The following is a 67,942-nucleotide window of genomic DNA, read 5'->3' as shown; positions in this document are numbered from 1 at the left end:
TAATGAGATTCACATATAAAATCTGGGTTTGAAAATTAATATTTTTATTTCAAGGTCCTTCGGGGAACTACGATTGGGATGTTTTTAGTCTGCACACAACGTAACTGAACAGATCATAAGTGACTAGAGGCAAAGGCAGCCAAAATACACAGTATCTGTAATAACTGGAAAGTGTACTGATGAGGGCAGTGCTGGAGGCAGCACTGCGTTCCACCTGAAGGGAATAATCATGTTTGCAAGTAGAAATCTTCCATTCTTTTTCCATATGGACTGTACAATATAGTCAACCAAAAGTCACAGTACTTGCTGGACATTCTAGAGGACACAAGTGAATGTGTCTGAATGAAAACCTTCCTTTGGGCAGAGTTGTTGAGAATTTAGCAGTCATATGTCAGGCTTTTTTGAGATTTTTTTTTACACTCAGTGATGTCTGATCTGTTTACAGTTCATAAGCTGGTTGAAGCTTTCCTTTTTATGAGGAGAAAATCATCCAACAAAAGTTCCCCTAAATAAGTTGAAGTCCACGTCAGTAATTTAGGTTATCATGGAGTAATGATGTGGTACTGGTCCTCAAGTCAAGCATAACAGAACTTGTTGTGTCAGCAAGAAGATATCCCAGCACCTTAAATGATGCAGCTGCAGTACAGGGTTCCAAGGACCACAGTATTACCCTGCGGTGTCACCAGGAGGAAAACAACAAAATGCCTCTGTAAAACAAACAGCAAGTCATCAACAGGTTTTTAGAAGGAATATCGAAGTAACAACTTCCAAAACTCAGCTCAGCAGCAGAAGCTGCTTAAATTACCTCTTAATTCATCTCACAGCTTACATTTTCTACCAGCCACTGTAGCTTCTCCTTGGTCTCTTTGTCAAATTCATAAGTTCTCTTACAACTGGCTTAACCTGAACGTTGTGTAAACAGGATGTTCCACAAACCAGATTCTGAACATTGCAGGGTCAAGGTATTTACACCAAGCAGGAACCCAGCTGTAAAAAGGGCCTGTATGCACTCACTTTACCATAGTATGAAGGCCAAAGAGCAACATATCCCATAATCATATTGTGAATGCCCTTGCAGAACCCTGCTTCATCTGTAATGGTTGCAATATTGCTGAATCTAGCAAGTCAAGAAAAAAATCTAACAGTCAGTCAATAAATAAATGAAAAGTGAAGGGCTCCAGAACTCATGAGCTGGTGTCCAAGGCAGTGCAGCAGGTCTGAGACAGGAGTAAAGATTTCAGTCTCTGCTTCTGGATTTTGCCTCAATACACCCAGCATGACCACTCCTGGATACAACCTGGGGCACAAGCTGAACCTGCCCCTCCACTCAGCTCAAACTCAGCATGTCCCAACACACTAATTCTCTGCAAAGCTTCTGATGTTACAGCCCTCAGAACAAGGCTTCATTCAGTACATCATTTCACTAAACTCCTCTCTCTTTTTTCTTTTTAACTGGTATATTTTGCACAGGGAAATATTTTTACTTTTATTTATCTTAGACTTTTTTCTGCAGCATCCTGTTCTGTAATGAGAGCCTGCTCCAGCACTGCCTATTCATCACACAGCTGCAATGGGAGAGGGAAGCATTAACATCAGATCTAGAAGTTATTTATGATATTTATAAAATTCATTCAAACGGTCGCAACAGGATCATTCTCACCCTCATTTTCACACTGGTGACATGCTAGTAGCGCTCCTTGGTCTCCAACTTTCTCATGAAGGGAAAAGAAGGGGCAGACACTGATCTCTTCTCTGTGGTAACCAGTGTCAGGACCTGAGGGAATGACCTGAAGTTGTGTCGGGGTGGTTTAGGTTGGATATTAGACAAAAGTTCTTCACCCACAGGGTGGGTGGGCACTGGAACAGGCTCCCCAGGGAAGTGGTCACAGCACCAAGCCTGGCAGAATTCAAGAAGTGTTCAGACAATGCTCTCAGGCTCATGGTGTTTACTCTTGGGACTGGTTCTGTGCAGGACAAGGAGCTGGACTTTGATCCTTGTGGATCTCTCCCAACTCAGGATAATCTGTGAATCCATGATCTCCACCTTGTGAAAAACGAGGTTCACTCTCCTGTGAGAATTTAAAGGGTTTAATATAAAGACAATAAGAGACACATAAAATAAAGCAAAGGGGTAACGGCCGGGTGCCTTGGTGCTCTGCCAAGAGCACACCTGATGCTCGAGGTGAGTCCTTTTTATACCATTTTTACTGTCTGTTCCTTATTCATATTAAAACTTTTCCTGGAGCTGTTCTGCATGGCCACTCCTTGGTTCCACCTTTTTAGAGCATGCGTATTCTTCTGCCCTGCGGTTTTATTTCTCTTGATTCTTGGGGTTGGGCCCGCTAGGCAAGAGTCAATGGTAGGGTGGATCTCTTAATTCTCCAGACAGTCAGGGCTGATTGCAGCTTTGGGCCTCTTCGTCTCTCCGGGCAGAGCGGTGATAACGGCTCTTGGACTCTCCTGGCCGCAGTTCTCCGGGCAGAGCAGCCCTTGGGCCCTTTTGTTCCCTGGACAAAGTGTTGATTAGCAGCTCCTTGGGCCTCATCCCCTGTTCCCTTGGAGGTTATCTTACTTGCTCACACTTGCTAACATTCTTGCTAAAAAGAGAGAAAACTACATCCACACAGCAAAAAGCATTTCTAACATTATATAATATCTACCTTTATACTTTGCGAGAAGCCAACATAATATATGTTTATAACAACCTCCTCTCAGGCAGTCTACTTGCTACCTGGTTACGACAGGGTAGCAAGCATTTTTTTTTGGCAATCCCTCCTGTAGGTCTCAATGTACAGTTTTTGGATACTGGCTGTGTTTCTCTAACTGTGCTTTCTTTAACCAGCTTGCTTCCTGATCTAATACTGAGCAGATGTATTTGTGAAACAGCAGTGAATTGCTAAATATCAGCATAATGCTGAAGTGAACATCAAGGGAAAGTGTTTCCTGCCTTGTTGCATTTGTTTCCTGTTCTTTATGCATGTGCTTTTTAAGAATTACAAGTAATTTGTAAGCACTGGACTTAAGCTATGCACAGGTGCTACAGGCAGCACATACCCCACTTTATTACTTCCAATGTAGGAAAAAAAATTTTGGATCCTGTTCTCACATTGCCTATAATCACTTTTTATGTCATTTTTAACAGCAGATATCTGCTGGCTGTCAGAGATTAGAAGTTTTTGTAACAGAAAAAGGAACTGTGCCCATAGCAGGGTTAACCTTCTAGCTCTGCCTGGCAAGGAAATGCGAGCTCATTATTCAGCAAGCAGTAGGCATGGTAATTGTACAGGGACAGAGAGAGAAGGGGACCTTGGGACCCATAAACCCCAGTGTGCATTAACCAGGACACAACACTGGAAGGAGGGCAAACTCATAGTTAGTAATGCAGTCTAGCAGAACAATTCCTTTCCCACATGATGGAAATGGCACAGACAAAAAAGATAGTTTAACCACCCTTCTATAAAATGGGACTATAAAGAGATGTTTTGTGTAGTGCTACTTAGAATGATAAGCAGAAGTTTCACAATACCACTGTTCCTCTGGAAGGAAAGGGAGAACATGAAGAGTCATAAAGGGTAAGATGGGCACAATCCAGAGCTGCTGATGGTCAGGCAGGGCTCTCTGGGCTGCAGAAGGGAGCTGAATGCAAAGCAGCAGCAGGGCCCAACAAGATATGGAGGAGCTGAAGGTAAAACATGCAGATGCAAAATATATGCAAAGCTTATGTTTTCAGGATTGTAGGATAATTCAGATAGGAAAAGACCACAGAAACCATCCAGTCCATTCAGGATTCCCTCTCAAAGGAGAGTCAACTACAAAGTCAGATTGCATTACTCAAGCTTCTAAACTCCTGCATACAGGCAAATATCCTAGGAAAGTGAGTCTCATCCTCAAACCTGATCCTCTTGAAGAGTCCAAAGCTCCCGCGGGCAGTCAGGGGGAGAGGTCAGGCAGGTATTAAATACAGAATGTGCTGGGTGGCAGCAGGAAGTAAAAAGCACTGCAGCTGTATGCAGAAAACCCGCTGTGAAGGTGTTCCCTTGATGAGGTGCTCCTGTCGAAACATTTTGGAGTTCAGCCATCCAGGCACATTACAAAAGTGTAAAATCTAAAGGGATTGTCCTCTCTTCTACTGACTGATAACTAGCATGGGACATGCACATTCCTCATACCAGCATTTTTCTTACCTTATGCTCATCTTAGAGACAATACTCCTACATACACAATTATATATTGAAAAGCCAAAGGACTAGGTGGTCCAGCTGAGCATGTGTAATTAACCTTTGTTTAACTGCAAAAGCCATAGGAAATCTGCTAAAGTTTTTGGTTCATTTATATGCTACAATAGCTTTCTCAGTCTCTCCTGGGCCCAGACATCTAGCCCACAAATATGTGTGGCTAATAGGACACAGCAAATCTTTTCCAACCATACTTTCATATTTTTTTTTCATCCTATTAAACAATTGTAATAGTTTCCTCATTTTGCCCTGATGTCAGGAATAAAATTCCTAGATGCTGCATGTAAGAGAAACTTGTGCTCCCTTCACTTCTTCGAGGCTCACAAGGACACAGAGTTCAGGGTGGCAGCTCACCACCTGTACCTATGGATCTTTTAGAAAGCTTTTGCTTTTATAATAGATGTAAAACCTACAACTCTGACTCACGAAACAAAACAAACAAAAAGTAATTCAGCAACACTGAAACTCTTTGCTGCAGGACCGACCAGTGTGGCAAAGACCAGATCAAACCAGAGAGCCACCACACATCTGAAAGGCTCTGGTTCCCAGTTGGTATTGCTGACACTCCTTCAACCAGAAGTGCTGGCCAACACATGGAGTGGCACAACTGGGAATTTTCTGCAATTACAATAGGTTTATATGAAATAATCAAGGCTCTGTGAATCTAACTTATTCTCCTGGAGAAAGTACTAGAAGTTGGACAATTACTAATGAGACTCAAATGCTACTTTTGTATAGTTTTAAAGCAAGAAGATAGAACTGATGCATGACACTTCTCCCACTGGGAACAGTATGAATTTGTGAATATTCAGATCTACATTTGATAAGACAACTTCTGGTTTTGATAAGACAATTTCGGCATTTAGACATCATGACACTTACTCAAAAAGAAGACACGTCCAGTGCCTTTTGGGAAATATTTCCTTGAATGAGTCTGAACAAGACATATGAAATGCAGCTTTGGAAGCTGGCGAAGATAAAGCGCACAGAGCCCAAGCTGGCTGACAGGGAAATAGTTTAAAAGCAGGATGCCGTTGATTAGACAGACAAATGATGTTTTAATCTGGGTAAACAGACACAACCCATTCTCTGAAAAAAAGCCTGAGTAACATTGAACAGGAATAGGAACAAAGGCTTCATTGTCCCCAGGGAAGCACTGCCAGCTTCTGAACAGCAGAGTTTGTTTTTCTAAATGGTGTTTGAAAATTTGGTTTAGACATGATTACCCTACCTGTCCTTGAAACACTAACCATATTTCAGCTATGATTTCAACAGAGCCTAGAGTGGAATATGTGAACCTGCTGTTTTTAATGGTAAATCATCAAATGCTGGTGAAACACTCTCCTGTGCTGGGAAAAATTTCAGGTCCTCGGGTGTGATTTTAATTTAATTTAGGATTAATCCCTGCAGAGTGGTCATCTGGATTACAAATCTGGGAAGGATATAGGCTCCAGTTTACAGCCACATCCTCCACTTGAGAAATAGCCGGAGAACAGACATTTAATAGTACTCCCACATTTAGTGTAACTAGATTGAATAAAACACTCATTTAAAAAATTAATTAGAATATCTATTTGTTTTGATTTCTGCCAAGTACTCACTTGGCCTTAAGTTAGCATTTGTGTTAAATCTTATGCTCTCCATCTCCAGGGGCAGGAAGTAGGAAGACAGCACTTAAGAGCACAACATTTGGGTGATTCCCAGTTAAGAACTCATGTGGGACAGTGAAAGAAAAAACACAGCAAAAATCATAGTCCAAGGTTTTAAAGCTGCAGGGTACTAATGCACATTAATTCCTAACTTTTTTATCAGTTCTTGGACAGAGGAGGAAGAGTCAAAACCTTGACTCTTTGAGACCATGTAGGATCCAGATCTGTTGGGGAACACTAAAAGCACAGGGTGGAACTGGGAAGTAGCAGCACCAGGAGGCTGCTCTGGTTCTTTAGGTGATTGAAGCTACTGACAAAGCTCCTTTCCTTGCAGTCAGTTAGAATTTTATCCTAGGAGGGGAAAGGAATGAGAAGGTGGCAAGGAGTTGCTGGAAGCCAGGTTAGAAATTCAAAGAAGCAAACCAGCCTTTTTGACTTCAAGATGCCAAAGTGGTGGGTTCACAGACATCACAGTGTGGTTTTGTACAACTGAAGAACAGTTAACTGCAAACTTACATACCTGCTCAAGTAAAACAGAGCTTAAATGAAAGAAAATAAGCAAGCTGCTCACATTAACTTTTTTTTTAATAAACGTTCCTGTGAAACTCCCATCTCTATTCAGATACGAATTTGAAACTCTGTTGCCACGTAGTCATCTTTGCAAAAGACTGTTCACCTCTGTGCAAAAGTGAAAAGTAAGATAGTGACTTCAGCAACACTCAGAAGACAGTTGGAAAGCTCATGTTCCTTTTCAGACAAGATTGCTACAAATAATTCCCTCTTCTCCAAGGAGAAGATTTTTCATGCTGCTTTAGCACAACTGGCTGCTGGAGTCTCGAGCCAGTCCACCTATTCATCCTACCAAACTGAGAAGTATTTTAGCATTAAATGATAAAACCTGGTTCCAACTCTTGCTCTGGAAGTGATTGGCTTTAGGCTGACTTTAAAACCTGTTGTAAGCCAGTAGGTTTCCTTGCAGGCAGGTCTGTCTGTGGGATCACAGTCTTCAGCTCCAGCTGGTACCAGGTACTCCTCAAACAGCACTTTGCAGATCAGGTGGTGGAACTATTGAAAGAAAAAGGAAACTAAAAAGAAGAGAAAAAGATGGGAAGGTTTAAAAGACAAATCACACCCCTAAAGAAGGGAACACCTGAGCTATGGCAAAAGGATTGACACTTTCTTATCCCCACAGGTATGTAACACAGAACTGGATGACGCTTTCGTCAGTACAGTGTAGGCTCCAGCACTTGAGGCTTCAGTCTCCCTAAATAAAACAGAGCTTACAGAAGAGCATTTCTGGGAGAGGAAGGAAAAAAGGGGCTGTACTTGTCTTGTAGTTTTGCAACAAAGGAGGAATGTTATACACAATAGAACAGGGGGCTGAAGAAGTCTGAAGAGTTAAAAGGAGAGTGTGTGGGTCACAGCTCAAAACCACATCGGGTACGAATTCCAGTGTTAACAAAAACGTACACAGAATTAGCCTCCCTGCAATGTTCTTTTTACTAATCAGTGACAAGAGCACCTTTACAATTTATTTTTATTGCCATTTTAAGAAGTCTTGCAGGACTATATATTAGAAAGCCAAAAAAATTAAGATCTCAGGCTACATTTCTGAATTAAATAACCACTTTTCCTTTAAGAATGCCAAATATCATCCTAACCTAGAAGTGAGATCCCACGATCCATCTGTTTTCCCAAATCTGTGTTAAATTTCTTCATATGTGGAACAATGAAAATGTTCACTGCAGAGCTCTGATTTTCTCACTTACTCCTCATATTGTCAGAAAAAGCTCCTCACCACCAAATTTCAGGAACTCATGGGGCTTAAGGTGAAACACTGTCAGAAAGGAAGAAAGGCTGCTAAACATTCAGGAGCAAGAGCTGGAAAGAGCAATACACAAGCTTATCGTCCCTGCAGCTTAGAACAAACCTAGCAGTTCCTGGGTGTAAAATGTTTACATACTTTTTAGTTGGCACTAGTGCACAGGGAAGAGCTCTAGGAAAATTCCCTTGAGCCACTGAAGCTTTCTGTTAGCTGGCTACAAGAGCTTACCGTCGTTTATGGACATTTCACTGTGCCTACAACTTCTGGTAATAAAATGGGTGAGTCTGTTATATATTAATATAAAAAAGACCTGAAAAAGCAAGCAAAGCAAACACACACTTAGGAAACAGTTTTCCTCCAGAGTAGCAGCTGTAGCTTTTGCTTTGCTCCAGCACTCGCACTGGCCTGCAATGTGCTGGATGTAGTCTGATCCTGGCAGTTTGAAAGTTACAGCAGCACCACATAAAAACATAATCTGTGCCTGAAACCTGAGAGGAGCTTTTATGGTCTGTTCAATTGGCTCTTGTTCCCTTTAATATGCCAGCTTTGGAGCTCAGTTAAACTGGTTGTCACCCGCTTCCTGCACTTTGAAATGAAACAGTTAATTAATCCAGGTTAATGGTATTAGCAGGGTCTATTACAGTACTTAAGGTAAAGACACACAGCTGTACTGAGCTTGTGCCAACACCTTGTCCAACAACCAGCGTTCCAGATGTAAAGACACCTCCCAGCTGCCTAAGTGCCAGCATTTTTACTGCTGAATGCTGTTCTGCACAAACATCTAGGTTAGAAAGCACAACTTTTAAATCTTAACAGGACCTTTTTTCAGAAATAAGAGGCTCACTGAAAGAATAACACCTCTTTTTTTTAAAAAAAGTGGTTAATTTTGGACAGTCTTTCTTTAGTTTTGAGGTATTGGTTGTAGTCAGTTCACTCAGGCATCTGTAATAATGTGGAGACACTGAAGAATCAGGACAATGCAGAAACAACTGCCTACTTATGTGAGTCTGAATCTGGTACTAGCACTCACTCATTTTACACTTCAAAAATCTTGCTATTTGTTAATAGCATAAATATAGAATCACAGAATCATAGGAAGTGAGAGAAGCTTTTTGAATTTCCTGTACCCACCCAAGAAAGAAACCAAGAACATTTTTATTGGACTAAGCTGTGCTGCTATGCAACACCATTAGCATGCAGAGGGGTAAATGAAGACAGACATGAACTGTGTATGACATAACTTATTTTATTTATTCAATTCTCAACCTAATTTTGATGCTAAAAATTCATCAAAGGCACTTCAAATAAGGTATTTAAGATACAAATCCTTATGGTGACCATTCCAGACAAATCACCAACTTTTATCTGCCATTAGGAACACAACTACCTATAATTGCAAAGTGAAACATTCACAGGTTTTAAGTGGAGCACACTGTCCAGCAGCAATATTCAATTCTTTCAGACTATTAATAACATTTGTGGAATCTTTTAAATACAATATGGTAAAACAAAGCAAATTACACTTTTGGAGTTCCACAGAAGATTTCTTCACAGAAAAAGGACAAAACTGCCTTTCCCAGTGGTCCTGTATTGGAGGGGTATATTTTCATCTATGCATGCACTATCAGCATCAGTACCAGGTACAGCAGAGAAATAACCCACACTTTTTTGTCATACAAAGACAAAACACCCTGCTCAAAAAACAAAGTGTTTATAAGGTCTATCAGCTACTCACTGAAATTTATACTTCTGGAAGCATAACAGAACAAATGGCAACAGATGAAGAAAAAGTGATTTTTAATATACGCCCCCACCAAAGCAAAACAAAGAAAGTGTCCTTCAAGGCAAAAACACTGTGAAAAGAGCTTCCACAAAATGAGAGATGGTGCAAATATCACCAGCGTGCAACCTCTTAAATAACACAAATACAGACTGCAAAAATGAATTGGGAGTGAAAGAAGATTAAAATTGGTCTTTTCTGCAAACAAAGATCAATTCTCTCTTCTGGCAAACAAAGAATAATACTCTCCTCTGATTAAGATCTGTGATCAGAAAGTAACTTCTTGCCATTCTCAATCTTTCTGAAGTGAAACCACTTAATACAAGGTTGAAATGTTACTCTGTCACAGTAGGGGACATTCCCACATCCACTGCCTAGTAATTTCAAAAAAATAGTCCAAAATTTTTAGATGGGTCATTTAAATCACTACAGTGCCAATGAAAGCTTTTAGGTTTCACAAAATTAAGAAACCTGTCTTAGAAACCAGACCAAACCACAGAGCAATAATCTGCACAGCCTAAGTAAGCCCATGTTGCTGTGCTTCAGAAAGTCTCTGCATCTGAAATACAGTCTCCTTGGGCTGCAAAAATTCTTAAACTCAATAAATACTTTCTCGAAGCACAAAGACCTGAGAGTGAAATAGCAGACTACTAATAGTGGTGTAATATTGTACATGAAAATTGTACTAACTGTTCACATTCCAACCTTGTCCACTGAGGCTTCTGAAGGCAGTGAGATAGAACCCAATTATTCCAGAGGTACCAGCTCATGGATATGGGAATGCAATTCAACAGAGAACAATAGGTCTCTGTTATACAGAATGTAAAACCTGATACTTTTCTAGCTTGTCTGGAAAGAAAAAAAATTCTTTGTAGTGTTGTTATAAAGGCAAAAGAAGCAGATTCAGAGGAATTAAAGAGAATTTAAATTCAGAGGATTTAAAGGACACTTTAAAACAAAGAATAGACATTGAAGAAAAGGCTACTCATTCCTCCAGACAGGCCACCCATTTATCTCAAGGTAGTATGTCCTTAACCTTATTCCCTTCAGAAAGGGAACTTGCTCCTTTACTTTTCCAGTCTCTCTGAGGTCCTGCACATTTTGTGGAAAGGGATATTCCTGCCTGCTCTGCTAAACCCACAAGTCCCAGCTGGGCAGCAAATAAGAACTAGAACTGCTGCTGAGAAAAGGCTTCATCCTGAGCTCAGCAGTGGCTGGTTTACCTTGTTACCCCAGCAAACAACCTGTGTGAAGCTCAAACATCCTGCTTCCTTCTGTCCACCTGAGACTTATGCTGGATGAGACTGGAAAGTCGAGATAATAGTAAGGAACATGAAGAGGAAATGATTTTGCTTCACAGGACAGCACAGGGCAAACATACGACACAAATCTGCAGAAAATATGCAGGATTAGTTCTGCCTGTTGTGGTAGAAAATCTTTAAATCCCTATGGATGAACTGAAGAAGAAAGCAGAAATAAAGGAACTGTACAGCAGTTCAGCAGATCTTCTACATGGGCTGAATTTACAAAGAGATTAGGTTGGGATCTCGATTTCATTTTATAACTTCTTAAAAGTATTCCTGAATATTTTAACTTCTTGTTTGAGCAATGCCACTGGAGCTATCAATTCCATATGGATTTCACAATATGATTGGTTTGTGCTGCATGTGGGATAAACATTTAGCTCACAGAAGGAAGCACCTTTCAGCATGTTAACATCCACTGTTCTCTGGATAAGCATCCCTCTGACTACAGCAAACTGGAGACTTTTTCCTTTCCACAACCAATGCAATTATAATTAAGTCTACTTAAGTTAATTAATGTAAAATAAAGCTCGTGTCCCTATCAGTACTTCAGAAGCAGTGCTGCTCATAAAGACCAACAGATTTAACCCTGCAGGAACTATTGAACCAATACTTGATAGATGAACTCAGCCTACATTCAGGCAGAGAAGGTGTGTGCAGCATTTCAACACCATGAGCTGCTTCAGTAATTACCATCGTGCTGCAGAGCAATGGTCAAAAAGAAAAGTAATGACTTTACTGCTGGACACCAGAAAGAACTCCAATCCGTACTAGAACTATCTTTGGAAAAAAAAATTCCAGTACTTTATGGTTACATCATCTTCCAGGAACATCCTGAAGGACCAGCAGTAGTAAATAAGGCTGTCTGCTACCACTATGTGCCCTTTTCAAAGTAATGACTGGAGGTAATTAGGTTATGTCCAAATTCATCAATATGATGAAGGTGAAAAGTAACAAAAAGATGAAGAAGCTTTTGTTCAAGTGTGGAATAAAAAACACACTACATGTCATGCTTAATCCCATTCCCCATACTGCTATCCACTCAATTTGAAAAGGAGAAAACCAGAAAGTTTTATATTAGTTCTATAAAACATATATTTGGCCTCTGAAAAAAACCCAGTAATTAAAACACCTATTTTTTCCCACACCAAGAAAGTGTTTCCAGTTAAAAGGCAGAGATACTTATGAAGTAGTGGAGAAGGTTAATGCACTTTGAAAGATCCCTGCATTCAGGCTTGTTTACCTGAATAACTATGTACTTCAGCTTCAAAAACAGTGAAAAAAGGATCATTTAACACTTTGTAGTGAAAAAGGTAACGAGAAGCAGATAAAGAAAAAAAATTTTTCAAGTGGAAGAAAAAACTGTTCAGAAAAGTGAAATTGAATACTTCAACCAAATAAACTGGCTTTGATGCAGTTTTAAAATAGGACATTTCTGTATCTGAAAATTTTAACCTCTAGTGAAAATTAAAATGGAAACAAACTATAATAGTGGCCAAAATCAAGTTGTTATAACTTCACTAAGACGCTGTTCTTCCTGGTTTATGTGGCAGGTGGGATGGAACACAGACTTCTATTTTCAAAAGCATCTACCTTATGCTGAGAAATGCTAGGATGAATTTTTATATCCATTCAACCAAAAGGATAAGTTAATGAAAGGAAAATAAAAAAAGCCACAGGCAAATATGTAAGCAGCTTGCATCACCTCAGCAATTTAAACAACAGTAACCGTTTCTGGGATTCTCTCCAAAAGAGTATTTGTCCCCAAAAACTTCGTATTGTTTTGCACAACACAATTCAAAACTTTATAAGTAATTCATAGCAGTGAATTCTGTTTCTGAAACAATTCAGATTAATCTTGTGGGTAAAAATCTGCCACTCTGCTGTTAAGGCAAAGCAGACTGGAGACTCTAATTCTGTGTCTCTGCCTTACTTTTAGGGCAAGGTACACAAAGTAACTTCAAGATGTTGAGAATACTTAAGAAAGCCATCATGAAGTGTTTGACTGGGCAGCATCCAATTTCTAATATTAGAACTGACTTAATAGAAAGGAAATAGAGAAGAACAGAAAAAGGAACAGAAATACGGTACGATCATCTGAGAACCTCTCCACTGTGGTTTTTATACAAATTCTTCCACATGTTATTATACCAGAGCAACCTCCAATTGCACAGCTTTAGGGCCCCAAATCTTAGTGAGCAGGGCTGCGAGGTCACACTATCCAAAACAGTCAGAGCCAGCACCAGACTCTGTTGTACACAGGGTGACAAGTACTGCCAACTTGATTTTTGAAAGAAGAATCGCCAGGAGTAATTTCAGCCCACAAGCTTCATGCACAAGTTCGAGGAGCCTCATACTCATTATACTGGCTTTTTTTTGGTTTTTTCAAAGTCCAATTAGCCCTCAGAAATTTTTTGCTTTAGCTTTTGATTATCCTCCAGTACTTCATTTTTGCTCTGCTCTTCTGGATCCTTTGATGAATCAGGATTGTACCTATACAAATACCCATACGGACGAAGATGATAAATCAAATATTCCAAATGATACATAGTCACAGAGTCCACATAGTGGAATGAAACTGCTAGATCGGAGCAGCATCCAGGACCCTGAAACACAAAACAAAGCAAAACAATCAGCATGAATTACAAAGCATGTCCTGGATTAAAGATCCAGGGAGAATTCAAAGAAATACTTGATTTAATGGTAAGAAATTCACTACCATCAGTCATACACATACTTCAAAAGTTAATGTTAGGCAAGCAAAATGTACCAGACATATCTGCCAAGGCATCTTTCCAAAATAAAGCTGACAAAGCCTTTTGCTTCTGTGATCAAGCCAGTGAAAAAACTAGCTGCCCTCATTAACGTCAGAGGTATTCTGTTTTTCCATGCTTAATTTTTGATGCTGGTGTTTAAACAGCACCAAGAAGCAGCAGGCAGGCCTAAATGAGTTACATTTATATATGAAACAATACATGCCTGTTACTTATGTCAGCATCCAGACAGAATGTATAAGCAAAATGTGTGTGTACCTGCACCTGTGTGTGCTGACACATTATACTGTTTGGTATATTGTCAGTATCTAACTTCCTACTTACAGAAAGTTGTAACAAGCAATTGCAAAATTTTGTTTTAAATGTATTGATTTCATTGACATTATTAAGAGCTATAGGATCATTGTTAACACATTTGTCACAACTTATATTTTATAGCTTAAATTCAGCTTTGAGAACACTTTTCTGGATCATAGTTTTGAGATCTCTGTTTTCAGCAGCTTTGATTGCAGAGCTGCTCATATTTCTACTCCAACTGGAACTAGGATTAAATATTTAAAGATGCCAAAAAGAACAATTGTTATATAACTGTCATTCTTTCAATACCTACTAAGTTTGATCAATATAGCTTGATTTTGATACCAGATGAAGTAGTGTCTATCCAAACACAGGTATGACAGGACAGGATCCAATGGGCAATTTCCATTATGAATCAGTTACAGATGGAACTGTCCACAGCTCAGCCACCCATGCACTGCAGCCACAGCTAAAGCTGCTGCCTCCTGACACACCAAATACAGTATCATACAGCTGGTTTAAGCTACAGAAATGCTTTTGCTGCTGAATACAAGTATAAAAATAGATTGCTGCTTTACAACAACAACAAAAAAAAATCTACTGAAGAACTAGACTATCTTTTTTTCAGCTTTAATATGTAAAAAATTCCAAATCCTGTTCTTGAATTCTTCCACCTAATGCTAATTCACAGATCACATGCTCACACACATCATGAGATGCACTTGACAAAATGGGTTCCTAAGGACTTACCTCTACAGCAGGATAGTAATTGTAATTCCAGTACCAGAATGTTTTTGGTAGGTATCCTCTGATTAAGTGATGTTCTGGAACAAAGGGATGAAAGGTTTCTCTACCACTTGTATCCCTAGAATCTCCTGCTTCCACATTGATGATCTCCATGCATTTTCCTAGTGCCAGATCTTCAATAGAGGAACTGTGAGAGCATTTGTTTGTTTTAAATGCAGCAACAAATCTCTTCAGAGCTTCTTTGCTCAGAACATACCCTGCTCCTCCACTCATGTAGCCCTGCTTCACATAAGGCTTAAACCTTCTTCCAAAGTATATTGGTTGTTCAGGACTGTATTTTGAAAGGAGCCATCTCAAATTGTCCAATATAACATATGTATCATCATCTGCTTTCATAAACCAATCAGCATCATCAAAATAATGATCATATACATATTGAAAAGCTTTAATAGTCTTCCAGTACAGTTGGTCCCTGCCTTCTTTGGTTTCTAGGCCCACAGTTGGGAAGTCTTTATTTTCTTCAGAGCTCATAAAAAGTACTTTATTACAGCGCTGGGCCCAAGTGGCCTTAACATGCTTGGCTTTCTTTTCTAGATTTTGAGGTCCAGTCATGACCCAACACAGTATTTTCACCTTGTGATACAGTCCTTCTGCAACCTTTTTATCCTCATCTGAAAAAGAGGAAAGTTGTAAAACCATATTAGACATGACTGCCAAACAAAGAGCAACCTCCCACCTCCTCAGATATTCTGTTTCTACATCAGAAAAGACATGCAGACAGAAAAGAGGCTTTTGCTTCCAAATGTACCAGTTAATGAACTCCATGCTAGATTCTGGAAGGAAACAAACAAGACTCTCAAAGACTAAAATTCTTAAACCTATTTCAATTTCACAAGAAAAAGGAGAGTATAAGAGTCATATCAAAATGGGCATCTGTTCAGGCAAGTGTGACTTTAGCAAACCTTGATTTGTACATAAAAACTGCTTGGAGGCAACCTCTTTATGGTCTTGGAGGACTAATGAAAATTTTAAAACAGAATATTTTTGCCATTCACAATGAATACAACTTAATGATTCCAACACAGAAAAGCCAAAAAGCTAATGAGCTCTTTTATATATATTCATGTTAACTAACAAAACCTAATGAATATTTCTAAAACAGGAACATATGTTTTAAGAATAAAGCCAGGGGTAAACCAGAAATTAACAGATTAAATAATTTAGGATACTATGAAACTAGTATTATTGTTGAACTAATATGTTTTTATTTGCCAGCAAGCCAGCAGAATAAATACAGTTATCTGAGGTGTGTAACAATGTTTTTCAAGCTATGAAAACATTCCTTGGTCTCAAAGAAACATTTTCACTTGATACATACAGAAAGATTTTAACTTATGTAAAAGAATATTTAATGGAGAGTGAAATCTGCATAACTGGTACTAAAATATTCCTGCTTGCACTTTATGCAACTATATATCAGATTTCTTTGTAACAATGTTCTACAATTACATGTGAAACACTCACAAACTCATCTTACAAAGTTTGGAGTTTAAGTATGTCTAAGTAACAAATTACTAACATCTTCAGCAAAAGCACTGCAGTGCAATTTTTCTCATCCAGATGTCCCTACTCAAACACTCTCTGTATTTGGGAGCTCATTTAATGAAATATATCAAGTATAAAAGTATTCCTGAAGTATCTGAAGGGTCTACGTTCTCTGAAAAAATAAAAATAATCAAGAGTGCAAAAGAATTTCTCTGGCTTTGACTGCAAACAGCAATCTGTGCCTGGACTGCTGTACAATCAGCTTGGCAAATCATGCCCGCAGTGACTCCCTTTGCCCCCCTGCTCCAATTCTGTGTTTTACTAATTGTACCAAAAAGTGGGTTTTCTTAAATTTTATTTTAGCTTTATCTTAGAGGCTAGATCAAAAGTTAGAAGTGGTCCAAAATTAGCTTCTTAAGGCTAAAAAGCAATCCAGCTACATCTACAACACCAGCAAAGATATCTGCTTAGCACAACTGCCATTTGGTGTCAATAGCTCATTTGAGAAATTCCTGCTCCAAACAAGTCTGGATACAGACATTGGGCAAACAGTTGGACTCAAAGGAAAAAAAATTACTACTATAATAAAAATGTCAACAAAGAAAACCACCATTCAGTAGCCCTCAGGAGAAAAAAAATTATTTAGATGTAACCTGAACATGGAGAAACTGAAAGAAAATGATTCATATAAATTCTTGACAGTGAAGAAGCAATGTTTTGCAATGCATGAAAAGGGAGGACATTTTCCAATCAGCCAGGTGTAACAAAATACCTTTATGCTGTCCAGCATCTGCATTGAAATTCATTTGTCCTTGCAGCTGATTGTTGTCAGTATCTGCTGAGTGCTGACCATGTGGATCATTGTGAAGAACATGAGGCTGGGTCTTAACTTGTTCTTCTAGTATAATGCTAAACAGAAGATAGCAGACGAAAAATCCTATTGCTGAGCCAAAAATGAAGGTGAGAAGGTTCATCAAAGACTTAGAGGAGGCCATCTCCTGAAGGTGAGACACTGTCAAAACCAAATGAAAAATACGTTAGGCTTAATATAGAAATCAAACCTAGAACTACAGGAAGAAATCAAGGACTAAATCTCTGGAAGCAGAGAACTCAGTTCTAGCTCAGATTCAGCTTCCCTGGGCTTGCACAGAGATTTAAGCACAAGAGCAATGCAAATATCAATCTAAAATTGTACATCTATTGATAGTGGCTGTACATAAAAAAACTATTAATTATATTTATACAACATTTAAACAAGAATGTATACACTGAAGTGCAGTAACTTTATAAAACTGTAATATATGTACACTTTTTTATTTTCTTCAGCCTACAAATCTGCACTTTAAAATATAATACCTAAGTCTTCTATGAAGGTAGAAGATGATGATTAACGGCAGTCTACAGGTCAAGACAGAACATGGGCACAAGATGTTCTTAAAACTCCAGCCAAATGTATATTACAGGAATTCTTAACAGATGTCAATCACAAGCAGATTTCGAAGAGTTATAAAAGCAAATCTACTCCCAAAGTAGGGCAGCTGTCCTTACACTTTTAGGAATTACTGAGGATTGACTTTCAGAAGAAAGAGTAAAACGACGTCTAAATTTTCATACAGAAAATTTTTAAAAGGAAGAGAAGAAGAAAGTACATCAACCTTAAAGCCTATTCTACACTTCAAAAACTTTGTATTCCAGTAATAAAAACACACCTTCATATCAGCCACACCCTTACTCCTCAAAAACTAAAGGACTTGGCTGACCATTTTTATTGAACCAAATCAGCAGCTATGCCTGCATACAGGGAGTTTTATACATCAAAAAAGAGTGTGAATTTTAATATATTAAACACTTGGAAACCAATTTCAAGTTATTGAGGGCTTTTCATCTTCAGAAAGAGTTGAGCTATTTTCTAATAACTCGTGACTAAACTACAAAAACATTGACTGTTAAACACATATTGAATTCAAGCCAGAGCCTTACAAACAAGTCAATGATGTTCCCTCCATTAGGATCATTATTAAGACAGTGGGCAGAACCCAATTTAGTTCATTAGGGAGCCCAAAAAAGAAAATTATGGACTGCACAGAGCATCGATGAAAGCCATCGATCAGAGAAGAGCTGCAGCCACCAAAACAACCCATTTAGCCTGCACCCCCTCCTCTCACTGGCTGTGCAGTCTATTGGAAACAGGCTGTCCTCAAGCAACTGTATGAATCACTGTGCAGCAACACACACTCCAACTTCCAGCTTTCTGTCTGTCCTTCTGCTCTCCTGAAGGGAAAGCAAAGGACGGAATGCACGTGTGCACGTTGTTACAATGGCACTTCCAGAAATCCATCAGATTTACTGTCCACATGCAGATCAAGACCATTTGAGAGTGAAGCAGCTCTCACACGTGGTAATGCTTTTCTTTCCACACTGCTAGAAAAAGGAAAGAAAATTGAAAACACAACTTGAAGCACAAAATAAAAATCAAGAAATGTACAGGGTGTATAAAATGATTATAACTGTGGTTGATAAGGAGCTGTCATTCTTTAATATGAATAAGCTCATTATATAATTTTTAATTGCACATTGTCTTCTCTCAATTCAGTACTACATCTTGGTGGAAACAAATGATTGCCTTTAGACATCATACCACAAAGTAAAAAAGTGCCTGCATAATCATTTGTGATCCAGGCCTTGAAAAAATTACTTGGTTTCCACGTTTATTTCAATTGTCATTAGGCCACTAAACTGAGAAGAAAACATGAGTATTTTGATGAGGTGCCTAAAAAAAAAAAAAAAAAAGGCAAAACCCCAAAACCTTTCTCAAAAAGCCCATGCATACAAGCAGCCTATGAAAATGCAAAGGATCTGCTGTACTAAGATTATCTTTTTGTTTTTGCTTTCCCAATCTATCACCACAAAGTTCCCTCAAAATTTGCAATACTCATAGGGAGATGGCCACAATAAAACAATGCCTTCCTTTGGTATATTCAAAGTGGGGAAATATATAAACCCAAGCATGCCCACAGTGTTGCTACACCACCTTCTAGAAGAAAAGGTCTCCTTTCTACCGTTATACTTTTCAATATTAGGTGTCTCTCTGCAATACAATTTCAGTTATCTGCTCCAAAGCTGTTAAAATTAGTCTTGCTTGGAGAGAAAAAAATGAAAATAACTTGAAAATAATTGCTGCTCATTAACTATGAAATTATATACAACAGAATTCTACAGAAAAAAAATTAAATGTGCTGGAAATGCTGAAAAATTTAAAAAGTGCATTCATCACACTGGAAATCAGAAACTGATTTGGCAGTACTTCAGACACAAAGAGGATTTCTCAGGGCAGGTAGGTAGCTGTACTTCATAGTTGATATAAAATGCCTCTAGTTACAGTTTTCAATTTAAAATAATCTCCTTATCATTCTATCGATTTTATACCAACAGTGGGTCACTATAAACATGTGTAGGTGTATATCCATATGTTTGTAAACTCCAACAGTAAACAGGACAGAAATTTTCATTTTTTTTATGGTATCTTGATATTTCACATAAACTGAGTCTTTTAACTTGACAGCAAAAACAACTGAACACTACAGCATTACAGCAGAACCAGAAAACGCCTAAAAAGAAGGTCAGTTGTCAGATGATAAACATCCCCACTCCTTGCTGATATTCTTTTCTACACACAGATTTATTCAGGGGGAAGACACGCAAAATATTTAAGGTCAGGTTGGATGAGGTTTTGAGCAACCTGATCTAATGAAAGGTGTCCTTGCTCATGGCAGTGGGTTGGACGATCTTTAAAAGTCCCTTCCAACTCAAACCATTTTGTCATGCTACAAGTCTATGACATTCAGAGAAGAAAAAGGTAAGTGCAAAACCTACCAGGTTACTGAAACATTCCCACTTATATTCACATTTCTATTTTTGCTTCTGGAGTTAAAAAAAACACTATTTAAAAAAAAAAATCTACAATAAAAGGCTAGGTTTGAATTTAATTTATGCTCCACTGCTCTATCATGGAAGCTTAAACAAATACAGATATTTAGATATTCATGTAGGTAGCCCTATTCACATCAATCAAACCAATAAATGTTTTCAAATTCTATTGCAACGTAACAGTCATTTAAGATTTGGTTCTAAATTGAAGTTTCATGAGTCAACAATTTCTACACCTTCAAGCTTACACAAAAAACTAATTTTTCTGTGTTGGGGGTTGCTGAACCTGGCAGCCCACTGACGACAAGGCTGCTGCAACTCCACGTGCCCAGACCCAGCCAGGCTGAGGATGAATTCCCATAGCTGTGCATGCAAAGATGCATATACACATGGCTGACCATACAGATCAGCACAGATACAAACAAGTGCTCATGCAGACACAAACATGGCCTGGCCTTAGCTGCTCCTCCCCACAGCTGACCCAGACAAAGGTCTGCTAGTGGGGAATATAAACATACACACAATGTGGATCCCTCTGTAATGGGTCTCAGACCTTCAACCTATTCAGGAACCAACCCTGAATCCTCAGACTCCCCAGAGCCTCACTCTGCTGGTAAACTGATGACTCTCTGATCTCACTAGTACCTGTCCCACAATTACAGCTGCCTCAAAACATGGCTCCCAAACCTCTTAATCCTACTTACTAACAACCACACAAGCCTCTGTGGCTTACAGTCCCCACTCCAGCTGCTGGGCATTTAGGCCCTCACTCACTCCAGTCCCTCCAGCTGCTGGCACACCGGACACAGAGGTCCCTACAACTTACTGTGCATCTCCAGTTGCTGGCACTTAGAGCTCAGTATGCACCTGAGAATATGGCAGAGTCCTCTCGCACAGCAAAATGGTTAGAAAGGCACCTTAATGAGCAAAGAGGACAGGCTGTGGCAATCTGGCCCAGAACACTGTCAAACATACTGACCAGCCACTTGTTTCTAACTGACCAGGCCCTTTATCTAATCCTTTTATTTTCCCATATTTGTTCCTCCTGAAACACCTTCCTTTAGTCCCCCCCTCCCAGGAGCACCCCATAAATTTTGTACAGTCACAAGATGCTTTTCCCCTGCATCCCATAGGCCCCATATTTTCTAGGTAGTTAGCACCCTCGATCCTGTGAGCTGTACCAGACAGCCCTACTGGTGACTTCTCTTGCTGCATGTCACACCTGGGCAATGGGGCTGGTGGCTCCTCAGTGACAGAACCAGGGGCTGCTTCCTCTGATGAGACTACAGGAGTCCCACCTGCCCCCACCGTGTCTCTGTGCATCCCGCTGGTGAGCCTTTGAACATGTTAATCTAAACTACTGCTCTCACTCTGCTAGCTGTTCCAATAAGGCCTTTAAGGTCTCTTTCTCGAGCCAATGGAAATTTAGGGAAAAACCATGCAATATGAATATAATCGTAAGAGTTTGGTCCCACTGCCAAAAGAAAACAACCCAACGACATTTAAAATTAATACTTTCACACAAACTCGGACAATCTAGAGAAACACATTAAACAATACCAAACAAACAGAAATACCCTAACCCCAAAACAACATAAGGCCAAAAAAACAAAATTCAACCATCAAATCCGGGATTTTGAAATTCAAAGAATGCAGAACATAACTCCAATTTTAAACATGTTTATCCCAGTATCATTCCATAATCACTTTAAGATTTGATTAAGTTAAACCCACATACAGAGCTGATTCTTCCTTGTATCTCTTACTTAGGAAGCAAGGGGGAAGCTCTGAGGCCTCATGATAAAAGAGTGTAAATGTCCTTTGCAAGCTGCATAATTAGCAATGAAATCGATCTCTACCACCATGTCCTTAATAGTCAAGCAACGCATCAGAATAACTCGATCAAAATGTAGAAAAAACGTAGTTAGCTGTGCAAACAGGCCTTCTGCTCTTTAAGTCACATTTATTGCTAGATGGTCTGTATATTCATATGCTTCTGAAATGCAGCTATACGCACAAGTTGTGCATTTGCTAATGTTGTCTGCATCTAGGATTTCCGTGAGCTGCTGCAGTTTCCTATCGACGAAGCACAGATCATGTCCTTCCTCTTCAAATATCTAATGTTGTGAGCATTTCTTTGGAGAGCAACTCTTCCCATCAAAAAAAATTCCTGCTTGTTCTACCAAAAAATACAAACCATCAAACCGAGGTACTTCGGTATAGGAGACCAACAACTGCACTGAAACGAGACGGGTAACAATCCACAGTACCGGTGAGCTAGAAGGATGATTTGGCAACCTCCTTCCTCATTCCAAAAGCTGACACCGTCCTTCGGCAACAAGTGCCCGTGCCCGAAGCACGGCTTTCCAGACCTCTCCCAACCCAGCCCGTGCTACGGACGTCCGCCCAGGAAGTCCCCGCTGCGGAGGCGGGAGCAGCGATTCCCGGCTCCCCGGGCACCTTGCTCCCTCCGCTGGGCTCCGAGGGACTCGCGCTTTTCCAAGGAGACCCCCTCCTCTGGCGCCTCTCCTTCCCAGGCGTGCAGCCGGGCACCTGCTGTCCCTGCAGCCGCGGGCACCCTTCCCGCCGCCGGGGTGACACGCAGCGCCCCGGTCGCCTCCTCCCGCCCCGTCCCCGCAGAGAGCAGACGCCTTCCGCGCCTCCTTCCGCGCCGGCCCCGCGGGTGGGACGCTGCCCCCCGAGGCCCGACCCCCCCGCCGCCCCCGGCCAGGCCCCCCCGCCCCCCGCCGCCCGCCCGCCCTCACCTCGCTGGCCGGCGGGGCCCCGGTGCGCGCTCAGCCGCGCGACGGCGCGCGGGCACCTGCCAGCCGCGCGCAGGGCAGGCCACGGCCACAGCCCCGGCCCCCGCCGGCCCGCGCCGCCGCCGGCCCCATCGCGCGGCCGCCCCGCGCCGTGCTGCGCACCCACCCCGGGGCGGGCCCGGGAGCGGCACCGCCCCGCCCCGCCGCCCGCTCATTGGCCGGCGAGCCGCCCGGGGGCGTGGCCTCCGCGGCACGCGCGGGTTTAACCCTTTTCCCGCCGCGGCGGTGGCTCCGCCGCGTGGCAGTGCGCGCGTCCGCTGCGCTCCCGGCGCGGGAGAAGCGCGGCGCCCCCGCCCGCCCCGTCCACCCCGCGCGGTGCAGCCACGGGAATCCGGCCCTCCTTCCCCGTCCGCCGGGAGCGCGCCCACGTCGCCGGGCCAGGCCGCGAGTAGCGCCCGCGCCTCCCGGCGCGCGGCGGTGGGCGCGGGCGGGAGCCCCAGGCCGTAGCCGCAGCGTGAGAGTGGTGGTCGGCCTGTCTGCTGCGCTCGGTGGCTCGGCCAGGACTTCCAGGGGTGTGGGGGAAAAGTGTCCCGGGGGGAAGGGGAGGGCGCGGGAGGGACAGAGGAGCGCAAAGGGGCGGCTACCCGGAGCTCCCAGCAGTCGGTAAGCGGCGCGGCGCTCCGGCGGTGCCTCCCCGGGCACGGCCAGCGGGGAAATGCCCCGGGCAGCGCTGTCCACCGACTTACCTCGCTCTCGCCTGCCTGGTCCTGCCCGGAAGCGGCTGTGCCGGGCGCTCAGGCCGGGCTGCGGAGCTCCGCTGCGCTCCAGCCCCTCATTCCCCTCACTTCAGCCGGTCTGGAGCCGCCGCTCTTGCAAAATACCATTAGGCAACTGCAAGGGATGTTGCTAGGATACCGAGCCCTCTGCAATCGCTCCTTATCTCCCCGTGCGAACGCTTCCTACCTTTCCAACAGCTCTTGACGTTTATCTCTCGGTGGTCTCCTTAGGAAAAAAAATATATCAAATAAGAGGAATTGTAGATTTGGAAGGTGTTTTTCACTATAGTGTAACTGAAGAATAGCATTTTGCAAGCACTAGGTAGATAATGGAGCGCTGCAGTTCATAGATAGAAGGTTTGTGTTGTGGTATGTTTTGGGTTTGAGGGGGGGGGTTTTTGTGTGTGTGTTGTTTTTTCAAGTATTTGGTGCAGGTACGTGTAGAGAAGAACTGGTCCATGTTGAGTTTCTGTAAATGGAGGTCACTGCACACACTGTTCTTGATTTTCCCTCTCTCCTTCATCCTTCCTCCAGCCTCTCTATGGGTCCAGTCCAAACCATAGGTTTCCCTCACAGCTGTAGATCTGTATAGTTTACTTCTGTCTTCCCTCTCTCCAATTATTGCCTCAGGGGTGTGCCCTTTCATCTCCATTTTCATGTCTATTTTTACTTCTTTTTCTCTGGATGATGGGTCACACAGAATCACAGAACCATTTAGGTTGGAAAAGACCTCCAAGATCACTGAGTCCAAACTGTGACTGAACACAACCTTGTCAACTAGACCATGGCACTAGGTGCCACATCCTGTCATTTCTTGAACACCTCCAGGGACAGTGACTCCATACCTCCCTGGTCAGTCCACTCCAATGTTTAACAACACTTTCCATGAAAAAATTCTTCCTGATGTCCAATCTGAACCTCCCCATGTGCAGCTTGAGGCCACTTCCTCTTCTCCTGTTGCTGGTTGCCTAGGAGAAGAGTATGGTCCTCCCCTGGCCCCAGCCTCCTTTCAGGCAGCTGTAGAAAGTGATAAGGTCTCCCCTGATCCTTTCTTTCTCCAGGCTAAACACCCCCAGCTCTCTCTGCTGCTCCTCATGACACTCTCCAGATTATTCATCAGCTCCGTTGCTCTTCTCTGGACACGCTCCAGCACCTCAATGTCTTTCCTGAAGTGAGGGACCCACAGCTGGACCTAGCACTCAAAGTGTGGCCTCGAGTCATTCAGGAGATGCTGGCTTTTGTACCAGTTTAGGAAGCTCCCATGTCCCATATTACTCCAGGTCATAGTTTCTCATTCCTACCCCATCCCACTCTGCCATCCACTTTAAATAAAAATTACAAGCAACTTGGTGAATAGTATCTTCTTGTACTAGTTTCATCAGAAGAAAGGGCAGGCTTCTTGTAGGGAAGAAGTTTGACTGGCATTAAGAAAATAACAATAAACAATAACAAAGACAATGGAAACCGTAAAGGCTGCAAAACAAACAAAAAAAAGTGATGTGTCTGTCTTCTTGTTTCCCCTTTTTTTACCCCCACCAAATCTGGATAGAATTACTGTCCATCCCGTGTCCAGTGCATGCTTTAAATTTCCAAAATAGATTAAGTGAAGTTTTCAAACTGTTTTATATTACAGATAATGCAGCATGTCTGAGCTGAATACAAGACTTCCATTTTTCCTGGTGAACTTTAAGGCCTGGTCTTGCATCACAGGAGTTCCTCTATCAAGGACTGTGGCCCATGTATATTACATAGCCATAAATTTATGCATGAAGTGCTACACTTTTTTCGTACTGACATGTTCATTGAGCTGTTTCACTCTGTTAGGCTAGTTTGAAAGGGAAATTTCAGAGAGAAGGTAGGATGTGCTGTAACTTAACAAAAGCCACGGTTTGCCTATTAATACTGGTACAGAAAGTTTGCTTTAACAAATGTGAACTGGTTTGGCCATGTTGTAATGGCTGTTTAATATTTTATGGAGATATTTACATGCCACATATACAAGGAGCTTTTGTTTGGTTTATTTTTTTTTTTTCATTCAGGGAGAGGTGAGCAGTCTCTCTTACAACTCTCTATCAGCAACCTCTTACAGTTCATGGTAAGGAAACAGGCCCTCCAAGGAACTGCCTTGCATGTGTAATGGTAACAAACACTTCCACAGCTTCTGTGCAGCACTACTTTGCTCAACACACTGCCTCTGGGTGGATGGTCCAGAGAAGAGCCATTCTCTTGCTCTGAATCAGAAGGGGGAGCAGGCCTGGTGCTCTCTCTTGCTTCCAGGATGTACTTGACCACAGTCCCTTTCTATATAAATGTGCTACTGCTATGGGAGGTTCTTCTCAGCTGAGAAACCCCAGCAGTGTTGGGGGACACAGCTGTATCACAGTAATATAGCAAGGAGATCCATGCTACTGGCACATGTGGCTGGGAACAAATGAAAGGGAAATTAAATTTCTGGTATTTTAATTTAAAAAGAAATCAATCACTTTGGTCTTCATACCAGTAAATACAGAGAATGATATCTTTTCCCACGTAGGAGGGCCAGCCATATTCAACATAAAGACTCTTCTGAGCAGGGCAAAAACAGAGTAGCAGGCCCTTAATCCCTCTGCTCATCACTAGGTAGGTCTCCATGAGATAATTGTCTGGGCATTTCAATGGTTACACCCTCTGGAGAACACTCTGGAGTACGGACCTACCATAAAAGCCCTTTCACAGATCGGCTACTGTTCTCAACTCCCCCCATTTCCACGTGCAGGAGTCTGGGAACACAGGTTTCTAGATAGGAAAGCTCACATAAAGTTAAGGAAGAAGGAAAAATGTAACAGCTGCTGTGAGGCTCTGCAATTTGGCAACTGACTACATACCATTTAAATGTGTAATTGGGTATCCAATAAATATCTGTGGTGAAACTGATTGCCTTCTGCAGATAGCTTTCTACAAGCTAATGGCTGTTAAGCAATCATGTCTTCTTAACATTTTGTTTCATTTTAAATGGTCTTATATTAAGTCCATTTATGCCATTGCTTTTATGGATCATCAGCAAGACCATAAAAATATATACTATATAAGTAATTTCCATGTATTTTGACCGAAAGCTACTTTTGTGTTTTCTTTTCACTCCTATTTGATCAGACAACCAGATTAAACTGAATGCCTTACTCATTTAATATTATTTATAGAAGATCTCACTAACTTGACATTCAGATTTAGCAAGGCCATTATTCTCTAAAGAGCCTATTACCCCTTCTGTGCCCACTTAGGAACCCACAAATTGTAGTCGCAGGCACACTGGACCAGATCAAGTTTGAGTATTACACATGCCAACCCTAATTCCTAGAACAGAACAAAGGCCTTTAGAAAGGTGAATGGAGTTTCAATTTACCACCACTCCTTTGCCCATTTTACTTGGGGCAGGACGCACTAATTTGGTGCTGGGGTGTCCGGAACAGTCAGAACAATGTATGGAGCTGTAAAAGTAAATTATTTACTGTGGTAAGATTGCTGTGTGAGATAAAGTGTATTATAATAAAAAAGTACGAGTGTATCACCCCACCTTCTTTTTACCCGTAAGAACACCAGCTGGCTAAAAGTCTGACATCCTGTTCTGATATGGAACTTTAGTCACTGTGTTTCTTGCACAAACAATAGTGGAACCACCAGGAGTGGAATAACACACATTACTGATCAGTGAAGTTAGAAGTACTGTCTTCATTTAAACAATTGTACAATCTTTATGCTGCTGTTCCTGCTAACCAGATCTCCTTGAAACAAATAATTGACTTAAAACAAGCCATTGTGAACTTGCAGATTAGTATTCAGTGTAGATTAGTATTCAGCATGTGCCAAAAACTCAGGTTGTCCGTTTCAAGTGGCAGAATGAGGAATTAATCACCGGATCTTGATAAAATGTGAAATTCTAAAGAAAACTTTTAAAAGTTAGAAGTAAAGGGAATTCGTTCATTATCAAAATTTTTAAAAAAATTAAATATCTTTGTATTTTCATTGGAAATACCAGACAAAATGTAATAGGCTCATTCTGGAGACTCTGCAAGAAAAGCACTTGTCACAATTTTTCTATCCTGCTTGCAGACCTGCCCCAAAGCCCACTTCACACTGCTCTGGGCTACAGCTATGTTTCTCTAGATGAAACAGTGCCAGGGACCAATCGTTGACAGAAATATTTCACAATTTTTCAGTTCGAAGTAAATTGAAAGCCATGTGGCAGCCCATCGGAATGAGATTTTCATATGAAACCGAGAAAACGACATTCATTTTCCCTGCTGTAGAATGTGATCGGCAGGCATGAAGGAGCAATGATGGGCTAGGAATGGATGGACCAAAACCTCAGCCTTGACCATCTGCTCTTTCGAAATAACACTTGGCAAGTGTTACTCTATTACCTTGCCCAGAGATTTTTTTAAGGAAATACTACTTGGCAGGGTCATAAGCCACACCAATGAGTGTGTTAATAATTAGTCTCCCATACCTGAATTTATTTTCTGGCCCTGATTTACTTGTAGAAATAGCCCCGTAAACCTTATTTAAGCACTTAAGAAAAATGTCTCTTTATTCTTGTTGCTGATATATTTCTGTATAGATAACTGTTTTTCCATTTATTTTACATATGCACTGTTGCAGTTTGAAGCCAGGCACACATGAAGAACTATTCACTCATTTTCCCCTGCTATAGTCAAGCAGAGGAGGGGAAACCAAGACTTCATTTTCATGAGTTGAGATAAGGATTATTGAAAAAAAACCTTTAAGCCAAAACAGGTTCAAAACTCAAACAGTATAAAGAAGATTTATTATTCACAGAATTAAAAGTAAAAAGGGTAATGAGAACAAAAGCAAACTTTCAGAACACCTTTCTTTCCCAGTCCCTCCCTCTTTCCACCAGCTGCACAAGGAAACAAAACATGGGGTTTTGGTCAGTATTTCACTTCTTAAAAGTCTTTCTTCAGTATGCTTTAGGAAAAGAGTTTCTCCTGCTGTGCTGTGGGATCCTTCCCACGGGAGATAGTTCTCTGCAAACTTTCTAGCGTGGTTTTAACTGTCACAAGCAACAGTCCCGCCTGAACCTGCTGCAATGTGAATCCCTCCCACAGGTCAAGCAGTCTTCCCATAACTGCCTAGCGTGGGTCATTTTAGTTCATGGGGTTCAGTCTTTTAAGGGTGAGCTGTTCTAGTTTGGAAGTGAAGGCTTTCTTCCTCTATCTCTAAAAGCAAAGGTCATCTCTCTCTGTTCGAGTTCCTCACTAAATTACAACTCTTCAGCATCCACACGCTCCAGTGTGAGTACTCTTCTTCACGGGCTGCACATGGATCTCTGCAATCCCCCATGCAACTCATGAATTTTAGGGAAACTGTTGTATTATAGTCCTCACCATGGCTTGCAGGAGAATCTCAGCTCTGACACTTGGAGCACTTCCTCCCTCTCCTTTTTATCACTAACCTCGGTGTCGCCATGTTGGTTTTCCTCACTAGTCCTCACTTTTCCTTTTTCTTTGACTTGGAAGAAAATTGGTCTCTGTAAGTTGCAGTTGAGAGGTTGATCTTGTCCGGGCTCTGCATTGGGGAATCGCTGGCCATGCCTCTCGCATCTGGCCACGTGGCCCCTGCTGGCACCGCAGGGCGGGCCCTGGCCGCGTGGCTCTTGCCGGCACCTGAGGGCCGCGGCCGTGTGGTCCGAGCCTTCGGATGGCGCCGGCTGTGCAGCCCCCGGCGGCCCCTGCCGGGATGGGTCCTGGCAGCCACCTCACCACCCCTCGGGAGGAGAAAAGAGAGAGCTTCCTGCACTTGTTCCTTTCTTAAATATGTCATCACAGAGGCATTACCAACTCGTCTAATTGGGCTAGTAACCTGGCCACAGTCAGAGCCTTCAGCGACTGGCTCTGTGCCAGGCACAGAAGTTTCGAGCAGCTTTTCTCTCACCCCCACCAAAAACCAGGCTGTCTTAAACCAACACATGTACATAACTTAAAAGTTAGCCAGGACAAGTGCAGATATTTCATCTGAAAAATCCTACAATAGAAATAAAATAATGCATTCTCTAATAATAAAAACTCTAATAAGAGAGATACATTTCAGAACAGATTGAGGAGTAGCCAACTCTTGCGGATAGATCCTTTCATTTGCCCGTCTGGTACCTGGCAAAAGCAAAGAGGTTCTGAGGGTTGCTGTCAACTAAAACAAGATTCAAAGTAATGCTACTATAAAGTATAATTCTTATATAATTGTATTTCTATGAGAATTGATAGAAGATTTTAGTTGGCTCAGGTGTCTTTCCTTTGGGAAAGAAAGCTTCAAAAAATGTTGGCATTAATACTGGAAAACACATTCTTATCTGGCATCCGCGATAAGACATGAGATATTGTTCAGTAAGAATTAGAATGCAGAACTAACTCTTCTTTGCAATCATTCATTATTTAATTCTTTTAATCCTTTTGAATGGATACTGCATTTTGAATTCCTTTAGAATTGGTTTTCTTTGGATTTGAATCAGGAAGACATCTCTTTATTCTCTTTGTATGTGAAAAGCCAAAGCTATTTTTATTAAATCTGTTGTTAGTTTCTAGCTAGGAAAGAACTGAGAGGAGAGACATTAGATTTTACTGTTTATATGAGAGCAGTAACAACACCAGAAGTTTACTTCTGTAAAGAATTCAGAATCAATTCCTAGTAAAAAGTGAGAGCAAGTAGCTATAATAACTATATAACCTTTGAAGAATTCAGTGATGGTGATTTAATACAATTAGTAAGACATGCCATGAAATGAACTTTATTTTAGTGTGTGCTTCTGTGAGAAAATGGGGGGAAATTACTTCCATTATTAAATTTTTTTCTTTTACAGAAATAATTTACTTAGTGTGTGTGGGAGTGCAGCTGTTTATTTTCCACACTGCAAAGGTTACATTTGCCAGTCTAATTATTTCACTGCAGACCTTTGGTGTATTTGTTCTACACCTCTATTTCTGGTAACAGCAGTACTAGCAGGGTGATGGCTTCTCATTTTGAGGTAGTAGCTCGACCTAGTGATGGGAAAGAGCTGCTACAGTCATAGATTCTAGAATAGCTTCTCAATCTTTTGTAAACCAAAGACCATCTAACTTTCTTAAAAAAAAAATCTCATATAATGTCCAATAACTGTTATCATTCTTCCTCTATTGTTCTTAACTGTACTTAGGAGAACATAATTGTGCCTTTTTAGCACGTTTTACTGAACACTTTTTTTTTGTCTTCCAGAAACAAATCACAACATTAAATACACTTTAAAAGACTAAAGGAGCACAATGGAGGGTGTCAAAATAACTTTTTATTAAAATTATGCACATTTATTCCAGCTGAAAAAATATGTATCAGTATTTAAAAACTCAGTTATATATGTTCAAGCATGAGTTTAGCTGTTACAACTAAACAGCTAACCATCTCTCTTACAGGTGAACTTAGCCGTATTCTAGGTGAAAAGAAATCTTGTATTAAACAAAACATCTATTGAACAGGGTAAAATTTCACAATGGGCAAATTACAATGAAAAAGTGAACTGAAGATTGTAATTTGCAGTTAATCCTGCTGTATTGACTGCAAGAGTTAGTTTAAATGATAATTCAGCTGACACCTAATCTTTACTACTATATGAAAAAGAACCAGAATTTAAATTAGTTTTACCATTATGGTTCTAAAATCCCTAGAGAATTATGTCGTTTTATGTTGCAGAGTCTATATCAGACAGCTAATTTTTCTTTCTTATTCTGTAAGTGGTTAAAAAAGCATATATATACATATACACATATATATAAATATATATGTGTATATATAAATATATGTGTATATGTATAGATAGTGCTTTGGTTTTGTGGTTTGTTTCCATCTCCCCCTCCCCAGGAAGACAATAAATTACACTGGATTCCTCCTCATTAGCCAAGACTACTATTGAGTTAAAGTCAGCAATGTTTCATTCCTCTGTGGTCCTGGGCCTGGACAATAGAGCCATTGGTGTGCCATATGCCATGCCTGCCATGTGTACTGTATGGCCAACAGCTCTTTCTTGTCTGTGCTAAGAAACACGGGGGATGATGGAAGGGTTGGGATGTTAACAAAAGGATGCAGCAGCAGTGAAAAATGCTTAGTCTTTTGTGCAGGCAATAACAAATCACCTTACTTTGTGCTCTCCCTTACTGCTGCACTAGCCATGCCTTCCTAGTACTTAACTGAAGTCCTGAATGCCTGGACTCTAGAGAAGATTTTCTTTCAACACTCAGCAGTGCTGTGACCTTTCTAACTCCGAGGTCAGAGCAAGTATTATTAGTTTTGAAGCTTAACATAATTAAGCAGGAAGAAAAGAAAAAGGATTAAATAAGAGAGACTATAGCAACAGGAACTCCCAGTGGGACAACTACTTTTTATACTATGAAAAAAAAGATTTTGTCTGGAGGAGAGACAAGTAGACTGTATGTCCTTTAAATGTCTTTGAAAGGAAAAGAACAGAGGAGAAAAAACAGGAAAAATAAACAAATTCAAAATTAAAGGAACAAAGAGCTCTGTTAGGTCAGTAAGTTATTTAAAAGCTGCAAGCTTGCTGGCATGTGATATAGTCCCTCTGGGTAAAAGCCAGACTAAATGATACAAATGGGAGCCTACCTTACTTCAAGCTATGGATCTTCAAACAGCTTTTGAATTTGACAGTTTCTCTTTTCATTTTTTACTCTATTCAGGAATTAAAGTATGGTTCTACCTGAGAATTTGAGTGCAAGCACTCAGACTTTAAGAGCACACAGTGTTACCATCTCTTGGGGAAGGAAAACCAATATAGGCAAAGGCCTTTGCTCTCTGCATATGCATATCCTCGACATACAAACATGCATTTCAAATGCCAGATGTGTTAGCAGAACACCTGTCACTACAACTGTTGCTGGGTGAAGGTACATGTATCCAACAAGCCTCTATATTTGAAAGATAGCCAGATATGAGATATGTTGTTTATGTCAATCCATGAGACTGAGGAGGAACTGATTTCCACCTTTCCTTGAGCCCTGCCCACCACTGATCTATCTCAGTATAATGAGCTGCCAATGCCACCATGGTATATGGATCTTTCTATGTAGCTCCATTAGGAGAAACACCCTTCTGCTTTCTAGCTAAGTCCCTGTCCTAGAAAACATTCAGTCACTGAATGCTGAAAAGGATAGTTTGAGGCATCTGGAAACTTGGAATTGTCTATTCCCACACCTCCATTACTACACAAGTTAGGAGAAGGAAAAGACAAGTCTTGGTATTACAATTTGGGATGTGTTCAAGGTCAGATTGAGAGCAGTTGGTCCAAGCTAAAAATGGATACTGGTTGCAAAGGGAGTCCTGAAAGTGTAGACAAGATACATCCTTCTTCCCACAGCCCGAATCTTCAATTTTTCCCTCAAATTGTTGGTGATAAAGCATTTTTAAAAGTCCATGACTAAGTAGGTGGCCTGGTAGGGTGCAGAATGCCTCTTCTCTAGTAATTTCTGTGCAAAGAGCTGGTGCAAGGCTGTGCTGAGACACACAAATAGAATTTTGGGTGTTTTACAGTCCTGCCCATCTTAATGACCTGGCCCATGAATCCACTTGTGGCAACTTTCACCATCAGCAAAAGACGTTCAATTCCTGCCTGAGAAACTCCAGAGAATGTGCACTGGATGATGCCAGAAAAGGGAAAGTCTTTCTCTAATATTTGAGTCTTGCCATTGTTTTCCACTTCAGATCTTGTTTTCTTGCACAGCTCCAGTGAGAGCAAAGGATGGGAGCAGAGAGCTGGGAGAGCCACAATGACAAAACCAACTGAAATGTGTTCTCTCATGCAAAAATCCGTCTCATGAGGGCTATCTTCAGGGGACTATGCCCTGTAAAACCCTTGGTACCACAGGCTCATAATCTGTTATTCATTGCTGTGAAAGCGAAAGACCTTCACCATATGCCTTTGTTAAGCACAGCCTCCACTTCTCCCCTTTCCCTCAGTTCTGTCTCCTCTCCAAACACATTTTACTAATCTCACAGAGCTTAGATATTTCCAGTCTTCCAAGCATGCTGATGGCACCACATCCAACAGATGCAGCAAAGCTACTCATCTTTAATGGGACAAAATGAGGAGCACAGACTTCATTTATGAGAAATGCTCAGATGAGAGCTGAGCTGACAGTGACCAGTGTAAGTCATGAGGCTGCACCAGTTCATTCCACATTGTATTAATTTACCTGTTAGCTTTGGGTTAACTGTTAACGTTGACATTTTACTCATTCACCTGTTGCCTTCAGAGAAACCTATTAGCCTTTCATCTCAGCTAACTAGAAACAAAACTAATGCAAGCACTTCCTAATTAATTAAACAGGAACTTTCTTACTTTCTGGTTTTTCAGCCATTATTAAATGGTTTTAGTCTGTGGCCAGGTGGTTATTCTCAAGTACTAAACACATATCACAAAGCGGAAGGTCTCCTAGCTACTAATGGCATCCAATATTTACATGCAAACCTGTTCTCTCAACACAGCTAGAAGCAATTTAATTTTCTTTCAACAAAATTGTAAGGAAAAATCAACTTTAGAAGAGTCGAGTAGAGAAGACAATGCTTTGGAGAAACTATTACACATTATAATGTCTGCAGGAATGAGAAAACTGAGAGGGAAGATGTGACTTGAGAAGAACACAGGTGAGAGACTGAGGTGTAATTACATCTAGTGCTGTCTGTGGATATGCTGAAAGAAAAGACTGGATATTGAAGAATGAGGCTTAATATAAACAGACTATAATGGGCTACTTGACAATAGTAGAGAAAAGGCCAAGGACATATCAGTTTTTTCTTGCACTTTTATAACTACCAAACACTAACACTGTCGATATTAAAAAACAGATCATGTGCAGTATTTCGGCCAATAGTCCTATATATAACACCATCAACTTCATGAAAATTTGGCATTAAACATGCAAGAAATAGTTAAATGCAGCAGTTATCCCTGTTATCCCCAGTTTTTAGAAATGATAGTAAAAGGTAGGATAAATATGTGGCTATTACCCAGTGCACCCTAAGGATGCAGGCTTAATGAGGACTTTAATGAGGACTTGGGAGGTTTTACTCTACCCTGGCTGTGCCTATCCAGCCTTACCTAGTCGCTTTCTGCAAGTCACTTCTCACTCTCCCTGCTTCAGTTTCTCCATTAAAAGATTTTTATTGTAGCAATGGTTTGTGACTTACTATCATAAAGCACTCTATGAGATCTAGCTATGAACCAGGAATTCAACAGTTATGAACCATCAATGAAAATGCCCAGACCACAATTTGAGCCTAAGCAGACCCGTCCAAAAATCTCTTCTGCATGGGGAAAAGAAGATGTAAAGAAAGGCTGCTTACAAAAGCCTCTGACAAACAAAAAAACAACCCCCCAAAACAACCTAAGCTAGTACAAGGTTTGTCTATTATTTCTTGTAGCTTTCCAAAATGCAGTGACATTTCGATCTCTGGAAAAAACCTCAGGATATAAGGTGTTCCTCAGCACAACCATTCCTCTTCTGTGAGTGGTGACTCCATGAGCCATTGCACACACTTTAACTCTGCCCTTCCAGGCAGTGCCAGCTCTAGGAACTGCACACATGGCATATGCAGGCTGCCTGAGTTCAGGTGAAGCTGTACAGAACAGAAACATCCTACATTTATTCCTGATCAGCACTGGATTCTACTTCTCATGCACAGGATTCTTCAATAGATGTTTCTTTCTGAAGCCTAAAAATATCCTTTTAATGGCTTCTTAAAGGTCCTTTTAAAATTCTACACACAGATCACACTTAGTATTGACAAACTGCATGACCTGAAGAACTTTATGCACAGCACTGCAGTTTTACAGTAACTCCACTAAAGCTGCCTATGAAAGCACACTGCATATGAATTACTAATTGCTCTCTTGAAGTATACATGGAGAATTCGGGTTTATATTTAGGACTTCACATCCTAATATTCAGAGTTGAATTTAATTTACTTTAGCACTCTCCAAGACAAATAGACAAAACGGTCCAATAATGAAGTTCAGGTAAGCACCAAGATCCTGTGTCATAGGTTAGCAAGCTGAGTCTCAGAAGTGATGTTCTTCTTACAGCCTCCTCTGGGACCTGACAGAACCTATCAGCTGGCCAGTTTGAATATGGACAATTCTTTAAGCCACTTAAAGTTGTGACCACCTCTGTGATACACACTAAGAATAGACAACCCCCCCAAGCTCTCTCTCATTTCCGGTGCTGGGACAGGTGGCTGCAGGCCCCGTGTGGGGGCCAGTGGGTCCGGCCAGGCCCTGCTCGGGCCAGGCTGGGCCAGGCCACGGCCATCCTGGAGCTGATGGGCCCTGTTCCACCCATGGAATCCCCCCACAGCCCTGCTGTGGGCAGCCAGATCTGCTCGGCTCCTCCCCCCCTCCACTGCGATAAGCAAAAATTCCAGCTGCAAGGCTGAGATGAGATTAACCCTTTTATTGCTGTGAAGAGCTGAAAACCTGAGGGAAGAGAAAGAGGAGATGCTTAAAGCTGAAATTCCATTGTGAAGCTATGATATATCAGAGTATCCTGTTGTAATTTCATGAAGATATGGGGGGGTGGAGTGTTCAACTCGTCAGCAAAAGCACCTGCGCTGAGATAGGCAGATGCTGACGCAGCTGTAATTTCATGAGAAGTTTGGACAGGGAGAGATGGACCAGAGGAGGACTTTTGCTCCAAATGGGAAAGGAGAAACCTCAGTTCCTGGAGATGCTCCCAGAGATAATCCTAAAGATGAAGATGAAGAAGACCCTTTGCTCCCAGGCAAGGAGAAGGGCCTCTGTTCTTGTTTCTGAACAGCTCAACCTTAAAATTGTACCCCAAAAACCTTCAAGAGTGGACCCTCGAAAGCAGTTGTGGGAAAAGCTGCAAGTTGGGGGAAGGGACTCACATGTGAGCAGAGAGACTCCTCTTCCTAAATGGACTGAACAATATTTGGAAGTGGGTGGCTGTCTCGTTGTGATACTGTTTTCATAGCACGGGCAAGAAGAGACTTCTCTTTCTAAATGGACTGAACAAGGTTATTATGGAAGTGGTAAACAGACTGAACATCTTAAGGGTTGTCTTTTTACGTTGTCAGTGGGAGAAGGGAGGAAGGTGGGGGGAGGAGGAGAGTTCTGAAGGTATGGTATAATTTTTTTTTTCCCTCTTCTAGGTCTGTTAATAAACTTCTTTATATTCTCTCAAGTTTGGTGTCTGCTTTGCGTTTCTCCTAATTCTTATCTCACAGAAGATAAACAGTAATGAGTATTTTTCACCAAACCACTAAATCCTGTTTTACCCATCGTGTCTATGATTCAGAACTTAGTTTTGCACAGAAAAATCATACATCCTCGGCAAATGCTTCCAAAGGTGTGAGCTTCGCATGCACTCACCCCTCTCAAACCAAATAAAGGAGCTTTAAGGCAGTGCCATAGCTCTTCTCGCTGGACACCACACAAGGCACGCCTCGGAGTAGACCTGCAGGGACAGGATTTCTCACAGCTACAAATCGCCCGCCTGAGCCCGCAATACCCAGAGCGCCCAGCGGTGCCTGCCGCTGTACGCTTCCCCTCACAGCGGCCCGGGGAGCCGGCACTGCTCGGCCTGCGAGCGCCTGCCCTGCCGCGGGGCGGCTGCAGAGGGAGATACGGCCACGGGTGTGGGCCCAGACCGTACTTCCCCCCGCCCCGCCAGCAGGCACAGCAGGACGGGGAGGCGCATGATGAAACTTCGCGGCGTGTTTCAACAGCAGCTGGCGGCGGGGGCGGAGCCGGAGCTGGCGGGAGCCGCCTCCTCCATCCTCCGCCGCGGCACGGACGGCGGCTCTTCGTGCGCCGGCGGCCAGCAGCGGGTATGGCAGCGGGGCGGGCGCGGTCCGGGGGCGCGGTCCGGGGCCGCGCCGGGCAGGGCCGGCCGGAGGGGCTGCTGTCGGGGGCCTCCGGGGGAGCTGCCGCAGTACTCGGCCTCCTGCCGCCGGCTGGCGAGGAGGCGGCGGGCCCGGGATGCGCGGCAGCCGCTGGAGGAGGGGGCGGCCGTGTGGAGGGGCCCGACGGGACCGGGTACGCGCGCGGAGGGAACCTGCCCTGGGTGTCCGCTGTCGCCCGGGGACGGTGGGTTACCAGGAGGACGTTCCAGATGGTGGGAAAGCCCAGCTCCATGTGGTGAGGCTGAGGTCCGCAGCGCCATCGCTTGTCCAGATAGGAAAGATGTGGAGGGGGAGCAGTGTTGTTGCAGTGCCGCGCTCCCCTTGGCACGCCTTTTGCATCCCCAGGGTCCCTGTAGCTGTAGGCTTTGTGGCTCCTTGAACCTTAACCCTAATGGCCGCGTTGGGCTGATGTCTCCAGCGATATCACTTGATTTGGAGCTCCCCAGCTTCAGCCCAGCTGCCCTGTTAGGGTCAGGGTTCAGAGAGCTACAAGGCCGGTGTGTATCTCCAGAGGCACCGGGGCTGCAGCAGCGTGCTAGGGGGAGCTACTGCAACAGCCCTGCTCCCTCCACAGCTTTGCCATCTGGGCCTGCCACGCTGCTGATAGGGAGCTCCAGTCTAAAACTATGCTCCTTTGGTTCGAAACAGTTCCCCCTTGTCCTGTCACTACAGGTCTTGCTAAAGAGCCTCCCTCTTTGTTATAAACCCCCTTTGTATGTAAAAGCGACAAACTGAAAGGACGGTTAATGTTTCTGCTCAGATGATGTTACTTCAACGGATCATACTCTATGACCAGTAATGATTTGTTCTATTTGTGCTCTATTAAAAAAAAAAGTCATAGACAGCCTTGCTGTATCTAAAGGTAAAATTGAAACCTAATTTCTTGCTGGCTGAGATTTGCTTATCATACTTTGAGCAAGCCAGGCTTTACTTCGTGTTAGTAAAGTCTGCTATTCTTTTGATCAGGCCTCTTGAAGGTTAAGTGATTAATAGCCTACATCTGTTATCTGTGGTTTTTAGGTGTGTGGTGGATTGACCTTGGCTGGATGCCAGGTCACCAAACCACTCTATCACTCCCTCTTCAGCAGGATGGGGTAAGGGACAAGAAAATATAATGAAAAATAAAAAACATTATGGGTTGAGATAAAGGCAGTTTACTTAAGGAAAAGTGAGGATCATGCACAAGCAAAGGGAAAAAGAAAGATTTTATTCTCTCATTCCCATCAGCAAGTGATGTCCAGCCACTTTCTGGGAAGCAGGGCTTCAGCACATGTAGTAATTGCTCCCCCTTTATCCTCCTTTCCCTTAGATTTTTTATCTGGGCAGACATCAGATATGGAATATCCCTTTGGATAGTTTGGACCAGCTGTCCTGGCTATGTTGCTTCCCAAGATCCTGCTTGCCTCCTGCCTGCCCCTTTTGATGAGGGGGAAATGTTGGTTTGCATTGATGCTGTGCAAGCACTGCTCAGCAGTAGCCAAAACAGTGCTGTGACACCAATACAAAACACAGCACTATGAGGGCTGCTGAGGGGAAAATGAACTCCCTCCCAGCCAGACCCAATACACAGTGTCAGCTCTTGCTTACAGTGTTTATATCTCTATTGAACAGGTTCTCCGCTTGCAGGTAGAACAAGAGCCTCACAATGTGTGGTATCTGGGCCCTGTTTGGGAGCGATGAGTGCCTTTCTGTGCAGTGTCTAAGTGCCATGAAGATAGCACATAGAGGTCCTGATGCATTTCGTTTTGAGAACGTCAATGGTTTCACCAACTGCTGTTTTGGTTTCCACCGCCTGGCAGTTGTTGATCAGTTATATGGTATGCAGCCTATCCGTGTGAAGAAATTCCCATACCTGTGGCTGTGTTACAATGGAGAAATCTACAATTTCAAACAGGTAAGTGTTGTATACATAATAAGGCAATTAAAAAAAATTTATTTCTTTTTTTTTTTTTCAATTTCAAGACTAGTGGATATTCAGAATGTCTTTAAAATGTGTTGGACAAGAATATCAGAAAAAAATTTGAAAGTTAGCAAAGAACTAGTATTTAAAAGGAAGTAAATTGTCTCAATGAGTTATGAATCTGGTAGCTTATTTAGCAACATACCTAATCTTTAATACTGAGAAATCGCTTTTCAGTTGATAAGAAGGGCAGTAAATATTTGCATCTTCAGGTTTGTTCAGTTGAAAGTTAAGACACATTCTTCATTGTCTCTTGGGGAGGAGAATTCCAAGCCTCTTTCTCCCCTTCTTCTCTTTTCATAATACTAATGCTTTCAGACTGTCTTGCTCTTCAGTTGTTTTGGGTTGTCATTCTCCCAAGTTGTTGGGTATTGCATTCTTATTATTGCATCTCAATCTAGATGGGATATGTCACTTAAGATATAGTGATGCATAGTATGCATGCTTACGTATTTATATAAAAGAATAAGCTTAGGGAGATGTTTCCAGTGTGCCACAAAAGTCCTTAGGTGTCTGCAGAAGAAGTCAGATTTTTTGTGGGGTTTTTGAGAGCCACCTAAGTCTCTTAGGCACAAAACAAGCAGCAACTCTGTTTAGTTCCTGAAGTTTCTAAATGTCCCTGATGGATGTGATGCTGTTGCTGAACACTGTCAGTGTTCTTCCGTCCCTGTGCTGAGATGTCCATACTGCCTGTGTTACTTGGCAAGATGATTCAGATCATCCAAATTTGATGTATAAAGCAGCTTAAAACTGTGTCTGCTTCTGAATCATGCTGAATGAATGTGTAAAATGTATCATATACTGTGTGGTATCATCAGAAACGTATGAATAATCTGAGATATTATAGCATTTCTAATACTAATGTTACAACATTTCTAACGTCACATTTTTTAAGACAAGTCAGGCTGCAGTCGGTCACATCAGTGACATCAGTAACGTCATTGGGAATTTGACTGAATAGGAAGGAGATTATATTTTTTTCCCCAGTGTTCAAGTATTTGGCTGTTTGAAGGGTGAGACTTTGCCCTGCAGTACATGTGAAATGTATTGTACCAACAGTCTGTATTACTTGCAGTGTTTTGCATTGTGGTTTTTCTGCTGTTGAAAGCAGTAAGAATTACTCTCAGTCATGCTATGCACCGTCCTAAGGGTACCTTAATTGTGCAACACTTAAATTCTACAGGAATTTGTTTGGTTGTTGTCACTACATTATGTACCCTCTTTCTTTATAATGAGATTTTTCTTTCAAGCTTGTGGCTGAAATCCTTTACCTAGGAAAGGATCGTTGGTAAAACAGGTGCCTTCCTTAGGGTAATGACTTACTTATTTTAACATTGACTCAATTTGATCTAAGACTGCCCCATAAGTAACAATTAAAACCAAAGAACTTAAAATGTTAAAGCATTGTTTTTGTGAGGTTTCTTGGCTTGTTAGTTTTAATGAAACCCTCTCTTTCCCTCTGTTTTGTATGTATTGAAAGGACTTTTAAGAGTAGCACCAGAAGAACATGAAGAATAGTTGGTCTGACTTAAGTCTGATGGCTAATTTCTTCCTCCCCCATTTTATATGCACAGGCAGAGTGAAGGAGCTAGTTTGAGGAATGGAGGAAGATTAGGCAGAAGGAAATTCTCTGCATAAAAAAACACTGAGGAATTGCAGTGACTGCATAAGTAAACCAAAGATTATTTCCAAAGTACTTTACTCTGCAGAGATGTTGCATGTGTCTATGTGTTTTGAGTTCGGGGTTTTTTTTTAAACAGTGCTAGTGCTTCTGAAGACCAGTGCTTCTGCACTTCTGGCTAGTGCAGTTTGACATCCTCAGACAGAAGTATTTCCCTGAAAACTTGCCTTAATTTGAATTGCTTAAGACTGCAGTGTCAGTCTCATTGCCTAAGAGATGATCCTGAGTAAAATTTTTGTAGTGGGTTGCCCCTGACTGGATGCCCGGTACCCACCAAAGCTTTCCTCCAACAAGTGGACAGGGGAGAGAAAATACAACTTAAGTTTCATGAGTTAGGGACTGGGGGAGATCACTCACCAAATACTGTCATGGGTAAAACAGACTGAACTTGGGGAAATTAAATTAAATTGAATTTATTACCAACAAAATCAGAGTAGGATAATGAGAAATAAAACAAACCTTTAAAACAAACCCTTCGCTCCACCTCTTCTGCCTTCCTGAGCTCTATCTTTTCCTCCTCAGCAGGAAAACAGAAAATGGGGGTTATGGTCAGTTTATCACATGATGCTCTGCCACTGCTGAAGGAGATTTCTTCCCCTGCTCCACTGTGGGGTCCCTCCCACAGGAGACAGTCCTCCACAAACTTCTTCAGCTTGAGTCTGTCCCACAGCAACAGTTCTCCACAGACTGCTTCAGTGTAGGTCACTCTTCCATGGGGTGCTTGTCCTTCAGGCACAGCCTGCTCCAGGATGGGTTCCTCACAGGGTCACAAGCCCTACCAGGAGACTTGCTCCAGCATGGGCTCCTCTCTCCGCAGGTTGGCAGGTCCCTGCCAGGACCCTGTTCCAGCATGGGTCTCCCATGGGTTCACAGCCCCCTCTCAGGCATCCACCTGCTCTGGCATGGGGCTCCTCCACAGGCTGTGGGTGGATCTCTGCATCCCTCTGATCCTCCATGGGCTGCAGGGGCACAGCTGCTTCACCGTGGGCTGCACCACAGGCTGCAGGGGAATCCCAGCTCTGGCACCTGGAGCACCTCCTGCTCCTCCTTCTCCACAGACCTTGGTTGTCTGCAGGGCTTTTCCTCTCCACATAGCCTCACCCCGCTCTTCTCTGGCTGCAATTGCATCTGCACAGTAACTTTTCCTTCTTAAATATGTTATCACAGAAGCATTACTATCATTCCTGATTGGCTGGGCCTTGGCCAGCGATGGGTCTGTCCTGAAGCCGCCTGACATTGACTCTGCCAGATGTGGGGAACACTTCTGGCAGCTTCTCACAGAAGCCACCCTTGTAGTCCCTCCACTACCAAAGTTTGGCCACACAAACCCAGTACAGCTTTGAATACAAAAGCTTTCCTTCTTTGACAGAAATATTTATATAACTTCTAAACTGTGATTTGACATACAAGATTATTCATATGAAACAATTACTAAGCAGCCAATGTTTGCAAATGCTTATTTATGGTTTTCTTTATATTTTTTTCTTAGCTGCAGAAGCAGTTTGGATTTGACTTTCAAACATTAGTGGATGGTGAGGTTATCCTTCATCTATACAACAGAGGAGGAATAGAACAAACAGCATCCATGCTAGATGGTGTATTTGCTTTCATCCTTCTGGACACTGCAAATAGAAAAGTGTTTCTGGCGAGAGATACCTATGGAGTCAGGCCACTGTTTAAGGTGCTGACTGATGATGGATTTTTGGGTGTCTGTTCTGAGGCAAAAGGTAAAGCCAATTGTGTTTAGTGCCTAAGTAATCTTAGGTATTGCTGTTGGAGACAAACTTCTTTGTCGGGCTTTTCTTCTTGGTGTGAAGAGAAAATGAACTGTAAGTTCAGTAATAGATGAGCTATACTTAGTAGTATAAGAGCTACACATCATTAAAATAAGACATCCAATATGTTTAATTGTCCTTAATATCTCTAAAGTAACTTGCTTATTTAACGAGAATTCTTTGTGTTCTGGAGTCATAGCAGTATTGAATTCAAGATGTTGTATGTTAGGCCAGAGTTAAACATAGTCTGTTGACTTAGACTAGACTTATGCTACAATAAATTATATTAGACTTTGGTCTTGGTGTTATGTAGTGAACTAAGTAATTATGCCAGAGAACTGCTAATCTGTAAAAGCCAGGAATTTTGAAACCCTCCTGAAATTTACTGCAGCATTGGGTAATTCACCAGAATCACATACTTTATTTGATGATCATTTTTTTTGTTTGAGATGACACATCACTGTGTTCTCTTTTAAAGTAATTATCTCTAGTCTTGGCACTATCATAAACAAATCCAAACAGTGTCAAAAGGGAGTGCCTAAAAGGCACTTTGGCTAAAATTGACTTTTATGATTATTTCTCTCCCATTTATTGTCTGTCTATTTTATTACCAGACTCCAATGTAGGTTGACTCTTCTAATAGTAGTACTATGTAGTAATACTAAAAGCTGCACCATTTCTGTTGCTTGGGAAGGAAGAAGGGAAGTGAATGTTTTGGAGACTGTGTCCTATAACAATCACAGTGAATTACTGGTCAGTAATTCACTAACAACAAATTCTAACAAATTCTCTCTAACAACAATTCTGTCCCTCAAGGGGCATCCAGGTGACCAGCAGGTACAAAATATCCTTTTTCACATGGGGAATGGAAATGAGGTTTGGCTACAAGTCTGATACCTGGCATTCAATAGCAGTGGAGTAGATCAGTTGAGAACTGAGGAGTTTTGAAATCACTAAATAGATGTCAATTAAGCAGTCATTACAATGATGTTGTATTGCAAACCCCTTGTTAGCTTGACTACACTTAATTTTAAATGCAAAATTAGTTTATAATTGTCATTTAAATTCTCCTAAGCATATTATACCTTGACCTGGACATCATGTAGTCAGTTAGAAAAGTGCTCTTCCTAGTGCCCACAGGGATAAATTGCTACTTGCCAATTAGTAAAACTTGCTGGTTTACTTTCTCTTCTATCTGCCTCAGCTTGAGATGGCTCAGATCTATGTGTACATCCTGCCAGAAGCAGAATCATGCTCTAGCCAGGACTGATGGTGACTCAAAAGGATATTTTTTTAATACCAGGTTTAGGATCCAGAGAAAATATTTGTATATAGCTTTAATAGAGAGGCTGTTGAGTGAGGTATAATTTAACCATTTTAAGTCAAAAACTCTGACATTTTTCTTTTTTCCCATTTTATGTGTAGGACTTATCAACTTAAAGCATTCAACATCCTTATGTTCTAAAGTGGAACCATTTCTTCCGGGTCATTATGAAGTGTTGGATTTAAAGCCCTCTGGCAAGGTTGCATCAGTGGAATTAGTAAAATTTCATAGCTGCAAAGATGAACCACTCCATGTTGCATGTGATACAGTGGAAGCTCTGCCTTCAGGTAGTACAGCAAAGATTTTACTCTTATTTAAAAGTGAAAAAATCATAGTCTTTGAATGTAAAATTTGCTTTGATTGGTTTAAAAAGTACCATTTAAGAAAGAAAACAACCTGGAAGAACCTTTAAAATGTAGGGACTTTTGAATTGTTTTTGTAGGCAGTCATGTACAAAGATGGACTTGAGTGTCCCTGTTATCAAAGGAGATTCAGACAAATATCTTTGTTTCCTAGTTAGCATCATCCCACAAAGTCTAAGGAACACTTTTTGGACATTTTTTGCCCTTCTCTTTTCTTTTTTGAGCAGGTTTTGACCTTGAAACAGTGAAAAGCAACATCCGGATTCTATTTGAAAATGCTGTTAGAAAACGTTTGATGGCTCACAGAAGGATTGGTTGTCTTCTGTCAGGTAAGTAGCAAGAACCACAATGATTGTGTACCTTCTCTCTCTTTTCCCCATCCTCTACTAGTTAAAGGAAAATATATTGGCTGTTCTGCTGCGATGTACCTGAAGTGATCTGAATCTTCATTTGCATTTAGAACAGGCAACAGAGAACTTGTTAGTTTGGAATAAAGTTTTCCAATTTATAAGTATCTTGAAAGTCTTATGCTTTTAAAGTTTACTCTGGGCTGGGATCTTGGCTTATTGAGACACTGAGCATTTTAAAAGAAGGCAAATAAATATAGTATTCCTATTGAAAATCACTCAATGTATTCTTAAATACATGAGATTTAGAGTTAGGTTGGTGTCTAAAAAGAAAATGTAATTATTACATTCACTTTGTGCAGATTGAACCTAGAAGAAAGCCTTGGCATGTTTCAGAAGCAGGAGGAAGTGAAATTCTTACTTGCCACCTTTGCTTTAGTCTTCATCCTAAACTTCCTTAATTTACCGTATTACAGGAGACCATCTGGACCAAAATTATTTGCTACACTCTTTTGCAGATAAGGTAATAGCTTGTGGCACAGGAAGTTGTTCACTGACTTAGCTGATCACTGTTGTGGTCTGATGGTTGAGTGTTACAGAGGTGCTTCACAGAAGTAAGGCTCTGTAACCATGGGTCTGACACCTTATTTCCTGTGTTTGTGTAGCACTTGGTACTTGTGGCTAGAGTTCTGAAATACTTTTCATGCATTCACTGAGCAACAGTAATTACACTCATTTGTCATGAACCCTATTAAATGTGCATCTGAATGAGAGAACTGGCCAGGAGATACTGCCAGACCATTTCTTTACTATGCAATCATAAAAAGTAGGAAGAAGGTAAATTAAACAGGAAGATACACAGAGTTGGAAGATCTCAGTTTCAGTAAAAAAGCTTGTTTAAACCCCAAATTTCAAATATCAAATTAGAAGGCAGTCACCAGCTCCTCAGATGCACATGGAGGAAGCAACAAAACTAAGTGCCCGTGCTGGTATAAATAATACCAGAGTATCTCAGTGCTTCAAAATTTTGAGTATGCTTGGAACATCACAGAGAATTGCTTTTGTTTCCAATCACAGAGGGAGTTCTTCAACTTCACAGTGAAAACTCAGGTTTTCATTTTCCTGATTTCCTCATCCTGAGCACTCTGTTTTCTGTGCTCTCCTTTTCTAGAATTTGCGTGTAATTTCGACAGGAAATATTTTTTTTACAAGATAGCATGTCCACAAAGGGGATCAGGGTGGGAATTGATGCTAATGCACTTAGCTGAAGAAACACATGCAGGCTATAGGAAACAAAGAGAAGAGGGTTTTGCCTAATGCTTATCAGAACTGCAGGCAGATGTGGGCAAACGGGTACTGTGTTTTGCTCAGTACTTTGTAGGAGAACAGCAAGTAGAACTAGCCAAGAATTAGCAGAACTAGCTCATGTTAATAAGAAGGTGGATCCTTAGAGTACATCTACAGAGCTTGTGCATCTCTTAGTTTTATTTTTCGCTTGTTCTCCAAACTGTTCAAATCCTTTTACTCTCCTCTAGAAAGAAGAGGAGGGAAAAAAAGAATGATTGGAGAAGAGTGGAACCCTTACACTAAGCGTTTTGTTCTTTTACTTAATTCTGTTCTTTTACTTACTGCAAACAAAAAAAATCCATAGTCCTATCAGTAGGCTATCAAATGTGTAGGTGAGAGGAAGATGGGGCGTGGTTTTGAAATGAAGAATAAATCCCATTTTAGCAGAGCTGAGAAGGGGCATAATCTCAAGTGGTACAATGTGTTTAGTACACTTTCTGTTCATCTTAAAGAAGGAGTTCCACTGATGCTTCTGACACCAAACAAAACAACTGTTACTGAAGATGTTCCATCATAGTTGCCTGATTCTTTTATTAAGCAGAGGTAAATGTGCACTTGTATGAGAAGTACCTTCACACAGCTTAATTAAGCCCACTTACAGGATTCCAGTATCTAGATTCCTTAAGGGGAAAGCAAGACATCATTCAAACACCTAATCAGATGATTTGTTTTGTTGGCAGGGGGCTTAGATTCCAGTTTGGTTGCAGCCGTTCTTCTGAAACTGATGAAAGAAATCAACATTAATTATCCATTACAAACCTTTGCAATTGGAATGGAAAACAGTCCTGACTTACTTGCTGCCAGGAAGGTACCTTAAGCCTTGCTTTCAGTTTGTTCTGAGCTACTGAATGCTAAACAGTGTATATTAATGGTGCTAACTTCATGGTATGGCATTAATAGTAACACTGCATATTCCTTTATTGCCGTGATGTAGATCAGTTTGCAGTAAGTCATTTGGTACAACATTTGCTGCTTAATCTTACAAAAGAAGCAGCTGGAACCTTACCTGTTTTCTCTTGCATTTGGAAGACTTTCATGATGGAGTCCCTGTTGCATTGTTGCCAAAAGGATTGTACTTTGGACTTGTCTCAGTTCTCCCTCTGGGTTTTAGGGTAGATCTCCATGCTGGGGTTCCTATACTAAGGCATTTGTATATATGTTAAGTATTGTAAGTTAATTATCAGTTTGCTGAATTAACAGCTTGGTACAAACCATTTGGCATCTGGGGTACTGTGCAGGCTTTCATTACTTTTGTGCTGCTTTTTCCTTTAAGGGCAGATATCTGGAATATTTAGAGTCTCTACAGATTCTGTTAATGTTTTAGGCAAGCAGCTGGATGGTCTGTTGCAATCATGATTGAACACTGTAATTAAGGAGACGATGTTCTCTCTGGTGAACACATCACTGCAAGTCAAAGAGCTGCTAAGTAATGTCTTTTCTTGGTCTAATGTAATAATTTTCACTGTAGCAGAAGGGAGCTGGTGCTTTCAATAAATGTTTTCTTTAAACACAATGTATGTTTATAAAATGTTTTAGTTGAAAAGCGATGCATTGTTTTGACTTTTTGCAAACAGGTGGCAGCACATATAGGCAGTGAACATCATGAAGTAATACTTAGTACTGAAGAGGGGATTCAGGCAATAGAGGAGGTTATCTTCTCATTGGAAACCTACGATATAACAACAATAAGAGCTTCTATTGGTAAGGTTTTTTTAATGGCAATCTTTGGTTTATATCACCCAAATAAAATTTTATGCAAACCGACATGTTCATCTGGTAGATCCTTTAGCTGGCACAGAACCTGGGGACTGGGACTCCAAAGTTCTGCTCCCCAGTCTGATCTGTGATACCACACTGAGGCAAAAGCAGTTATTTGCAAGTCCCTGACTGCACAAAACAACTGTCAAGAACCGTTCTTGAAGCTTTGAGATGAAAAACAATGAGTTACATAAAGAAGAAACATTAGATCTACAGGTCTAAGTTTTCTGCTCTAGTAAGTATGAACCTTGGAGGAAGGGAGAAATTCACAGGTGTTCTGAGGTATTGAATATTATGATAGCATAACATAGTTACCCTTTCCTTGCATATTTTTAATACTAACATGAAGTATTTATTATTGCTCTTTAGTAACATAGGTTTAGTAACACAGGTTCTTGTAATGTATGTTTGATTCCAAGAAGTGAAGGAAGTCATCAGCAGCTTCTAACAAAGTGATGCCAGCCTGATAAGAGGGAAAAACCCCTAATCCAGTGGGGCCTTTTGCGTAATGCAAGCTACAGCATTTTACCCAGTTAATCTTGTGTCATCCTAAAACGTCACAAAAGAGTTATGAAGCCAAATAGGCAGCACAATTTTCAAAACTGAACTCCCTGTGTGGAATTTTGTCCATGAAGATGGGATTTAGCAATGTAAAATAATGAATGCGTTTCTTTAAAAATTAGAGCAAACTTTTTCTGTCATTTTTAATTTGTGATTTGCTGCTTAGTATAAGAAATAATGAACTAGATCCTTTTCATTAGATTTGTAATACTTTTGTTACAAAAGCGTGCCATTCAGAGAGATGCATTGAGTGGAAGGCATAATTCTGTTTAATAAATAAATCTTTACAAAAAAATTTGAAAAAAGGGCTTCATCCAGTTCAATTCTGTGGCAGAGAGTTAAACATCAACTTTTGCTTTTCTCCAAGGCTAGAAAGGTTCTTCGGCACTGTGCTGGAATTAATACGCTTAATTTCATACTGGGTCAGAACAACTCCTGTGTGTGTTCCCACGGGAATCCTCCAGTGTTCCCAGGATCATAAGTAGACACATCTTTCTGGTATATTTGAGGGCCAAGTGTAAATACACAGTTGAGGTATATTTGCAGCACCAACTTAGTGTGGCTGTTGGTTGCTTTGAGTAAAAATGAGATGCTACTTTGCATTAGTTGTTTGCTACAGAAGAAAGTAGTGTAGGAGACAAATTTCTAAAATGCTAAATTTAAAACTACTAGCTGTATATAGCATCATGTATGTAGATGTACTTCAATAACTTTATCCTTTTTTTTTTAAGGTATGTATCTTGTCTCCAAATATATTCGGAAGAAAACAGACAGTGTGGTCATTTTTTCAGGAGAAGGATCAGATGAGCTGACGCAAGGATATATATATTTCCATAAGGTAAGTACATTCACTATAGAGAATGCCGTTGAGCTGCTTGTTCTGCCTTTCAACAGAACATCTCTGAGATTTCAAGATGTGATGTTTGAGAGTTGTCACAACTGTATATTTGTTGAGTTTTTCTTCTGGGGTGGCTTAAAATCCAGGGGATCATCTCAGACATCATAATCACCTAAAAAATAGCTTTCTTAATCTTCAGCAATTCCTGAGACTGTTAGTATGTAGTTTTTGCTGAGTTTGAGATCACTTGGTGGTCGCTACAATTCAAATGTAGGGCAGCCAGCAATGGTTCCCTCAGTGCAGCTGTGTTCCACCTGTGTGCTCCATGCTGTGCTTCTTTTCAGGCGCCGTCTCCCGAGGAAGCTGCAGAAGAGAGTGAGAGGCTTCTGAAAGAGCTCTACCTGTTTGATGTACTTCGTGCAGACAGAACTACTGCAGCACATGGGTAAAATGTATTCCCTTGGATGCTGAGCACTCATAACTTAAAAGCAAAAGAAGATTAGGCAGGAAAAGATTGCTGAGGATTTGTATACCAACATGAAGTTGTAGCCTGAAGGAATTTGAGCAACAGTAAAGCACACTGCCAGATTTAATCTGATCTGTGACTATAGGGCCCACTGTGTTGCCAACTGAAATACTTTTTTTGTCTGGGACTGTACTGGTCTTTACAGAAGCAGTGAATTAGAAATACAAATATTCAGAGTTAAGGAGGGAAGGCAAACTTGTATTTGACTTTGGGGTCTTTGGAGGTTTAGACAAAGAGGAATCTTGAATCCGATGATCATCAGTACTAAAACAACATACTGAAAAGAGAAAAGTTATGTGCATTAGTCAGATAGCTGACTGTAATAAAGAGGTATCAGTATACAATCTGTGTAACTGATACCTTAAAGAATCTCCAAACTGAATGCTGTAGAAAATAGTATTATTTTACTAAACAGAAGCATTTTACTAAAAAAAATAGATTAATTTAACCGAGAATAATGTTGGAAAGCTGTCTATAGATAAGAAAAAGATGGTACCTTTGGCAAAGCAAACGACTTAGATATTGGGAAGCTTTTGTTGTATATTGATCCCACCACTAAATGACTTGCCCAGCTTTTTACAATTTTCTTATGTTTCTCTTTCCTATTAAAAAGTTGGGGAAAGTGCTGGAGAACTGCCATTTGTCTCATAATTTGTTTCGTGCCACACTTGAAAGGCTGTTTAATATCACATGCTGGCTGCTTTTGTTTTTCTTTGGTCCCTGCTGCACAGCACTGCTAGGAAGAAAGAACCCTCATTAACAAATTAAAACAGAATTTAAGGAGTTCAGATTTTTGGAGAAAAGGAAGAGGAACTAAGAGTAGAGAGGAAAGGATGAAACTACCATTATCAGTTAGGAACAAGAATAACTATAAGGAAAGACTTGCAGTGCAAATCTTGTCAGTATATGAAGAAATGGAGCCCTCAGTATCTGATTACTGAATACTCAGTATTGGGTTCATTTGGGGTTTTTTTGGTAAGGTGGGTATTACTTGATGTAGCTGAAGCTTTTTATCACAGTAGAAACTAAAGAGACAATGAAATTACTAGGGTGCAGTATAACATCTCCTTTCACTTGTGAAGCTGGACAGCATTTCTGCTGAAGATGCAGTTACTGTCATTTTTTTGTTGTCTTCTGTGTCCTTAGAAGCTGTGGTATACAAAAGTGGGAAGGCTTTGTATGTGTGTATCTGCCACTGGTATAGGAGAGAACTAGTGTGAATGCTGTAGGGCTCCTTTTTGTTGTTTCTTGAAAACACAAACGTGAATTTCAGAAATGACAGCAGAAGTCCTTGCTTGGTTCTGTGATATATTTACAAATGCTGATGCACTCCTAGTGAGTGACTCTGAGAGGATTTTTTAAAATGTGCTTTTGCATACGTGTTGCAATGGTTGTTGCAGATCCTGTAGGACTGTAGTCTGTAAATTCAGGGTACTATAAATTGCCCAGCATATGGCTTTATAAAACATCATAGTCTTCAATCTGTGTAGACCATACACTTTACAAATCGGTGAATTAGAATCTGGTAGTCGTAAATATGCAAGTGAAATTTCTTCTAAGTAAAAGCAGAACCTGGTGTTTATGTGAAAGACTGGGAAAGCTTAGCTGCTGTGGAATTTGTAAGTAGATGACTTGTTGGATTAATTCAGTATCTTTTCTATTTATTCCCCCTACTTAGTCTTGAACTGAGAGTCCCATTTTTGGATCATCGGTTTACTTCTTATTATTTATCTCTGCCAGCAGAACTGCGAATCCCAAAGGTGCGTGAAACTAGGGTTGGATCCAAGTGAAAGTTTACAAATTCACTGATACATGTTCTAAGCATGACCAGATTGCTGAATTCGATGGTTAAGTCCTCCACCCAAAATCAAGCATGCTTTAAAGTACTTACTGAATTGTTGGGCTACTGGGAACCCTTTTCTGAGCAAAACTTCTGAAGGGAAACTATTTCATAAGTGTTTAAATCCAGATCTTTGCATTACAATTCCTGAGACTCATGACATTGTTTTTTGCTCTGGAAACAGAATGGAATTGAAAAATACCTTTTAAGATTGTCGTTTGAAGATTCCAATTTACTTCCCAAAGAAATTCTCTGGAGACCCAAGGAAGCTTTCAGTGATGGTATAGCGTCAGTAAAGAAATCCTGGTTTTCGATTCTTCAGGACTATATTGATCAACAGGTACAATAACACTTTTTTTCCTTTCTCACTTAGGTCTGTTAGATATGGTTGCCAATGGGAGGCAGCTCACATGCTTAGTTGAGAGAATAAAGCTGGGTATAACAGTTAACTTGAGCTTCCTGGTGGAGGAGTAAGATAAATCTTAATCAGTGTGCTTCTAGATATCTGAGTTGGTCAAAGGCATTCGTGATCCTAGTTACAAAGAAACGTTAGACCCTGCCAGAAATGACTGTGTGAGGAAATGAACATCATTTAAGTTTCTGGATTGCAAATTAGATTGTGCATCAACAAACACAATTTCTGTGTTACGGGCAAAGCAGCTGCTTCAGCTGAAGGCACTCGCATGAACTTACTCTGCAGCTGAGTAACAACATAATGACTTTATAATGTACTTTCTCGTTTGCGTCATTAGTTTTTCAAAGCCATCCCTAGCTAAGCCCTTTTGCTTTTTAAAGCCTCTGCGTGCGTTGTTAACCAGTGAAGACTTACAGCATTTTGACTCTGTACAAGGGATAATCCTCTCTGGAGTGTAGAGGTAGTTTAATCATGGAGAGGAAGGAATAACACCCTATTTACAGCAAAGCTCCATAACATGGAAATATGTGTAGTCAAGCCTGTTGATGGCAGCTTGTCTGTCCTACCACCAGCTCTGTGTTCCCCATTTTCTTTCTGTGCTTCCTCAGGCAAGAAAGTAGTTGGGTCAGGCAAAAGTGTTGTGCTGCCTGCTCTGAGCCTGTATTGCTGTAGGAGCAGCAGATCTATTTCACAGACATGAAAAGTTAGGCAGCATGTTGGCAGTGGAAGCTGCTCATTGAAATTGCCTCAACTGGTGCAACTATTCATCCTCCCTTTCTCAGCCAACTTAGCAACTGCAGGTGTCTTTGCATCTGCATCCCAGGTCTTTTGTTGCTAAGAGTGTGGTTATACAAAGTCACCTGTTCCCCAAGCTATGAAAACAACCTAGGAAGCCACTTACAGGGCAAAATGACTGTGTTAAGTTTTTCAACTTGTTTCACAGCAAAGGAAGGGTAGGAAAGAAATGTCTATGACCTCACTAACAAAGGTGGTTGTGACCCAGAGAAATGGGCTTCCCTTGTCATGCAGAGAAATACCAACAGCACTGGAAATACATTTGCATATTCATAAAGATCAAGTGAGCCCGTGACAAAGGTTTGACCTGTCAAACCTGTGCCTCTAGAATAGACTTTTTTTTTTTTTTTTCAAAACTGTGGATATTCAGTGGTGGGTGAATCCTTGGGTGTCTTTAAAAGTTGAAGATATTTGCAGCTTAACTTGAGTTTTGCTTATGTCTGTAGGTTGATGACCTTTTACTGGAGAAGGCAGCAGAGAAATATCCTTTCAATCCTCCTAAAACAAAAGAAAGTTATTACTACCGCCAGATCTTTGAAAAGCACTACTGCGGGCGGAGCAGCTGGCTGCCCCACTACTGGATGCCAAGATGGGTTAAAGCTACTGATCCTTCTGCACGCACATTGAAGCATTACAAGTCGGATACCCAAGAATAGGCTGTTCAAATAATCCCCCAATAAAAGTGCTACAAGCGTTTTGTGTGCACTCTGCTTTAAGAAAACCAAACAAATTATGCAAACCTAAAGCTTAAATCATCTTTAAGATGTACTTTGACAATGCTATTGGAAATGACAGCTTTCTGTTGTTAGTGTACTATTAAAAACTTATGCTGCTGTACCAAACCTTTGTAATTCATGGGAAAATACTTTCTGGACAAGGGACTACTTTATTTGACAGCTCTGTTCCTTATGTAACCTTGATGGTATTAATTTTCCTTGAAGTCATTTAATATATTTTAATGTGAGCTCTATTTTGAGGACTTGAATCAGGCTGAGGGATGCAAACTGCTGCTGACTCTCTGAGCAAAGGGGAATTGGACCCTTGCTATCTAGTGATTTGTGTTCCTGTCTGTGGGACTTGGATAGTCTCTATATTATTCTATTCTGAATGTCCTTCTACACACTCCTGAAAACCTTGGTCTAGTTTTCAAAAAGTATTTAGATATTCATAGCTATGCAGAGATGCTTACTGTAGTTTATAATAGGGGTGGTGCTGGGTGTTAATTAAAAGAATGGCAATCTTTTTTGTTACTGTGAAGCCACCAGTTGTCTGTTCTGTAAAGAACAGTCAAAAGACTGTTATCAAAGAGCAGAATAGATAAGAGAAGCCAAGTTATGTCTTTGTTTCTAACTCAAGGACTTCCATTTTTTAATGTATTTATTATTCTTGAAAAAATCGTGTTAACTGGGTGAAGTGTATCAGTCTGATGGAAATTGCATGAATAAGTATTTTAAGAAATTTTTCATTTGTTGTGAGAGTTTTCCCACCTGTATGATGAAAAGGTCGACTGCTGCTGCTGAACTGCTTGTGGCCAACTGTGGGTGAACTGAGCGTGTCAGCCATAGACTGCAGTTGGACAAAACATTGCTGACAACAATGGGATCATCAGACGCCTTGCTTGGAAAAATGGGGGAAAAGCTGCTTCAGAAATCACAAGAACTTCTAATACTCTACTGAAAAAAACACCTGATTTTTTACCCAAGACAACTTTTTATTAACTGCTTAGTTGTGGGGGCTACTTTTGTGAAGGTAACTTAAATATAAGGGTGGTCAAGAAGTATGTATGTGTGCCGCAGATTGACTTGATTAGCATCATGCTCTTTATGAAAACAAGTGTGCTTTATTGTCCCTCTTGACTAGGAAACCAAAGCCATTTTTTATTTAAAAGATAAAATATAAGCTGTTCTGATTTAAAACCTTCATAAAATGACTGGTTGTCTGTTTGTTGCTCCACTCTAATCCTTCATTTGAGTCTGTAACCCAGAAACTTTACTGAGACCTTTCGGTGGCACCGCTGCACTTGAGAGCTCTCTGTAATATGTTCCTGCAGCCTTCTTCACTTAAGGGCCATGTGCTTGTCTTTTTGGATGTCTTTGAAGCAGTAATGGATATGTTGATTTGAGAGAGGAGTTTAGAGTATGCGGTCAGGTACTGATTTGTAAAGATAATATCTACTACTCACTGTAAACTTCAAGACTGAGGTAAGAAAACAGCATTTGCCTGAAGTGAAAATAGGCTAAACACATTTTGGGGTCACTGCTCAAATGTACTTTCTGCTGCAACATTGCAGCAGTCAAGGAAATCCAGCTAAATTTTTAAAAATTCCTGATCCATTGGATGTTTATATATCAGGGCAATATTCTAGACTGATGATTCAGTTATTTTAGCTTTTTACTGATGTGCAGAGGAAGAATACGGTATTTGCTGCCTGGGTAAAGGTCTTTTGAGTGTAAAACTCGTTCATTCCTTCTCCATGTATGGAATTCTACAGCCTTTTTGGTTTCCGTGATACTATATTTTCTCTTTTTATCCTTTAAAATAAAAATTGAGGCAAAAAAAGACAAAACAAAAAAGAAAATGTAAGACAAAAACATCCAGCTACTCTGGATCATCTGCTAGCTACAAGATGTTTGTAGTTGTTTGTCACAGGAGGGAACAGGATGCAGATCCAGGGTGCACTGCTGTCTTGTCTAGTTTTCCTCCAGCTTTATTCCTGATGTGGTGGCCTCTTTTTCTCACTCTGTTTCTTTTGAATAAAATTAAGCTGGACTGTTCTGACAGCTTGAGTGTATTGGTTTGAGTATTGTGTCGGATGGGGATGGGGAAGGCAGAGATGAGTAGTTGCTTGTCTTGCAGGACTGTAGGGTTCTTGCAAAGTAGCTAAAAGAATGTATGGAGTTTTTCATTGATTTGGGGTGGTTTTGTTTTAATTTGAATTAAGTAATTAAATTTTGTTTTCCCAGCAATCTTTCCTCCTTTTGAAGGAGAAATTAACAGTTCCAAAGAGAGCACAGCAGGGTATGAGACCTGCCAGGTGCTTAAGGTTGCCCAGTGAGGGCCATGCCCTTCATCTTTTTAATGAAGCCTATGTGCTGTTTCAGCCTCCTATTGGTTGGTTGTGTGGAACCTCATTGACTGTGCCACATCCCAGTGCCCCTGACAGTGGCTCTCTAGAGAAGCTCCCCAGTACAAACCAGCATGTAAGATCCAAGGAACACTTGGCAGGACTTTAGGGACCCTTAGTGCATTGGTCAGAGATTTTTGTGTGGGATGGTTTGAAATTATGTAAAATTTTTGGACCTGTGTTTAAAATCACAGAAAAGTGTAAAAGCAGCCTATTTTAATCAGAGTCTTTGGAGGGGTGGACTTACTTTGTTCTGATACAGACCTAACTTCCGATTCCCGTTAACAGAAGTTGTGGAAGGAGGATTTGATACAAGGTAGGCCTGTGTTTGAGCTGGCTTTTGAACAGTCAAAGGACAGAGTGGCTGCAGTGTGGGAGAGGCTGCTTATTTCTGTAACGAGTTACACTGTGCTCCTCAGTGCCTCTCCATGGGATAGCCAAAGCGCATGCATCACCTGCACCACGAGTGTCACAGTTCCTCATTTTGGAACTTTGGGGCCTGTTGCTTTTTATTTATGTGTCTTCATAGACATTGTGGTTGATGGAAAGGCTGCAGTTAGGAAAGTCTTAGAAAGTTTTGTGTGAGCCTGACTCTGGATGCAGGTAACGCACACAATTGTAATTATTTTTATTTACTAATTTCAATTTATTTTAATGTAAAAGAGTAATTTTAATTTTTTCTTTACAAAGTTTGTTCCCAGGAAATGGACAAAGAAGAATGAAGAGAGAGGTGGTCTTTGCTGCTGTGCTATCCTGCGAGTTGGTAGGGGTTAATAGCTAGGGGAGGTGGTACGTTAACAGCTGCTTTCTAAGACCTGTTTGTGGTCTTTCACTCACCCCTCTCTGTAGTGCCCCTTTCCATCTTTTTGTTGCCTGGAAACTCTTTCAATAAGAGAAAACTGGCTGGGCAACCAGTTTTTTCCAGCACTATGCTCAGGTTTGGATCTTTCAGTCATCCTATGAGCTACAACAAAAGAGGTTAACTACCCTGGAGTCCACCTGACTCTTTTGTTTCTTGTATGCAAGAGAGTCAAGGGCTGATTCTGTCCCCTGTTTTGTGTCCCAAGAAGCCAACGGGCAGCCACGTTTCTCTCAGCATGACACAAAGAGTCTGTCAAAATTTGAATTCGGATCGAGAAGATGCTTCCGGGATGATTTCTTAATTTTTTTTCCTAATTTTCTTTTTCTAGCCGGCAGATGGCAGCCTCTATTTAGCTCGTCCTTGCAAATGAGCTCCTCATCCCTGGGGAAGATGCTCTCCACCCTGCTCTCCTTCCGGCTCTCTTCTGCTTTTAGTATCTTCCTTCACAAACGCTTGTCATTGGGATTTGTGCGTGAGCTTAATGGAATTTAATAAGTACTTGATTAGAATAAGGATAAAGCCAAGCATGAAATAAAATGCTTTCAATTTGGTCTTGCTCAAAAGACGTTGTGCAGAGCTTCTCATGCTGGTTCTGCAGTTAAGGCAGCAGCTAACAGTTGAATTGCATTAGTATTGAAGGCATTCAATATTCAATTTAGAGATAATTCAAAACTAGTTATATTAAAAATCAGTAATGTGAGTTGGAACAAGTAAAAAATGTCAGTTCTAGGGAAGATGGAAGACAATACCGGACTAGGGAATAAGTTAATTTTACCTCTGAAGTTGTTCGGGTTTTTAGTTTTTCCTTTTTTCTTTGTGATTAATGTGTGGATCACAGAATTTCAGATGGTCATACAAAGAGAACATTATGATAGAATCATAGAAAAATGTGGGCTGAAAGGGACCTTAAAGATCATGTAGTTCCAACCTCTCTGCCATGGACAGGGATGCCTTTCAGTAGACTGGATTGCTCAAAGTCCCATCCAACCTGGCCTTTAACACTTCAAGGGATGAGACATCCACAACTTCTCTGAGCAACCTGTTACAGTGTCTCACCACCCTCACAGTAAAGAATTTCTTCCTTATATCTAATCTAAACTTACTCTCTTTCAATTTAAAGCCATTACCCCTTGTCCTATCACTAAATATCCTTGTAAAACATCCCTATCCAGCTCTCTTGTAGGCTCTCTTTGGGTACTGGAAGGTGCTATAAGGCCTCCCCGGAGCCTTCTCTTTTCCAGGCTGAACAGCCCCAAATCTCTGTCTGCCTTCATGGGGAGGTACTCCTGCCCTCTGATCATCTTCGTGGCATCCTCTGGACTCACTGCAACTGCTCCATGTCCTTCCAGCACTGAGGGCCCCAGAGTGGGATGCAGCAGTCCAGGTGGGGTTTCATCAGAGTGGAGTAGAGGGGCAGAATCCCCTCCCTTGATGTGCCGGCCACACCTCTTTTGGTGCAGCCCAGGAAACCATCAACTTTCTGGGCTCCAAGCGTACATTGCTGGCTCATGGTGAGCTGCTTGTCCACCAGCACCCCAAGTCCTTCCCCTTGGGGCTGCTCTCCACCCAGGCTTGAGATTGTTCTGACCCAAGCATGAGGCCTTGCCCTTGGCCTAGCTGAACCTCAGGAACCCACCTCTCAAGGCTGCTAGGAAGTTTTACAGGTGCACATCAGAGAGGTTTAGGCACTTGTTTTCTTGAAAGTATTATTTTAAAAATAGGTATGCATTATTAAATGAAGTACATAATATAAATTTGGAAAGATTTCCTGTTTATGTAAATGGTCAATCCAGTTGTTTTGTGAACTCTGTGATGATAAATTGTGTATACCTGAGCATCTAGACTTGAGCCCTGTCAGGAAAAAACATCCCCCAGTGACCATTGGTGGTGTAATTGCAATGTGGAAACACACACAGCCTTTTGCCTGCTCCAGACATTGAGACATGCTCTGCATGTTATGAGAGAGGTCCTCTGCCTTTTTTTCTTTTTTTTTTTTTCCCGTGGTACAGGGTGCTTAATTGATGAATTTTCATCAAGGAGAAGATAGAGCAATTGAGTCCAAAACAGTACTTTAGAAAATTATAATACTAGGTACATAAAATTATTTGAACTGACCTCAATTCCTAAACCATAATCATCTTGCAGAGGCCAAGAGGAGAGTCAGATTGTTTTGTTCTGGTTGCAAAAGCAGACTCCATTTTTGCTACTTCTATCAAGGATAGAAGTAGTTGTCTATATTAATAAACTGTATTATTTAACATCTTTCACCACTGCTCTTGAAGACTGCCTTTAACACCTGGGGCAAAATGTATATTAATACAAATTACTTTTGATTAAAACCATTATTATTTTAGCACAAAAAGGGAGGGGGTGGTAGAAAGGAACGCTCTCTTCTTAAATATTTAAATACTCATTATACCAAAGTGATACAAATTTCTGGCTGACTGACAACTTGCTAATAATAGCTTAAAAATGCAAATAGAGCTATTATCCCAATTGACACTAATTGGAACTCCTTTGGCAGCCTGGGAGGGCAGGACAGGAAGGTTTGATTGTTTCCTAGAGCTGGAATTGGGCTGGTAAGGAAGTGTGGGGAAGATGTGCTGTGGATAAACAGGTTTCCATCTGCACACATCAGAATTCATTATGCTGTATTTCAAGAAACTGCTCTGAAGTGCTGTCTTGTGCCTATGTACAATTTTGGTGAGGTTTGTGGTGCACTGGACTGGTCTCACTCACGCCCACACAGTGCAGGTTTTGCCCAGGCTGAGTTAGCACTGTGGGAATCCAAGCTGTAAATGCTCGAGTCTCACAAAATAGTTATGATATCTTCTGGGTATTATGAAAATCCACAGTTTTAAAATTCACTGAACTATAATTTTTTAAAAATGTAGTCTTAAGAGTAACTACACTGTATGTATATATTCCTTCAGTAATTATTGTGTATCTTCTCCAAGCAACGTTTGCTTCCAGAGGGTATTGCTTGAATTTTAATACTTTGGTACACAGAAACACAGTGTGGCTATTGTTGTCTGAGTGTTATAACAGTGAAAATTAAATCATTTTTATGTGCCAAAATTGAATATCTGTGATTAAAGGTGTTCTATTACTCAGCTAGATGTTTTCAATGCTAACTAGTTTATGAAAATAAAGTGTTGAAGGTATATTAACATGTGCTGGTGCTGAGGCACTCTAGCTCTGATTGAAAGTAAAAGGCATGAATTTATGCAGGTCTTTACCTACTTCACACAGTTCCACCCTTTCTTGCCTTCGGGTGGTGTCTCCATTGTTAACATGGTTCAACTCTATGATCTTAAGGGTCTTTTCCAACCTAAATGCTTCTATGCTATGTTGGTGCAGGTGTATCCTTTAACTCTTCCACAGCTATGCTGCTGAAATAAAAATGTAGGAAATTGTTTAGATAGAAAAAAACAGAAAAGGCACTTTTTTTTTCCCTCAAATGTTTTCTTAGCATTTAACATATTTTATAATTTGTGAAGGTTCTTTGCACTTAGCTAGCACATTGCAGAAGTTGCTGGTTAGGTACATGGTGTGCATTGCATTTCTAGCACAGCCACTGTTGTTACTTCTGGCCAAGCCACCTCACCTTGCTGGGCTTCCTCCCTCCAGGCTTCTGGGAGAGCATGAAGCACCATGACAGATGAAGTGTTTTGTTGTCCAACAGTCTCTTCACATTTCACTTCTTCCATATGCAGTAAGTGGTAATATTGTTTAATTTGGAGATGGATGTAGAAAACAAGAGGTGATTTTTTTGCACACGCTCTGTGTACCTCTTTTAAAAGGAGTTTCTGAGCTGGCTTATTCTGAAAGAAATCAGATCTATCAGGAGTGGAGCAGTGACAATTTTTAATGAATATCATAATGAATTTCACACAGCATCTACAGCTGACAAATGTTTCAGTCCCTATCAAGAATATTAAAAGAATAATGCACAGAGTATCTTTTTTTCTTCCCTGAAGGATGTAGGTTCAAGGATGTTTGTTCACTTGCTAACACCAAAAACAAAAATTAAAAAATCATTACTCTTCTAGTAACAAATATTTTCTATAAGGGGAAGCAAGGTCTTTTGAAGATAACAGGAGGACATGTGGCTGTATCTGGCACTGCAGGTGGCTGTATGCTGACACAGTACAACTCCACGGAAGGAGCCAGTGTGTGCTCTTGTCCTGTCACTCCATGAGATGTTTGTCAGTGCAGCGTCCAATATTATGTCTAAGAGAACTGCTTGGGCTCATCAGAAGAGCATTTGGTCGTTACCAAAGTTTGCACCGGGACTTGTTCAGTATCTCCTATGATAAAGCAATTAAGAGACATAGTTTAAAGGACAAAGTTTGCATTTAAATAATGGTTATTGGTAGCTCTGAAGGAGCTGTTACTGGCATACTCTGAATAAACATAATTTTGAAGAATCACTTTACTAATTTACAGAAAACTTCTTGATGTTATTCTGCTCTAGCTCATGATGGTTAGAGGCTGGGTTCCTGCAAGATGCCCATGCCTAGACATTTCCAGATCCTTCCTTTTCTTTCGGTTAGGACCATGCTGAAAAATACCTGACATGAAACAAGGACTTGCTTGTGGCCTCAGAGTTAGGCAAGTGCTGCAGAGCCTGAGCTCTCCAGGTGAAGTGAGTTGTGGGGAGCCAGACCCCCCTTGCAGCTCCCCAGTTCATGGGCAGGGTTTGTGAGCAATGGCTCTGGCTCTGGCTTTGGCTTGCCAGGTTAAGTTTGGCTGCATCTGCACCATGGACAACCAGTCTCCATGCAACGGCAGAGAGATGGAGATGACGGGTAGAGTTGCTGGTCCTCTGTGTCACTCTTGGGCAAGGCAGGCTTCTGAGAGTTTGACTTCGGCATCCCTGTCTGGGTGGAGGGGAGTGCCTGTGTGTAAGGGAGACAGTGCCTACCAGAAGAGCAGCCACACCTCACAATGCAGATGACTGATGTATTTCTGGGGGAAAAAAGAGGCAAAAAGGGTGCTGAGCATGTTGGAGGTGGGCTGTAATGTCAAACTGCCTGTAGCATCCTCAGTGGGGACAATTATCAGCATTACTCTGGGTTTACTCTCTATGCTTATTTCCTCGAAATATTTTTATTGCTTTATTTAAAGCTTGCTTGCATTTTGCTGAGAGATGCCCTTGCTGCAGTGTTATTGATTAGCTTATGCAGCCTGATGGATGTCAGACTGTTGCCACCAAAAACAGCTCAGTCTGTGTCACAGCTGTGGCTGGCTGTTGTGGAGACAGTGAGGGATTTAGTGAAAGCCTCTCCAAAGCCTGCAGTGGAGCTGGAGAGTGGGCACTGCCCAGGGATCCAAGGCACGAGAGGCCCAGGGCTACAAGCAATGCTGTCCAACCCATAAAAGTGTTTAAAAGCTGATGGAGCCCTAAAAGGCAGATTAAAGACCACAGAAATTATTTAAAACTCTCTTTGAAATACTCAATAGTCCATAGACTATACTGCTAAAGACTAAGGGCTGATAAAAGACATAATTCCTCTTTGAGTTTCCAGGATCCCAAGATGCCTGTGAAGGCAAATATTGGTATGGGGAGGTGTTGGGAGTGAGTCTGAGGTAGGGACAGGCAGCTGGGCTGGATGCCTGCAGATGTGTGCAATTCATGCACCTCCACATCCGCCCAGAACCTGCTGGGTAGGCACAGCCCCATAGCCCGACGTGGCATGGCCTGGCTGAGCCATCCCTGCCAGCACTGAAATGTGGGGAGGGTTCTATTTTCCTGCCAGCACTGAAATGTGATGATGGGTTTTTTGTATTGCTGGTAGAGTCAGTTGGAACACTTCAGACTATGCCTTTTGGTGTGTTTTCTTTATTTCTAGCTGGGAATATGTCTATACAAACATATAAATCAGTGCCAATTTGAAACTTATTTTTCAAAACCCAAATTAGCACAAATCTGATATTATTTTGCCACCAGAAATTAAAATGAGTTGTTTCAAATGCTAAATTAAAACCATTCAACAGACTGACATGTAAAAGAAAACTGTTTTAATGACAGAGGCTCAGCCTTTCCTTCTAGAGTAAATTGTGGTAATGCCATTGACATGCTCTGTCAGGGTCCCTCCCCCGCCATGTAGCCCTGGGAAGAGGGGCCCTGAGGGCACAGACACACGGGGTTTCCCTGCCCCTGCTCAGCCTCGTTCCCCATGGGTTGGTTTGTGTTCCCCTGCGCGGGCAAAGCAGCTCGGGTCCTGTGACTGTAGCAGTTCCTGGGCAGAGCCCCGGCCATGCGGCTGGGGAAATAAACATCTCTGAAACATCTAGCAAGAATCCGTCTATATATATATTTCTTTTCCACGGGACTCCTGGTTTGATATATGCGTGTTACAGTAATCCCCGCTGTACCAATGCTCGAGGGAAGGAATGCCATCCAGAAGGACTTTGACAGGTGTGGGGAGTGAACCTACGTGAATTTCATGAGGTTCAGCAAGGCCAAGTGTTAAGGTTCCACACCTGGGTCAGGGCAATCCCAAGAACAAATACAGGCTGGGCAGAGAATGGATTGAGAGCAGCCCTGAGGAAAAGGACTTGGGACTCTTTGTGGACGAGCAACTCAACATGACCCAGCTCACAGCCCAGAAACACAACCACATCCTGGGCTGCATCAAAAGCAGCATGGCCAGCAGGGCAAGGGAGGTGATTCCACCCCTCTGCTCTGCTCTGGTGAGACCCCACCTGCAGTGCTACATCCAGCTCTGGGTTCCTGAGAACAGGAAGAACATGTACCTGTTGGAGCCAGTACAGAGGATGGGCGTGAAGATGATCAGATATTTAAATTGAAAGAGAGACTTAGATTGGTTTTAAGGAAGAAATTCTTTACAATGAGGGTGGTGAGACTCTGCAACAGGTTGCCCAGAGAGGCTGTGCGTACCCCCCTCCTGGAAGTGTTCAGTGTCAATTTGGTTGGAGCTCTGAGCAACCTGGTCTTGTGAAATGTTGTCCCTGTCTGGGGCAGGGGGTTGGACTAGATATCTTTAAAGATGCCCCCCATCCCAAACCATTCTATATTTTTTCTAGAAAATTCAGTCCTATCTGTTTACTGGATGCTGTTATTTAGTACCTGTGTTGTCTTTCAAACTCTCTTTCAAACTCTCTTTCACTGCAAAGCCCACTGTCTGTTTCTTCTGCAGGGAGGTTTTTGAGATGTGCAGGCTGCAGGGAGTGGATGGTGTGGCTTTTGCTTTTCTCTCTGTGTCTCACAATTCAGCACACAGACTGTGAGCTCTGCGAGCTCTGGGGACCTTCAGGCAAGGGTAACAGCATTTTAGAGTTTTTCTTTCCTTTTACCCTTCACTGAGCATTACTCAACATGATTTCCACAGTTCTTTTGCTGTGCTGCTATCCCAGCAGTCAGCTTCTCCTCCTCATTGAGCTCAGTGGGAGTCCATACAGAAGTTTATTAGTCAGAAAATTAGCCCTGGAAAGACAAAGAGCTGCCAGAATGCCAGTACAACCCCAGTGTCTCACATCAGTGTGGTCCCTGCCACAAGTCCACCCCAGTTTTTCCACCATGCAGCCCCCCCCCCCGCTAGATTTGGCTTTTACCTAGCTGAAAGTGGGATCTGTTTTAAGCATGGGCAGGCTTACGTGCTGCTTCTAACCTAGCAGGAGTGAGGTCCTGTACCCACCTGCTCCTACTGGGGGGAGATGTGATGATGCCTTAGGTAACCTTGAAAACAGAGGTTTAGAAGTTCATTTCCAAAATGGAAAACAACAAGCAGTGAGTCCCTTTGTATTAAATTTAGCTTGTATACACTGTTTTTATTGGTGATTCATCTGCAATGAAAGTTTGCATCATAGCATCAGAGAAGTACAGCTTGCAGCAGGGGGAAAGAAGATAGAACTCCAGCTGCCTTAGCATCTGGTGAGATGGATATAGCGTTTCAGGACTATCCTGGATATATAGCAATCAGATATTTTAATTAAAAAGATAATTACAGTCACTTTTTTTTCTTTTATATTGCATGGATTCACACCAACAGGTGCTTTATTATAAATCTGAGGGACAGAGTTTATTAAGAGCACACTTTCAAATAATAAACCTACAATATTGGATTAATTCCACAGCAAATTATTCCCCTTGGGGCTGGGGGATACATTATGCTCTTTCCATTCAGTCAGCATGCTTCATGACTTCCGTCGGGCTTAGAAGGGACGGCACCTTGTGTGACCTGGAGCAATCCCAGGAACTCCTATCTCCAGTAACAAATCCCTCAAACATTCACTAAATACACATGAGAAGCCTCCCTGCAAAAAGAAAGCATTAATTTGATATTTCTTTCCAGTCTCAGACCACTGTTGCTTGGATCCAAATCTCATTCCAGACCAACATGGGAAATAACTCCATCACTTTCACCAAAGGAAGTATGTTGCAAAAGCCCCAGAGTAGTTTTTATTTAAAATGTTACTATCATAAAATTCCAGACTATGAAATTAAGACCTTGGACTCCCATTCAAACATTACCCATCCCCTTTTTTAAAATATATTGATAACATAATCACAGAACATAAAACATGCTGCAATGATACAAATATATTTTTTGATACAGAAATTACAGTACATTATAAACCATGAAAACAAATTGAGGCACTAGACTGAACATCAGTTCTGGTCTGCACTAGCTGTGAAGCTGATAGACTCACTTCCAATGGACAAAAGAATACTTGCTTTTTTAGTAAACATAACTTTACAGGTCATATCAAACAATGTGCTTTGTTGTGAGACATCACCAGGGTCGCTGGTCCTTTCAGAACCACAACACACCTACACAACAAGTATCACTGCCACAATATGAAAAATAATAGTTTTATTGAATGTACAACTCAAAAAACCAAACCCCTTCAGTTATTAAATAAATAATTATTTCATACAGTGGTTAGTTTATATTACACTGCATTAGAACAAATGAAGTTTAATAAATAACGCACAGGAATGTCTCATTTACGCCTCTGTTCGTAATTCTGTGCTATGCTCCCTTCAGAGGACCCTGCAAAAAAAGAAGCAGATTGAAGCACAAGGTACAGCCTGGCATAAACCCCAGCAAGCATGAGAAGTGTCAGTCAGAGACCTGCAGCCAGCTGGGGCATCACCAGACCCCAGCGGCATGTTTGGAACAGAGACCAGGGCTCCTGGCGCAGCCCTGAGCTGCTTTGATCTGGCTGTACCTCTCCGACTACACTGTCCTCCAGGAGGCTGAAGGTCTGAGCAGTGTTTTCTACCTTTTGTCTGCTGAGCTGCTTGAAGCACCATTATCTCAGAGCCACTTTACATCCCAGTAATTCATCTAAGTGATGGGATCTGAGCATTCAGGTCAATTTGTGGTAGAGGCTTTCTGCACGGACATATCCACCTTCATTCCAGTACCATCAGCTCTTTGAAACTCTCCCTGTCCACAAGCCCTGAATGCAGGGATAATTTTACTATTAAAATGCAGCAGGAGCCAAGCTCCTCAGATGTACTTAGACTACCACATCGACTAGCTGCAGGCTAAATTAGTCATAAGTAACTTATTTTATGTTTAGTAGTGGTAGATCTCTCCTTCTTGTTCTTTTAAAATGAGAGCAAAACCTAGAGAGCCCTTCTTGAGCAAGGCTGTCCCCAAACCAGGGACTGAGACATCAGCACCCCCTTACCCTGCTTTGGCACATGAGGCTGCAAATCAGCATCCTGCTCACACCCAGAGGGACAACGTGAACTCCTGCACATTGCCAGGGTGCTCAGGGGCTTTTTGCAGAAGAAAGCCACAGCATGGAGTGAAGGTGGGGCCCAATTAAATATCTTCCAAAAGGGAGAAGTGAGGGTAGTCCTAGCACTTATTATTCCTGATCTTGCTTTGATTACACAGTCCTTAGGACCGATCTTCTCCTCTAGTGGAGCAGAAGCAGCTTCTTAGGATTTCCCCCTCAAGGAATCAGGCGGAAAAGCTGTGAATTCTAGTTTTACCTGTCAGACAGGTATTGCATAGTCCAACAGAGTAAAACATCATTATTCCCTTTTTGTTAGAAATATCACATAACAGTATCCTCACTATACCAGCAATTTTGAAATTACAGCAGTAAAATCTTTGCATTTTTAAAAACATTTTCTGTACTTTACATTCTCATATTAATGTAAATGTAATCCCAGTGGAAACCAACCCAAATTTATTACTTACAGGCTATTTGCTTTTGTGATAGCAGATGTATTTACAGGTATTATGTATTTAATAGCTATTGCCACCACAGAAAATTGTACAAAATTATTCATGATACATAGCAATTTGCAAAATAATGCAGAGAGCAACATTACTAGTCTTGAAGGGGGTTTAATTGAAAATAAGTTACTGACAACCATAACTGCAGAACATAGATCACAGCACGTATCCACATAATATAAAGGTGTCAGCTAGTAACTTAACTTTTATCATCCATTTAATGAAACAGTGAGAACTATTTCAGAGACATTAAATACATATTAGGTTTTTTATTTTTTAAATTCTTATCCTGGAGAATCAACTCATACTTTATGTTTCACAGTGAGGGATTTCCTCAGTACGGTCCTATAGCACAAGGAAGGTAGAGCTATGGGGAGTCTCCGGTATCCCAGAGGGCTTCTACACATGAGGGGAGAAGAGAATTCTGCCCTGCATGGATGCTGTGGGAAAATAAATTCACAGTATCCACTCAGAGTATAAAATACTTTAGGTTAAGTGAAAAGCTGGAAGATGCTGTGAATGTTTAACAGCCTGATCTGCAGAATGAGCTGGTGTTAATGGCAAAGTTCTGTTCTTTCACCTTCTACTCCAAATGTTAGGAATAATGGTCTCCAGAGAAGATATCCC

General features: G+C 41.3%; 4 protein-coding genes across 14 annotated transcripts in view; 2 read left to right on the top strand and 2 right to left on the bottom strand.

Annotated features, from left to right (window-relative positions):
• Nucleotides 1–8,939: 8,939 nt before the first annotated feature.
• Nucleotides 8,940–23,680, bottom strand: LOC138106375 (glycoprotein-N-acetylgalactosamine 3-beta-galactosyltransferase 1). 5 transcript variants are annotated; one of them, XM_069006891.1, is made up of 4 exons: nucleotides 23,592–23,680; nucleotides 16,929–17,168; nucleotides 14,615–15,282; nucleotides 8,940–13,399 (listed from the first exon to the last, which is right to left on the bottom strand). In XM_069006891.1, the coding sequence occupies exons 2-4, from the start codon at nucleotides 17,149–17,151 to the stop codon at nucleotides 13,190–13,192; spliced, it is 1,101 nt and encodes a 366-aa protein (XP_068862992.1). In that variant the 5' UTR covers nucleotides 17,152–17,168; nucleotides 23,592–23,680; the 3' UTR covers nucleotides 8,940–13,189. The 5 variants fall into 5 exon arrangements, with proteins under 5 accessions (XP_068862992.1, XP_068862989.1, XP_068862988.1 ...); XM_069006888.1 differs by lacking the exon at nucleotides 23,592–23,680 and adding an exon at nucleotides 22,849–22,931; XM_069006887.1 differs by lacking the exon at nucleotides 23,592–23,680 and adding an exon at nucleotides 17,513–22,677.
• On the top strand, nucleotides 22,369–23,352 carry LOC138105095 (proline-rich protein 2-like). Its single transcript, XM_069004728.1, has one exon. The coding sequence runs from the start codon at nucleotides 22,369–22,371 to the stop codon at nucleotides 23,350–23,352; it is 984 nt and encodes a 327-aa protein (XP_068860829.1).
• A 13,752-nt stretch (nucleotides 23,681–37,432) lies between the features above and the next one.
• Nucleotides 37,433–55,027, top strand: LOC138106374 (asparagine synthetase [glutamine-hydrolyzing]). 3 transcript variants are annotated; one of them, XM_069006884.1, is made up of 12 exons: nucleotides 37,433–37,496; nucleotides 39,183–39,465; nucleotides 42,702–42,939; nucleotides 44,413–44,598; nucleotides 44,901–45,002; nucleotides 47,048–47,175; nucleotides 47,942–48,068; nucleotides 49,418–49,524; nucleotides 49,869–49,969; nucleotides 51,729–51,810; nucleotides 52,075–52,230; nucleotides 53,547–55,027. In XM_069006884.1, exons 2-12 carry the CDS (start codon nucleotides 39,217–39,219, stop codon nucleotides 53,754–53,756), a joined length of 1,686 nt encoding a protein of 561 aa, XP_068862985.1. In that variant the 5' UTR covers nucleotides 37,433–37,496; nucleotides 39,183–39,216; the 3' UTR covers nucleotides 53,757–55,027. The 3 variants fall into 3 exon arrangements, with proteins under 3 accessions (XP_068862985.1, XP_068862986.1, XP_068862987.1); XM_069006885.1 differs by lacking the exon at nucleotides 37,433–37,496 and adding an exon at nucleotides 37,682–37,704; XM_069006886.1 differs by lacking the exon at nucleotides 37,433–37,496 and adding an exon at nucleotides 38,993–39,010.
• A 9,864-nt stretch (nucleotides 55,028–64,891) lies between these two features.
• LOC138105654 (protachykinin-1-like) overlaps nucleotides 64,892–67,942 on the bottom strand; it is a 7,018-nt gene continuing 3,967 nt past the window's right edge. For 2 of the 5 annotated variants that reach the window (XM_069005772.1, XM_069005774.1), the window contains one exon: nucleotides 64,894–66,109. In XM_069005772.1, the coding sequence (XP_068861873.1) occupies nucleotides 66,060–66,109 (50 nt within the window). In that variant the 3' untranslated portion in view covers nucleotides 64,894–66,059. Of the gene's footprint in view, nucleotides 66,110–67,217; nucleotides 67,756–67,942 lie in introns of those variants that run through there. The other 3 variants (XM_069005770.1, XM_069005771.1, XM_069005773.1) reach the window with 3 other exon arrangements.

This window comes from Aphelocoma coerulescens, chromosome 2 (assembly GCF_041296385.1).
Source record: "Aphelocoma coerulescens isolate FSJ_1873_10779 chromosome 2, UR_Acoe_1.0, whole genome shotgun sequence".
Classification (NCBI taxonomy): domain Eukaryota; kingdom Metazoa; phylum Chordata; class Aves; order Passeriformes; family Corvidae; genus Aphelocoma; species Aphelocoma coerulescens.
Note: the sequence above shows the minus strand (reverse complement) of the source record. Positions and strands in the feature narration are given on the sequence as shown.

Bases quoted from the DNA above. Each gene is read 5' to 3' on its own strand.
- LOC138106375 (XM_069006891.1), bottom strand. From the start codon at position 17,151: ATGGCCTCCTCTAAGTCTTTGATGAACCTTCTCACCTTCATTTTTGGC. The intron at 15,283-16,928 runs GTATTTTGTTAC...CCTCTTTTTCAG, and splicing joins AGATGCTGGACAGCATAAAG to ATGAGGATAAAAAGGTTGCA. The intron at 13,400-14,614 runs GTAAGTCCTTAG...TTTGTGTTTCAG, and splicing joins ATTACTATCCTGCTGTAGAG to GGTCCTGGATGCTGCTCCGA.
- LOC138105095 (XM_069004728.1), top strand. From the start codon at position 22,369: ATGATTTGGCAACCTCCTTCCTCATTCCAAAAGCTGACACCGTCCTTC.
- LOC138106374 (XM_069006884.1), top strand. From the start codon at position 39,217: ATGTGTGGTATCTGGGCCCTGTTTGGGAGCGATGAGTGCCTTTCTGTG. The intron at 48,069-49,417 runs GTAAGGTTTTTT...TTTTTTTTTAAG, and splicing joins AACAATAAGAGCTTCTATTG to GTATGTATCTTGTCTCCAAA. The intron at 49,970-51,728 runs GTAAAATGTATT...CCCCCTACTTAG, and splicing joins AGAACTACTGCAGCACATGG to TCTTGAACTGAGAGTCCCAT.